Here is a 66,795-nt window from a genome sequence, read left to right as displayed (position 1 = left end):
CCCGCGCCCCCCCCCCCCCCCCCCCCGACTCTATTGAAACTACGGTTTATGTAAACATTTTGTCCTGCAATTTGAATGCTGCATGTTGAGCTCCCTTAAGCATCGTAAACAGAACCAAATCTTCTTGCACGTATCAAACATTTTGGAGACATGGACATGATTCTGATCTCCTATATTACTGAAGTTCAGTGTTAATTCTACTAGTCTTAATTTACTTCTAGATGTGAGAAGCCCAAGTTTGGCATGTAATGTTTTCCTTTGAGCATGCACAATGTTTCTTTTGTTCTCATTTGTTTACTGGAAAGAGGAGTTTGCTTTTGTTGAAAAACACGTTGATTTGGCCAGATGCAATAGTTGAATAATTAAGTTTAATATTCATTGAAGACACATAAGTCATGGTTTAGGGTGCATAATGGCAAACGTTTGGAAATTCATTCCAAAGCTTAAATATTTTCCCTGAAATAGTAACAGATGATTCTGCCATCTAGAAGTCTTACTTGCTCTTAAAAGGTACTTCTAGTAACTGAACCTTGAAGTTTAGGGTTTTTTTTCCCCCTGAACAAGCAGATGGAAGGTCAGGCTGAAGCGAGACACTGTCATCTATTGCAAGATTGGTAAAGCTGTCTGAAAGATAAATTTACATGTAGTCTGTCAATATCTGTCTTTGTCCTTGCTCTGAACTGGTTATGATGCTGAGAAAAACTGGATTATAAACATGCCATTCCCTCAGTAAAACATCACCAGACAGTTTGAAGTCCTACTGGTGAGTTTTGATCACTGTTCCTTCATTGCTCTTTTGTAGGTTTTTTTGACCCTGAAAAAGGGGTTGAATGTAGATAAAAGACAGATATGACTCATCTACAAATGCACACAAGCCAGAAATATTTACTAGGTTAAAACAGCTCTGGGATAAATAGCCTGGCTTTAATTTTTCCATCTCGCTGCAAATATGGATACAGTATTCTAATGAAACCTGTGATAAATGGGACTTGTGAATGATTGCTAACAAAAAAAAAATAATCTGGAAAATAGTGGCTTTTTTCCTCTTTCAGATTTACATATAATTCTCTCCAGCAGCTCCCTTTTCTCTAGTCTTATCCCCTACCCTCCAAAAAACTTTGCATTTTTAGGACCTCTGCTTCAGTTCTCCATTACTTCCTATCTTTTTTCCCCACAGTGAAACAGGGAAAATGGGAAAAGGAACATAAATGTGTATCACCATAAAGATTTGGTGGAAAATCCGCTTAATATGTAAGTTGTCTAAAAGCAAAATTGGGGGTAAAAGGAAGAGGAGCTGCATGAGTTTTTCAGGTTTTTGTATGCTTAAATGCAAAAACGTAAGCAGGGATTAAAACTTAACATCAAAATGGATTGGGGCACCTGCATTTAGGCTTTCTCATGAAAAGATAGATGGCTTTGGTTACTACTTCATAAATCATTTCATGAAATATTTAACTTGATGTGCTGATTCAGTTTGGGGCTAGTTAGGATCCTGCTCTTTCATAAGCAATAGGGATTTGCATATTTATTTTATTGTCCAGTGTGAAGTAGGAAATACGGGCTACGTGGTATGGAGCCTGACCCTCATCAGTCTTTCTGAGGGATGTGGGCAGGAACTAGAACATTATTTACTGTTGGTAGCTTCACCATCCTGTGTAGTCCTTGGATTTTGATGAGGAACTGCAATCAAGTGATACTGTTGCGTAGGGTGAGGCTGCAGAGTAAATAAGCCTCCGTGGTAATTGTAGCCTTCACTAGCATGCTGCCCCTTCGAGGGTAGCGAGAGGAAGTCGGGGTCGTGTTACATTTATTTATTTCATACTGGTAAATCGCTTCTGTGCATGCCTATAAGTAAGCCGTGTTTTTCATCTGTGCCGCAAATCAGGCTAAATCGGTCTGCGTTGAGCTCTGCGCTGCCGCGGCTATTGCGGTGCGAGTGCCTCCGCTAGCTGGTCCGAAGCTGGCCCGGGGATCCGCAGCACCGAGCGATAAAGGTGCCGTCTGCTCGGAGCAGCAGCGGGAACCGCTGGGGTGTTTCTGCCACCGCTGCCGGCCGCCGTGGAAGGAAGGGCTGACCGACCGGCGCTGGGCCTTGCGGCGCCCTGGCTGGGGTCTCGGCGGGGGAAGGGGGGGGCTGCCGCTGCTGCTGCTGCTGCTGCTGCTGCTTCACACCCGTCTCCCTGGGCTGCCTGTGAGGGGCCAGGGCTCCGCCGGTGCCTGTGGGCATCTCCCACCTGAGGCGCAGTGGGCCGGTGCTGGGGGAGGATGAAACAGGCTGACATGGCAGTGGTTCGGGAGGAGGGTGGGGTTTTTCGGAGCAGGGGGCTGGATTTGATAATGAACTCTCACTGATTTAAACGCTGTTCTTTATTGTAATTGAACAAAGTCTCCTTTTAATGCACCAGGAATACGTTAAAAAAGTAAGCTGTATTACAGATGTTTTCAGTCGTAGTTCCTAAGCGACAGCCGTCTCTAGTAAATGCCGTTTGTGTGGGGGTGAAAGGGTAAGCAAAAAAAATGTCGAAAGCCACAAGATGTATTTATTCATTGTTTTTAGGGTGAACAAATGATAGCAGCGCTTACTTCCATCATGAACTGTGACAGCTGACCAGACTCTGCTCAAGCAAACGTTTTTGTCTTCAAGTATTTTACTGGGGGGGAGGGAGACCCCATGACTCTGGGGGGACTTGGAGTGCTTGCAGCGCTGCCATTGTTTTGCTCTCTCGTAGTACCAAAGTCTTTATTGAACCATTCACTTTCAGAGTAGCTCAAGGTTTAACTTTGTAGCTTTCAGTTAAGTCAGTCAGTTGTTTACCATTATGCCCTCCTCACCCACTCTTATTTCTAAACAAACATCTTTTAAAAAATAAAATGGAAGAGTGAAAATTACAGAGTATTAACCTTCTCATCTCAGCTCCCCTGGAAAAGACAGAATAATCAGAGATTTGATAAAGCAAAATATCATAAAATATATCAAACACCCCCCCCCCCCGGGTTGAAAGTGTAAGCCACATACCTTCACAGCAGTGCTTTTCAGGAGAGCGTAGGGCAGATAATTAATTTTGTCCCAGCAGAGTCCACCGGCTGAGATGTCGGTGAATGGTCATAAGGTGCTTACAAGTCAGGCAATGCTATGGGAATGGGCTAGCTGCTTAGTTTCTATTCATCACTGTCTCGGTGACAAGAGTGCCTTGGGAATTGGATGGGTACATACTTATTAGACCTGCAGCTCTTCTCTGTCGGCCTTCTGGAAGAGTTTTCAGCTTTGAATTATAAAGTGAACTGAGAGGGATTTTTTTGACATGTTTATTATGATGCCAAGTCACTACAGCCATAAACTGCAGACTTCCTTTAGTATTACAAAAAAGTGAAGAGAGTCAACGTTCAATTTTATAACACAATTGGGATTTAATTTTAGGTCAGTCTAACTGTGGTCTGTAGCTTTACACATTCATGTTGTGATAACACCATATACCCTTTGTGTTGACTATACAAAGCTACACATGCACAAGTGAGTAAGGATCTATGTGTAATTTTTGCTGGCCAAAAGTATGAAGTTGCTATTGGAAAGAATGCCTGTAATTGAATATGCGCTTTAAAAATCCTACCTCTTTGACGTTGTCAGTTATTGAAATTACTGAGAAGACTACTGGCTTACAGAGAAATGTTTTAGTTTGTTGGTTACGCATGTTTTGTCTCTTCATAAAAATCAACTGTCTCATTCTGTGATGCTGTAGTCACTAAATTGGGGAATTTGAAATCTTAGTGTAGGTGATCTTTTTGACTGATTTCTTAAAGGAAATTAAGCTTATGCAGTTACGCTTTCCCTGTGACCATCATATTGTTCGATATGTCTGTCGTGTTTTCCTTATTAGTTTTTTTCAACCTGTTAACTCATTTCAGCTGAGCTTGAAAGAGAAGTAGTAGATCTTTAAGTATTCTGCAAATGGGTGGTGAGACAGAAAAGAGAGAGACTGTTCACACCAGTGAAAAAACCCTGCACTATGACTAAATCCCTGATTATCAAAGTAACTACATAGGGGAATGCTTAAACACCATGACCCTGGGGAAGAGCGTCAGTGGACAAAACCCCCTACTGTGCCTCAGGTAATCTATACTGAAGAGGCAAATCCATAAAGAATCAAGTTCTCTTGGTTTCTCAGAATTTTTTTTAGGTTTTTTTTTTGTAAACTTGAAACTAAATTCTGCTTGTATTTCCTAGCTGGTAACTAAGTAGCTTATTATTATCTTGTGCTGTTCTTAGAAGGTGAATTGTCAACACTCTACATATGTGTCTGTGGCATCTTATCACTTGTTGTATAAATTCACTATTTCCTGCATTCAGTAATTTGTTGTGCATGTTACGGGGGGGGGGGGGGGACGACGGGACGTTGTGAATTTCCCCCGTCAGTGTTTAGTGTTGAAATAATATTATTGCTAAAAATCTCCAGGGTTTTTTAAATAAACGTACTGGTTTTCCGGTTGAATAAATACACCATGTATGGTGAAAAGTTAAAAAGCAAATAATAGAAACAAATATTAATTTTACATCTTTTGTTTTTAAGTGGCATTTTTTGTTGGCCTGAATGCCTACTTAGGACTGTCTTGGGTGTGCATTAAACCTGCAGATTGTAACATTATATGTTGGTTGTGCATTGTCCTTGATTTAGATAGAAAGCTTGAATTATTACAGCCATAAAGCTATTTTTGAGATAGTAGTTTCAAAACATCACAGCCTTCCAGTAGATATTAATAATTTATATTTTCCAGTACCAGTAGTTTTATTAACTCTATTCTCCAGGGAGAAAGATGCACTTAAACATCTTTTTACTAATTTTGGCTTCACTTGAGGCCAAGCCTTGAATGAAGCCATGATTTTACTCCCATGACATGGAGCTATATTCATTTCGTTGGTGGCAATTGAATCTTAGCTCCTGCTGGCCAAAGTTGTTTATGTTTACAGGGGCCTGTTTCATACACTTTCCCTCAAATATTTCTGCTAAAAAGCTACAGAGTAACCTCTTCAAGACCTATTTAGGGCTACCAGCATGCTAGTCTATCACTAAGTTGCTACTGATAGCTGTGCCAGATATTTTTTTGGTGTCTTAAACATGCATACAGTCCTGTGAGTGTATTAGAGATTTGGGTTAATGATGTTGTTTCTAATTTTAAAACTTATTACAAAGATAAAATCAAGGTGTTATGGGAGATTTTTATGCTTTTGGTGTTTAAAAAAAGAGAAAAGAAAATGGAAAAAATAAAAAGCCCATCAACCCCGAATCTTCTGATTGGTTGCTTGTAAGTTGTCAGATGCAAAGAACCAAGCTCATATCATAAGATTTAAATGACTTGTTACTGAAGTTGGAAGAACACGGTCTGACTACTGTAGTATCAGGGGCTCCACACCAGTTTCCGTGTTCTCCCTCACTGAAAACCTAGAGGCTCCTGGAGCTCCTTAGATCTGTGCCAGCGCTTGCATAGGGATAGGAGAAGGTATTCCTGCAGCTGTGCCTTTTCTTGGGTGGATGTGACAAGACAAAGGCATCGGGCTGGACAAAATCATCTGCCAAGCTGGAATTTGAACGCTGAATTAAGGAGAGGGAAGTTGAAACAGCCTCCATCAGGGAACGTGCTGAGCATGCCTATTGTATAACGCTGCAGCAATACTGAAACGCAAATGGCTGCTGGCTGTGTGCAGGCAGTTCTTTAATATCTCAGGATTTGGTGCGTAATAGGCCAAGACCATTTTTCTTGCTACCTATGCGATGAATTCTTATTAACAATATTTGTTAAGGCATATTAAACATCTACATTAAACGTTTATACATAATTAAATTTTACCAGTGTATGACAGAAGAAGGCCGATGTTAAAGAGCAACAAAATTTGCAGAGCTAAGCAATGGATAATTGGCAAATAGCATAATTTTTGGCATCATATGACCCTTTACTGTGTGTTTATTTTGATAACTAAAGCAATGTATATTTACACTTCAGAGATGCCTGTTGAAGCTAAGAATATATTTCACAAGAGTACTGCAAATGGTCTAACTGTATTAGGGCAGCATTCTGCTTCACAAATTAGTTCTGCTGAGAAGCTGGGTGTATTAGTACAACTGATCTACTTCTGCTTATCGTGCTGGCTTGTTCAAAAGCTGAGCTAATGCAAATCCTTAGCTGTATATTCAGATACATAGCATAGAGGAGTACCTGCTGCATGGTAACACTCAACTTCGAGGACACCCATATTTTTTTGTATCTGTTTTGTTTACCTTCTCCTTTATAGCTGGCCTCCAGTGATCGTGACAGTGCATGGCTTTGCTGTTTCATTTGTATTTCTCTTAAACAGTGAAGGAAACTTGAAACTCGGTATTTTTGGCTCAGAGTCCAACTTCTGTAGGAAATTAATTTTTTTATAACCTTCTACTTCAAACCCTTCTCATCTGTTTTCCTCTTTCCAGTTTTACCTCTTCCATTGTGCTGTTATTCAGTCCATATTGTCATTCTCAAAACCTGACTAATTTAGGCAAATTTTCATGGGTTTAGGCACATCTTTGGCATTTGAGAGATGTCTCCACTAAAAATTTCAAGTCTTTCCCTTGAAATTCTTGGGAGTGAGAGTGCTTTTCAACCACTGTAGTTGCAAGATTTCTTTTAATAATCATTGTTTTTTACCACAGGTAAAACAGTTTATCTCTTTTCACTTTTTAAATATTTTTGCCATGTTTAAACATATATGAAGGTACGTATGAGACTTGCAAAGGAGATGAGAGAAAATGGGCAAAAAGTGGGAAAATAAGAGCAAGCTTTTCATGTTCCTCTTTACAGAAGAACGTATTTAGAGGTCAGAATAGCCAGCATAATTGATTCCTGCCAGAGGCAGTATGAATTTATATCTTTACCCTTGACTTGACTTTTAGCCTATATTTATTTAGCCATTTAAATTGTCGTAGCCATTTCTTTTGGCCATCCCCTTGGCAGTCTCATTGTTGACACTTTCACTTCACTTCCTCCGCATTTGAAGGCATAATGACTGGAAATATTTTTGAAAGAAAGCGTGTAGGCTACAACTAAATACCGTGTCACTCTAATTCCAAGTGTTAATGCTTTCCCAGTTAAAGCAAGTCTTGTGTAGTATAAGGTATATTTTCTCATAGGGCAGTTCTGACTAAGTATTTAAATTGTAATCTTGAGATCACATTAGTTGTGATATGCAAACTTAATGTTTTAAAGATGTAATGAAGGGTGTTAAGAGAGCTGAATTGATTTTAAGGTGGCCAGAAGGTAAATTAAAGGAATCCAATTGCCTTTTATTGAAGGGGAGAGGGCTTAATGTTCAGAAAAAGAATTTTGAAAATGAACAGGCCAATCTATCATTACCCCAGAGATCCTATTATTTAATACATCTGCTTTGTTTTTCAAACATTTCCTTTTCAAGTGTTTTAGAATTGATCGGAATCCCATTGTGTTTGAAGACAAGGCAAAATTACGGTGCCAGCAGAGCTCGTTTACTGGTGCAGAGGTCCAGTAACATACTGTACGGAGGACCGTATGTTTCCTAGCAGTGTCGAGATGACTGTAAAATACCCTGTCCTTCCAATGACTCTCTTTGAGCAGAAATACTTTTTTTTCTTGTGGTAAGGATAGGCTGTGGTCATTGAGGACTGCAGGTCTTTTGCTTCTGAGTAAGGTTTCAGGATTAGTCCCGAAGTGATGTCCCCTTAATGAAATAAGAAGCAAGGCAATTAGAGGTTAGGTGCCTGAGAGTTAAATGTTTTAATCCCCAATGTCTGGGCGGTTACCCTTCAGCATGGACCCACAGCTCAGCTGTTTGCTGTCAAAGCTCCCTATGCTCCACGGTCACAGTCCAGTGCCTGCTCCTGAAAGCAGGTGCGTAAAACCTTCCCTTTCAAGAACAGAGCATAGGTCGCTCTTCCTCTTAAAACATCTTTCTTGTAAAGATCTGCTGCTGAATGGGTGTCCTGTAATTTACACAGTAGTTCAGCAGCTAAGGAACTCACCAGGACGCTGGAGAGCTGAATCTGTTCTTCAGTAATTGCTGCCTCTAAGTTCTAGCTTAGCGGAGAGCACCCTAGTCCTTTGCTTAGGTGGAGACCATTTCACTGTATAGAAAATAATGCCAAGATTCGTAGTCCAAAGGGAGCGTGCACAAGTGGCATGCCAAGTGCTGTACTGTATTTACCGGCCTTTGGGTACATAAACAGTCACTCATGGGTTTGGGCCTGGCCCAACCTTTCCGTCCCTGTTCCTTCTCGACGTGCTCTGCACTCATACTCTGTTTTCCTTTTGTTCCTGGACACCTTGCTTGGAAGAACACCAAGTTTCAGGCTCCCAGGGAGACCTGGACATGAAGTTTTTCAGGCATCTCAAATCTATGTAACTTCTGGGTATGCGCAGAAGCAGCCTTTATGCTAGGGGAGCTTCAAAGTGAGACCCTGAAAAAGCTCACATGCCTTTGAAGAAGACAGTTTGGTGACAGATGGGCAGAGGAAGGGGGTTTTGATCTGAGGACTGGTCAAAGACAAGGGCATTGGAGCCATTTAAAAGTTACTGGTTTCTCAAAGGAAAGGAGCTATTTCTCAGTGGACAGGCAGTAATCAACCATTTGTATGCCCCTGTGCCCTTGCAGGGGGTAGGCTGAGCAGGTGTAATTGGGGGGTGGCAAGGTGTACCTGTCGGGGTTGCGCATCACTCCCGCCGCTTTTGTTTTCTGGCCCTAGGGAATCTGGCAGCAGTTCCCAGAGCAGACTCAAGACTGCTGTGTCAGGGACCAGTGCGCCCTGTATGTTACTCTCAAGAGTTGGATACCTTCTGATGGGAATCCGTGTCCTGTTCGGGGAATCATTAACTCAGAATTGGGAAGAATCTCTTTGAATAGTAACTGAGTGCACAAGTGTTTTCAGACCCGCACAGATTTTTGCTCACTTTCTCTTCCTTGTTCTGGCTGATGAACACTTTAGTTACCACATTAAAACTGGAATAGTGTCAGCAAGAGGCTGTGCTGCCTTGGGGAGTTCCCCAGAGGCAGGCTGTTGAGGGCTGCACAGCTGTGAGATTGAGAGCATAGGCACTAACGCGCCGGGTGCTCTCCAGCAACTGCAGCAGTCGGCCAGACTCCTCAGCTTTGGGATGAGTAACTCCATGCTGCAGTTCCATTTGCCTCTCCACTGCCATTTCCTCCCTTCACACCCCCCCAAGTATAAAGGCGTTTCCTAATTCTGTACAGGATCAGCAGATGCATTGCACCTCCCTTGTAATATCATCGCTATTGGTGACTGAAATGGAAATATCACTATAAAACAGCAAGACGACCTCGGTGACCTCTCTTCAGCCATTTCCACTTTTTGGGGAGTACCTGTATGTGTGGAGTTCTATCTCGTACAGCATGCTGCTAGACACTGGCGTGTTTCTGCTGCTGCTTACTGTCCAAAATACCATAAAGATGGAAACTGCTGTGATTTTGAAGGGTCCGTGGCTACAGTTTCAGGAGATGTGTTTTGTTGTGGGTTTTTCCCCCCAATAAACTAATACGAAACTTCTTGTCTCAGGAGAGCAAGTCGAATTTATAAGAGGCTGTGTATGTTGTATAGCAAGATTTCAGCCTTATGCTTAGGGGAAATTGACTGCAAGGATGAGGAAGCAGAGGCTTGTATCTGCAGTGGTTGTGGCTGGATTTCTCATCCCATTGCTTTCCACTGAAGCGTTAAATACTGACTACTGCTGGAGACAAGATATTAAACTTGGTGCAATCATGTATGTGCTTCTCGGAGCTTTTGCTTCATAATAGGGGAATGAACTCCCTTATTATAAAACTTCTGTTCTAGTCCTTGTAATTAAATAGTATCATGAAAATGTTGTATAATGCCTCCACAGTTTCTAGCTTTGACTTACACAGGCAAGTTTAAACCTGCCCATAACGCCTTCCTGGTGTGCTTAGGAGCTGGCAGACAATGTAAAATGCTTCGTCAGCAAAGCAGAACAAATAATTAGAACTAACTTTCTGTTGCACTGGGATGAAACCATGATATTCTTGCCACCTCAGTCCCTGGATTTCCTATAGACAGACTTCAGTGTTTGCTGAATTATGATTTTGAATTAGTCCTACAGACTCTGTAACCTGGTGAGCCCATCAATTTTAAAAAAAATTTTTTTTTTGTAGCTCTTGGCTTCTTACACCCACCCTTATCCTGCTCTAGCTTCATATCAGGACAAAAGGCGGTTGCAAACCTCTCCATGCTGTCGCTTTGTTTTTTCCAGGAAGAAAACTGGTGTTGGGGCTTGAATGGAGTGATAAGATGCATAGGAGACATTGAAACTACTTGGTATTAGACCAAGTGTGAGCAAAGAACCAGAGGATCTACTGAAGTGCTGTGCTTACAGGGTCAGAACATAACAGCTACATCACTGAGACTATCTCTATATTAATTAAAAAGATAAAAACAGATGCAGGCTAAGGAAGTGTTCTCTGGCTTCTGCTGCCAAGTGGCAGGGTGTGGTTCTTGTCCCCAGTGGGTAAGCTGTCAGCCCTCTGCCAAAACCCGGGTGCCCTCATCCAGCCTGCCTGCTGGGAATGGTTCTGGCACCTGCTTCATCCTGCGATATGCAGGAGAGCACAAGATGGCCTGGGCCAAAACTCTGAAATGTGCTAATTGTTAAACAGTATGGCCAGTACTGGAGTCTCTGCCTTAACCTTGTCTTCTTTACTCGTAGTCATTTAGCCCAGCATATGCTAGCTTCCTGACAGATTTATTGTTTTTTTTAAACATATAACTGTAGAAATCTTGGTTGGAAGTGGGCTCTGGAGGTTATCTAGTCCAATTTCCTGGATGGAGCAGAGTGCAGCTGGCTCGGAATTAATGAGTCCTAAAGGTAGCTGTGGGGATTTAAGAAGTTCTGTTTCAGTGAGGAATGTAAATTTCTTTTTTTTTTTTCTTGCTTTCAGTGGGATTTGGCAGAACCCTGTAGTAAGCCCGTCGTGCTAGGTTGTGTGTCCTCCTCAGCAAGTCTAGCATGTCATCAGTCCTAGGCAAACTTTTTGCCTGGATAAGTATCAGCAGGGCTTGCCTCTGCAGTGCTGTGGGTGGCGTGGTGGCAGCTGCGTGTCCTCTCAGCAGGCTCCAGCTGTTCTTGATCTTGCCTCAGTTAGTTAAGGGTACACTTTCTCCTTAATTATGTCCAATTTGCTTTATAAACTTCTACTCAACCTCAGGAATGTATTAGGCATCTCATTTCTTAATGTGGACTTTGGGAGGCAATTGGTGTCTCTGACTGGAGTGGGGAATTTCTGAATTCCAGGCATTTATTGAGCACTAAATTGGTATATGGTCTTTGTGACTTCATTGTCTTTTATCTGTCCATAATGTTGGAATTTCTCAGATGGATTTCTTACAGGGGTGATGTGAACACTGATTAGGTCACATATATTTGGCAATGGGAACTGTAGTGTTCCAGACGATTTCTTCTTGGTTAATTTCATCCCTGACTGTGAATATTCCTTCCACCTGTGGCAGCCAAGGGGGAGACCAGGTGAGGGTGTTTGAAGAGAAACTCCCATTTTTCCCTTGTTTGAAATTTCACAATATAACCTAGAAATCAGGGATGCTCTTGACATCAAAATGGGGAAAATACTCCGTAAAAGCAATCTGTTACACATTGTTCTAGCAAAATAACCATCTCCTTACATGTCGAGTATGACTTGTGATGGTTTTTTTTCTTTCCTATGGTTTCACTGTCTTCTAATTAACTGTATCTAATTTCATACGAAATGGTTATTCAAGACTCGAAGTGACAACTTAGTGGTACGTCTAAGTAAAAATTACTTTGGAGGTTATGACTGCATACTCTGCAGTTGGATGTTTCAGTGCCTCATTGCTTCTGTTCCTGTTACAGGTGCATGTGACAGCATTGCAGCGATGAGTGGAATTTTAAAGAGGAAGTTTGAAGAAGTTGATGGCTCCTCACCTTGTTCCTCTGTGCGGGAATCAGATGATGACATTTCTAGCAGTGAAAGTGCTGACAGTGGTGATAGTGTCAATCCATCAACTTCGAATCATTTTACCCGTAAGTACTAAAGTTGTGTATCTAAAGAATTCTTCCTGTTCCTCAAAATAAAATAAATTTTATGGTTAGATAAACATGATGATTTTAAATGGAACACATGAGAAAATGGACTCTCTGTGGTGTTCAGTTTGTGACTTGGTCAAAACGACTTAGCAAGCTTGCATCCTTTAGCCTTCTTGTTAACAATATAAAACTATTTGTCACTGTAAAAATTTGAAGTCACTTTGAAGCCCCTACCTATTTACTATTTGAATTATGTGGCTGTTCGTAGTTAACCGTGGGAGCTCTGATTAAGGTATTTCCAACAGGTATTGTAGGGAAGGTGCTTTAGGTAAGTTTGTTTTCTTTAGTTAAGTGTAGTGCAGCTGTCAGCTGTATGCGGTATTGTATTGGTGAGAGTTCTCCTCCAAAGGAAATAATAAGCTTTCTTTTATTTGGAGTTGAGCAACATTTTGTATGGGACACATTATTGCAGTAGTTTCTGTTCTTCATGTAGGGGAGGGTGTCTCTGTACTAGGCAATGGTTTTGTGTACAGGTAAGAATTTGGTTTTAAGTTAGCAAAGCTACATGTGCAGCATATATATCTAGGAAGAATAAATTTACAGCTTATATTTGTAGTTATGATATTTGCTTTAGGTGGTTATACTGTTTTAACAGTGAACTGCATGTTTTAAAAAGCAGGGGTTTGCCTCCTTCAACTCTGTTGCATACAGATCTTCCCGCTGGAGTTAGTGCCTGTAAAGCTGTTTTCTTAAGACTGTGGGCCAAGGAGTAGGTGAGGCTGCTCATCACTGCCTGTACAAAATGTGATCCTTCCAACTATGTGGTTTAGATTGTGGCTAGAAATCATGTTGGTGCCATGTGATATGAATGTTCTTATAACCGATTCATCTACCAAATGCTGCTGTGCAGCTTGAGCTAGGGTTTGGATGTGAGGGTCCGAATCTTCGTTGCTCTAGTATGGAACACTCCTGTGCGAAGGGTTACACAGGCACAACTTTTCAAATGTGTTTACGTGTGTAACTATCTTGTTGGTATTTTATGTTTAAGATGCAGTACTAGTAGAGGACCTATTTTATTGAAATGCCACAAAGGAGTAAGTGACCCAGTAAATCTCTTTGGTAGTATTAAGAAATAGCTTGGTGACAATATTATCTGCATGCTGATCTTTTAACTTTCGCATCTGTTTAAGGACTTGGATGATTATTCATCATAGACTGAAAGCAGTCCTTTTACATCAGTCATTGCCACCCACATAGAAGACAGCAATTTTATTGTGAATACACAGATAATACAAAGAAGGCTCGTAATTCAGGGGAGAAACTTGGAAGCTGTAATACATGCATGTAACAATAAGTTTTGGTTGTAGATGACACAATAAATAATTTAGTTTTGAATAAAATCTGTAAGGGAAACTACAGCATTTCAGTGTTATGATTAATGATCCATATAACTGAGATGTTTGTGGCCAGAGTAATAAATGTTTATCTGTGCACATACTCGCACGCACACACATACATAGAAATTGTACATACTACATTTTTTTTAAAAATACATCTATATATCAGTTGGCGATCTGGAAATAGAGTAAATTGTTTGTATGTGAATTGATACTACTGTTTAATAAGTATTGTCTTTAATATAAATGCAGCGACCTAAATTCCAAGAAATCAATTCAGAATAATCCCAGTATTATATAGGGCTGGTTTGGGAAGAAAAGAATTGAACAGGTGGCCTTGGTGCAACAGCTGAATAGGCAGATCTCAAGGTCCTCAAGGAAAAGACTCTTGGTGACTAGTTTCTGTGCCACTGGAACATGGCATCTTTCAGTGTCTCACATTCTGCTTTGCTCTTACTGTAATGCAGCGTACTTTCAGGAGCTTGATAAAGGTGATAATTTTTTATTGGTAAGAAAACAGAGGATGTTGATGCTCAGACGAAGCATAGAATGGAAAGGTGGGTTTATCCCTACCTAATTACTTGCATCTTGCATCCAGACCCTCTTCCAGTGTGCATCATTATTTTGTAACTTTACCAAGAATGCTCCATCTTACACCTGATGGGGAAGTCAGATTTTGTTAATTTACTGTTAAAATGCTGCAAGTGAGATTTTGCACCTTCTTCTTCTTTCTTAATATTAAAGCATATCAGTTATATGTTTACACAATCAACATCTACCAATTGAGCAGTGTTAGAAAAATCACTTAGCTAGCCTTAGGCATATCTGCTATATATAAGAGTAACTCTGCACTAAAAAGCTGAGTCTTAGTGATGATGTATGATAGTAAAAGTTAATATGTGTTTGCAATAAAAATTAATCATGTTTATATTTAAAATAAAAGGAGTAAAGATAGTTGACAAATGCTGAAAGATGTTTTTAACTTGATAAATGACTACCTCTAGAAAAAAGTTTTTTTGTTGAGATTGGATTTTTATTTTGTTCTATTCTTCTCACATTTTCTTGAGTCTTCATGTGCTTTGATTCTGGAAAGAATGTTTTAATTGGACAATTGGTCAAATTCTTATATGCACAGGATTTGTTTTCCTTTTGGTGTGTATTGGTTGACATCAGTTGTGTGTGTGATGCTGGATGCTCTTCAGGGCAGGAGCACTTTTCTTTGCATGTACTTACTTTTTTTTTTTTTTTAAACATCTAGATTTTTTTTAAACAGTATTATTTGAAAAAGCATATTCTGAGTTCTAGGAAGTGACAAAAAATGAACTGATCCTACTGAAGTACTTGGCCCTGTCTTGTCAAAGCAGAATATGTGGAAATTGCCCATGTTCCTATGTCATGAGTACAGGTGTCTTACACAGCTAAGTGATGCTCACTTGAAAACTATGTGCAGATGTGTTGTACAATAGTGAAACTGTTAACAGTGTACGTTGAAATGTGTTTTGTTCACTTTTTAAACACATTCATCTCACAGAATAAAAGATAAGAGCTTTCCTATGTTGAATATTTGAATCCATACTTTTAAGGACATGTGGAAAGGAAGAGTTCTGTGGGACTTTTTCAGTAAACAGACTGAAAAGAGCCTGTGCAGAAGAAAGGCTGGCCAGATTCTTTGCCTCTGTTACGTGCCTGAGTACCTCCTTGGTGGAGGTTATCTTTCTAAGCCATTTCGTGACACTTTGTGCCATTTTCTTTTCTCTTTTGTGAGACACTTTCAGATCCAGTGTACGGTCTTCCTTCCAGTCTGTGTTCATGTAAGTAAATCTGAAGTTCAGTATAAACTCTCTTTTACTGACTGGAAATATGGGGGTTGTGGGTGACCTGTAGTCAACACCAAGATCTGTATGTTAGTTCTTTAACTGAGCTTTTAAAAAAAGCCTCATGTGGCCCTCTAAGTCTTATTTTTTCTATCTAATTGACCTGACAGAGATTATTTTTTAATCTCTTGTAGCTACAACTCTTTCAGTGCTTCAGCAAGCAGGCAGTTTGCATATAAATCTATCTGGAATAGCTGATGCATCTCAGTATTTACACAACCCTTGAAACAACATGTATTGGGTCAGATAAACAAGAACCTTTCAGCTATCTTGCTCCATTACCCTTAAAGGTCAGTTTAACCTGCCAGCTAAATGAGGCACACAGCTGCTGTGGATCATTCAGGTGGGGCAAAACCACGAGAAGATAGCTTTGATCTCAACAATTAACCCTGTAGTGTGATGGCAGAAAATACATGACTGAGACGTCGTCCCTAAGTGCTATCCATTGTGACTACTACACAGGGAGAGGTACAGAGTTTCTTTAACAATATAGCCATTTAAACAAATCAAGACAGCAACAACAACAAAACCAACAAAACCCCTAGCCTAAGTTACAGACATCTTTTCCTGAGTCAGGAAATGAAATTACAGTCCATAAAGCATAGACAACTGTTACCAGGTTCATAACCAAAAAATAAATAAATGTAGTATTTTCTTGGTCGGGTATATGTGTATATATCTGCACATTTTTAAATCTCTTATCAAATGGTCCACTGGCAGATAGAATCCCTACCGTCTTTTTTACTTTCTTTTTTCAGTCTATTGAGGTCATTCCAGTTTGATTCAGCAGGCCATTAGTCACACCACAGATTTACCTTAATGGATGCCAAAGCATATTACTAACCAGTCCACGTACCTGTCCCATTTCATGGCCCTTCCTCCATATCAGAAAGAGGGATGTTCATCTTCAAGTAGCAGTCCAAGCATGCATTGACATTATTAGTCAGGACTAAGAGCATTTGTTCCCCTATTTCCTTAGAGGCACATGGAATACAGGGCAGGAGCACACCCAGTGCCATTTCAGCTCCTTTAAATTGCCCTGTTGAGCTAGGGCACCGCGCTGCTGTGTTTCATCAGCTCCACAGCAAACTGTCTTTGGAATTGCCATTCAGGATGTCAGTAAAATGCCCTGACAGTTCCTGTGATTGTGGGTGCTGAGGGATGCTGGGTTCCACGCTCCAGCTCAGGTGTGGGGGATTCTTCCTGCCGTGTGGAGGTACCTGCCCCTAAATGCTTGATCTATTTTTCTGATGAAGAAAAATATCTCAATTTAAGTTGCAGAATTGCATGCAATTGAAAGACCTGGGAAGACCTCATCAAGTCCTGTCTTTTGCAGATTGGTGCTGATAAAAAAATCCCCATACCACATTAATCACAGATGCATCTCTTAAGAAACACACTTAGAGGAGCTGCTGCTTTCCTCTGCCATTTCAGCTTCAGTGTAGTGTAGCTGGAGCTTTCAGAGTAATGCCTTTATTGCAGAGGCTCCTCTTCTTCACTTGCAGAGGCAGGTGAAATATCCAGCACCAGCTCATCTGATAAGGTGATCTTCACCAAAAGGAGGTAGAACCATCGCAGAGTCTAGCTGATAGCTTCCATCAGTTATCTGTATCTTGCCATTAACATTATCACTGTCATTAGCAAGGTTATCCTGCAGCCAGCCATAATCATAGGTCCTGTCATTCTACTAATTAGGGTACTATCTTTAAGAGTATTGGATGCCTTAGGTTCATTACAAATGTGGCTGGTCAGTAAGGGTTCTGAGAAAACCCTTTGGTCTCTAAATGCTCTTGCCGTCTTTTCATTTTACTGTTAAAGATAATGACAAATTTGAAAATAAAAATACATTGCCATTGCACTTCTTTCAGTATACCCTTAAAGTACTTTTTGAGTATTCTAGAGGTGCTAACATATTGAGATTGCCTCATCTATGTGGCCATGCAGGACTTGGAAGAAGGTATCAAATCTTTAGGAAGGTCTGGCTTCTCTTAAATTACCTTTATGTGAAGGATAAAGTTTTATTTGGTGTAAGGTCAATAGCACAAGGCATTACCTGAGCTTTGAGCTTAAGCTGCATTTTTAATTGCTGGTTAATGATAAAATCTAAATGAGTTAGAAGTGGTGATGCTGGCTTATTATGGGAAAATACTTAGAAGGTGTAGATAAATGAAGGCACTCTTTTTTCGGGGTATCTTGCAATTATTTATATTGCCTGCAACCAGGCTTGCTTGGAATTTCCTTGTTAATGAGGAATATGTTCTTACCCTTATTTGTTGACTTACATTATGAAATGCAAACAGAGTGAGAGATTCTTGGTTTTGATTTTAAAGTAAGTCGGCTCACCTGGGCAGTAAAAACCAAGAAATGCAAAGAAATTCAGTGAAATGTAGTGCAATGTCTTTGCTCAAATACTCATACAGAATGACAGAGCAGGGTTTGCCATGACAGGATCTTGCTTGCTGTCTTTCATCTGGAATAGCAACTGTTGTAGAGGGAGTTTTTAAAAAAAATGTAAAGAAGGCTCCCTCTGGTTTTTAGAAGGATTTGTGCAACTAATTCTATATTTTTGAGAAGTTCTCTCCTATAAATTAATGCATTTCATATACTATACAGAGGCACAGGTTTTTCCTTACATGATGGTTTTGTTGGCTTAGATAACATGTAAACAAATTTTTTTTTGTTGAAGATGTTTATGACACATACACAGAATATTTTTGCAAATGCAAAGTCACAGACAGCTGAATGAGTAGTTGTATTTGTATCAAATGGCTGTTCGCAGAAGTCACCCATAAGATGGGACAAAGGATTGCCTGTAGTGTCTTAGGAGAGTTCAGCAAATACAATTGTTATGCATGGGTGTTCCTGCAAGGATCCGTGGTTGCGTCTTTCCTCATCACACTGGTCAAAGGTGGGGCCAAGGTCAGAAATAATCATCTACAAAACAGCAGCTGGCATTTAGAGTAAATGGTGAGGCAGAGAGCAGTTAGCTGTCTCCACTTCTTCCCGCAGGCTGATGATATTTGCAGAATGGAGAAACTGGACTAGTATGATGAATGTCACAGAAAAGCGTTCTGGAGATAGAGGGTGCTGAGGAAGTAAACTTAAAGCTTTCACTGAAATTTTAGCAGTAAAAATCCAGCTTTTAGCATGCATCCCAAGAATTTAACATTTCTGTGAGATTTCAGACAAAACTCTGACAGTGAGGTAAAATGCTTAGCTAAAGTACAAATGAAAAACTTCTCCTATTCATGTCAAATTTGTCTGTGAGCTAGTATTTTTCAAAAACCTTTTCATGTGACATAAATAAATCTAGCATTAGGCAAGCATTCCCATCGAGCCCTTCCTGTGAGGTGAATTTAGCTTTGGCTTTACCCAAGAGGAAGGTACCAGAAGGATGAAGCAGTGAAATGCTACCAAGGTAGGTGTTGCTGTTCCACAGCTTTGTCCCTGTCCTGTCCAATTTGCACTACTCAATTTACGCCTTTCTGAGTATGCAGTTCCCTTCAAGACTTGCAGGTTCAAATTAATTTTAGAAAATACCCCCCTGCCCTGAAGCTCACGTTTCTTTGGGAGGGTATATTTTATGTCACAGCATTTCCTCTTGGTGTGGATTTCCAGCATGTAGGAAAAATGTTTCATCATTAAGTGTTTAAAGTTTGTAAATTTAGTGTATGGAGACTCCTAGAAAAATATCTTTTGGGAGGCAGTGGGGTAGAAAGTGAGGTAGGAGGCAGAGGTAGAAGCAGTTTCTGGAATATAATCTTTTCCCAAGTTCCTGTTTTCTATGAAGACTGCAAAGCGAGCAGGCTTTTATAAGGGGTGTTCTGACCTGGATTACCGTGATGGATTAGGCTTTGCTGTTCTGTAGTTTTAGACTTGATGAAACACTGCGTGGGAAAGTCACGGAGCAGGTGGAGAATGGTGTTAATCCTTCCTGCCATAGTGGTTTATATGACACTAAGAGTATGTAAAAAGCAGACAAATGGGTAGTAGAGTATAAGAAAAGCAGCATTTCCTCTGGTCTAAGAGAGCTTTAATCCAAAAGGCTGCTTCATACACGTTTTTTCCAGCCTTTTGAAATTTTCATGTGCCTAGGATATTTCTGCGCTGGTGACAATGAATTGCTTTTTCCTCATTGATGCAAGAGTGCTAGTAATCTGCTGGGTAGCCATATGGTTCACATTTATTTTAATGTGTCTTTGACATCAGGAGAATAGCTGAGACAGCAGAAGAAAGTGCTTATGTCTTGGAGTTCAGCCAGAACTGAGATCATTTATGTTTCGTAATCAAAGAACTACCACTTTTCTCAGTAAAAAATGTTTGAAAAACATGATGGGCTTAAAATGTCATTCCTATCAGGATTTTGTAAAATTAGGAAGCAGGCTCTGTATTTCATAGACGAATATAGCAGCAGCAGGATCTCTTTCCAGGTGGGGGGGTTGGATTCTGATTTGGCTGCTAAATGCGCAGAAGGAAATGCTCTGTCGTTCACAGGTTTCACATGCTGTAGCTCCACTGCCCAGAGAGGAGAATGAGGATGTTCAAAGGTGATCAAAAAGTGCAGCTGTATAGTCCATTATATGTATGTGAGAGTAATTCAGGAAAACTTTGTTTCAGTCTGCCAGCACATCATTGCTGTTGCTTACCTATTTCATCAGTTATAATTTATTCATATACAAATGAGACTTGGATGATTCTCATAAGGGGACACTGAACTTCTACTGTAAACGTTTATTTTTCCCCTTTGGAAAATTACTTTTCTTGGGATTTGGGAGTTGGACGGGCCTATGATGACATCTGTTACCAAGACATAAGAAATATGTTATGAATAACTACTATAAAACCTGAATTTTTCAAATGCGGAAAGAGTTGCAGGGTTTGTATCTTTCATTTTTCACAAATTCACAAATAGATAAATACGGTTATTCTCAGGAGAGAGAGCAGAAAACACAGCTTGAGGTGGAGAAGTAAGGGGCACCAGAAGTAGCTTCTGAACTTTATACCAGTTGTGGGAGGAGGCAGTGGCTGGGGATGGTGGGTGCAGGTGGCACCGGCCACTGTCTTCCCCCGACGCGCCTCTGGGCTGGGGTCTTCCTAGCTTGGTTGGTTCCCGTGGGCGGGAAGGGCTGGCGGATAAACAGCTCACCCCCGCGTGCAGAGCTCAGTGGGAATCTCCTCTGCTTCTAGCTTTCCACTCCCGTGCTTTGAAAATACCCTGGTGTGGGGTAGGGAGAGGAAAGAAGGGCGCACAAATTCAGAAGTTAGAGAGCTGCCAATACATAGCTTTGAATAAGCTGTGGAAAATGAGCTAGTAATAAAATTTAGTCTCCCAATAATACATAAAATGAAGAAGAAACTTTATTTGCAATACAGAAGGTAAGTGCAAAAAAATTCTTATAATTATGATCCTGTTGGTAGGAATAAGGTGATGGCAACCGTTATTTGAAACTAATTTAGCAGCAGGACTTGGTGCTTTTCTTCCATATAACTACAACACTAAGGAGACAGGCTCTAACCATAGTGTTCTAGTTACATTAAAATATTTTACAAAAATATTGGCCCTGTTTTGTTACAAATCTGTATTGCTACATCTTTCTTCACCCTTGTCTAGTTGCACATTCCTGTAGACATATGTTTAACCTTTTCTGCCGTAGAAAATGCTTTATTCCCTTTTATTAACTGTTGATGAACAAAGGCCTTTCTTTGTTTTCCAACCTCACGTGACTTGAATGGCTCTCATTTTTCTTACCTTCTTCATTGAGGAGTCTTTCTCCAGACCCAGAAAGTATTTCCTCACTTGCTATGTTTGTTTGGTGACAGAATTCCAGCACAGATCAATGCTTTGTACAACATAATTTAGCCAGGATAAATCTGATAGGGAGGTTTTATTGTCAAGCCACTATTTGTAATATTTGCCCTTCGCCCATTAATTGTCATTGTGACAGAGATCTGTGTGATGCAGCAGCCTACGCAAGAAAGAACAGCAGCCATGGGAGCTATTTTACAGAACAGTTTTATTTTTTAAGGCTACTGTTATTTCCATGATAGCTGGTTTGTTTTTTTTTTTTTTACGTTGATACTTTCTTCAGTTCTGACTTTAAAGTTTTATTTTTAGAGTATCTTTGAAAAATGAATTAGTGGGGCCTCCTGTTTCATGCAGACATACAGGACACACCGTGTCCGGAAAAATCATTTAATGCACTTGATCAAGTACCTATAAGCTTTAGAAAGAAATCTGAGGAACACTTGTCTTTCTTGTAAACATCTTGTATGCCATTACTGTTAGCCACTGGGCGATAAAAATTGTACTTTTTGTTTTGATAGGTAAAATGTTACCAATTTAAATTGCAACCATTTTAATAAAAACGATGGTAATAAAAGTTATGACTTAGTGTCCCAGTGTAGGAGATGGTCCTCAACTATGTGTATAATTTACTACCTATGGGAACACCCAGAATGATGTTCGTGTGTTTATTCTATTTTTAATCTTACGACAGTTGATCTTCCCATGTCTTGTAAACCACAGGCTGGGTAACACAGCCTTAGAGTCAAACCTTAATCTGTGTAATTTGGAGGGGTCCGGGGCGGGGGGTGGTGGTGGTCGTGTAGAAAAAGGTTGTCTTGAATTAGACAAAGTTTGTTTCATCTCAGTGTGCAGCCTTATGAATAAATTGCTGAAATCTTAAATTTCTTGAATGACTGCCAAACAATCATCTCTATTCTGTACTAGTCAATGACTGAAAAGGGACCTTACTGAAATATTGAAAACTGAAGGGCTATAATAAAAAAAACTTGATACATAGCATTTAGGCATTGCACTATTCTGCAGGTCTCTGGCTTGCCATGCGGACGTTGTTAAATTTTGGAAACCGTAGAGATTCCTTGTGTGTTCAATAGCCAGAGAAGTGCATAAGCCAGGAATTGTGTGTAAAGAAAAATGGCAGAAATATCATATGTGGTCATGAAATAAATTATAACTGCTGTGGATAAACAGAATTTGCTGTGAGGGAGAGAAGTTAATAACTGAGGAAAAGATGAATAAATGCATCCTACTGTGCATGTGTGTGGGCACATCATGAACAAAAAATAGCAAAAGGGTAAACACAAAGAGCAGGTTGTGTTTCCAGGATGGGTTAACCATGCTTGGGTTAAACAATTTTTTGCTGTTCAAAGTTTTCCTTTAATTCTTTTGGCCTCAACTTTAGGAATTTTGTTTACAGACAATTGCTGGTTTTGCCATAAACGGTCTGGCACAGATGACCTGTGCTGTGGATGTTAGCTCGGGTTGAGAGCTGCACGGGTGGGGCTGTGCTGCGTCCAGATACAGCCCTGAATCTGCAGCAGCTGCTTTTGCATGGCAAGGAGCTGCTAAGGCTACAGGACCTGACTTGAGTCCCTGAGGAGGCAGGCCAGTTGCCAGCACATTATTAATTTGGGCTCTGTTCTGCTAAACCCAGAAACTGAGCCACTCAAACGTCAAATGCCAAAACCCCAAATTTTGGCAGTTGATGTTATTTCAGAGGAGGAATTCTAACAGTCCTGTTTGAAGACATCTATGTCTGAAGACCTTCTTCAGATATAGTGACCTTTTCTGAGAGATAGTTCTGTCGTGATAATTATGTGCTTAACAGTATCATCCTTCCCTCCTGATAATTGATACATTTTATGCATTACAGTACTTATGCATCTGTCAAAAATACTTAATTCCATATAGTCTTGAAACATGGAACTAAATATTATATTAATTTTTTAAATACATGAGAATGGAGTATTTTTTGCCTTCGATGGAATATATCAGACTTGTAGTATATAAATGTGTTAAAGATCATGTGTGATCCACAGGGCAGTTTTAGGTGATGATGACTATTCCTATTCCCTCTGGCATCCTCGCTCGCCATGAACTGCTAGACCCAAGATGGTGGTGTTCATTTTCAAAAACCACCTTCTAGCTCCTGTTGACAGCGTGTGTCCAGCAGCTGGTAAAAAACCACATCTCTGCCTAGCAGACTGCCTGGAGTCAGTATCACCCTTTTTGCGCAGAACAGATGATAGTGGCATCCACTGATATCACTTGTTACACGGGCAGATGGCATGTAAATACTTTTTTGAGACTGGGCAAGCAAGGAAGCCGTTACTAGATCTCTTCTGGAAAAGTGTGGTATTTACACTCTCTGTGGATAAATTTTTAGGTTATGAGCTTTTGCTTCCCTGCAAAACCTTTGAAACTGACTCCAGAGAGGCATGCAAGCCTTGCACAATCTGTGTTCCTCACTCTGAAAGGAGCTTACTAATTGATTAATGTCAGTAAATTTTGTCTGGGCATACGTTCATACTTTGTGATATATCAATAAATTTGTATGTTGTATGTTCTTCTGCTCTGTCTTGAGTTAAGCAGTGTCCTTAGCAGTAATTACAACTGATTTGAACGTACTATTTAAGGCACAGTGCATGCAAAATAACATATGCCTCTGACTCTTGATAAGATGATCTGAGAATCTGAGTTCTGCTTGGCTTGAAGCAAAAGGACTGAATGAGTTGTAGAGCACTTTGTCCCTGATGTTGGAAAATGTTCAACATTTCCATTCAATATCTAATAATAATTTTTTCTGAGGTCACATTAAGGCAGGCCTGTGCTCAGAGATTTTAGAAAGTATAGTAGAGCAAGAACATAGTGCCTTTGCGGTGCTGACTGTGCTTCCTTTCGTGTCCTTGGTTGCAATTCTCCAGTCCCCTCACTGACATTTCTCATCTATGCTTTTGGGTAATCAAATAAAATCCTGTAATCTTTTGCAGTTCCTGCCTGATCTGTTCTTGTAAGCAACGTTCTCATAAATATGAATATATTCTGGCTACTTCCTAGCAGTAACATAGAAGAGATGACTATAGAGTTATTCACGGAGCCTTAGCTCTTCCCGTTAATGAGCTCTTGGGTGAGACAGAAGCAAACCCAAAAGGCAGGATGTGTTTCAGAAAAAAGTAATCCGGTGTCATCTGAGGGCTCTGAATGTTTACATGCTTGTTTACTTACATAGATTATCATATAATTTGTCTGACTCAGAACTATAATGTTAATAAATAAAACCATGAACTTTAATGACATTTAGAACAAATGCATGTCAGCTCTCACGCTGTCTTCAGTACAGTTGTGTAGTGCTGGGTTTATAGTGCTGGTGGTGGTGCAGTTACAGTATGCCAGCATTTTCTTGAAGTTCAGCTTAATTCTATTTTAATACAGTTTTTGTCAGTGATATATTAAAAAACCCAAACAAACAACTTTGATGGTGTGGCATTGACAATTTAATTACTAAAAGTGTTAAGAACTATAAAAAAGTTCTTATGCAGAAGAAGAAATGCATTAATGGGTTCTTTAAGACAGCTCATGATAACTACAATCTTACATTATTAATGTTAGTGGGTAGTGTGTGAATAAAGCTTAAGGTTGATTATGTATAGAAAGTAGTATGAAAGTAGTATGTCTTCTGTGAAGAGACTGACAGTCTTAAAAAAAATGGAAGCACTTTTATTGCAGCATTTGGTATTCCTGCCAGTAAGCAGCCATGTCAGGAGTTCCATGGCTAAGGTCTGTACCAAATTACTATCAATGTAGACCTTATGTGGTAGATACAGAAGTTTACAGGTAAGGATTCAGAGGCATTTGCTAGCTTGTGTGATTTACAGGCACAATTATCGTCTATTTCCTCATGAAGCTTTTTTTTTTTTTTTAATAAGATTAACCTTCTATTTTTCCTTTCCTTTAATATTTTACTGTAGCTTTATCTCTCATTCCATTTGTGGCTGGTTCTTTTACTTGGTAAAAAAGCTGCTTGCCCTTCAGTAGCTGTCAATATTTCTTCCGAAATAGAGCCAAGATCCAGCTGAGATCCAAATAACATCAATACTGTTATATCAGAAATTGGATACATCCGAGAATGCTTTAGATACCTCCTTCAACAGAAGCGGGATTGTTTTAATATGAACTTTCCTGTGTGTAAGAGCGTATAGGCAGTGAAGGTTCTGACTGAGTATTTGCTTTCATGCTAAATTGAATGAGAATATCACAATATCAAAATTAGCCTGTCTTCCAAACTCTAAAAATTTGCTTTTATTATAGTTTTGTTTTGAAACTGTGGCATATATGAAAAAGAATAGTACATTAAACCAATATTCAATTAATCATGCAAAATTGACACACCCCTATCAACTAGTCTCTTCTAACAAAATAACCATCTTCCCCCACTAAAAGCTTGCTATAAATATTTTTGACAGGCTTTGTTGATAGGAGATTTGCTTAAACTTGGTTGTAAGTTTAAACATGCCTAATGTAACAGAATTTGTCTTTTGATTCCTCTGTGTTACATCGTATACCTTTTTTGGAACACCTTTCACTGAGAGCATGTAAGTGAATATAGGGCCTGAGTTTATTTACCTATTTTGTATTTATAATCTAACATACCTGCAGCATATCTGTAGAAGTGCATGTTACTTGTATAATAAGCCATGCTTTTAGCTGCTTATCCGTATTTAGGAAAAATAATAATATTTCAATGTTTTACTGAGTCCCAAATAGTTTTATGATTATGTCAGTAGGGCATACTGTCTGTGATTTGGTTACAGGACTATATTTTCTAATATACTTGGTTTCCATATAGTTAGGTAGAATATGCTATTTTTTGGACTGAATCACTTCATGTAAAAGTTTGGGGTTTTTACATTTGTGGTGATTAACATTTCACTACATAATAGTATTAGAGAATGAACTATGTTTTAACTGTGACAATAAACCGGACCTGTTACGAAACCAAGGCTGAAGGCCAAGTGCTTCCAACCTCTAGAGGTGGTGCAATTTTAGATTAGCAGTGAACATCATGTTGCTGTTATTGCTTTTATAGAATGGTTCCAAGTCTTTCAAGGGTGGTCAGGCACCTTTTAAATCATTTTACTGCCTGAATTCTGGCAGTTAGGTCTCTCATTCACACCTGCCCAATTGTTGCCTGTAAACTGCAAAGCAGTGACTTACTATCTACCTTCTCAACATCCTTTTGCCATTTTGCAATAAATCAAATAAATCAGGCTGCTCATCGTAAAACCTAAGGAGTGTCTCTTATCTTTCTCTAACGTTTGTGTCTCTTTCATTTTTTCTGTAAAGGCTCACCACTGTTACCGGTGAGAAACAATAGATCAGTATCTTTGGAAGGCGTTACTAAATGTCTGTAGAAAAAAGAACCATATTTAACAGTTAAAATTTGGCATTTGTTTTTAAACAAATCCATTTCATATGATACTGCGTATGTTTATAAGAAAAACTGAGCATGAGATCAGAAAAGAATTAGAAAAACTAGATTTAATTTTTTGTCAAAATTTGACACATTAAGACTATATACACACACGTGTATTCAGTGGAAGGCAGCAGAAAGAAGGATGAAGGTAAACAAAAAGGAAGTGGATCTGATTGTTAATCAGCATTATTCCTATATTATTCTGTGGTGATGATGATGGTATGCATTTCTGAGACAGGCTGAAACACTAAAAACATTGCCTTTATAGTTTTTCTAACACTAATTTCTCACATTTTAGATTATAAGAGATAGGAATCTCTTCTGCCAATGTGATCCAGTGTTTTAAATATGTAGTTACAGATCTCTACAGCTAAGCCTTGCTGACAGAATAGTAACAGTTTGTATAGACCTGTGAGGGACTGGGTCCACTGTTCTCCTCACTGCTGTCACATGCAACGTTGTTTTGTTTGCAGGGGTTTGAAGAGGAGCAAGTCGCTGTCTTTGAGGTGACACTGTGAAAGAAGTTCCTTTTGCTGGAATTTCTTGGCTTCCTTGGTAAAAGGACAAAACGTTTTTATACCGCTATGGGAAAACACAACTGTCCTGGCCAAGAATTTCTGTTCCAAAGCAGACAATAGTGCTCATGATTATAGCAGTTTGTAATGGCTTCTAAGTTTGCATATATGGTAAATATTTCTAAGGTTATCTCCTCATTTAGACTACACACCTTGGAACTTCAGTGTGTACATCGTCAGGTATTGTTAAGGTAAATGGAACTACACAAGTGATGGATTTGCTGTATGACTCCAAGTTATCATTCATACTGTAATCTGCATCTGTTCTAGCTTCTTCAATCCTGAAGAGGGAGAAGCGGAAGAGAACAAAAAATGTGCATTTTAACTGTGTTACTGTGTATTACTTCACAAGAAGGCAAGGCTTCACCAGTGTTCCCAGCCAAGGGGGAAGCACACTGGGAATGTCTACTCGCCACAACAGTGTACGCCAATACACGCTTGGAGAGTTTGCAATGGAGCAGGAGAGGCTTCACCGAGAGATGTTAAGAGAACATCTAAGGGAGGAAAAACTCAATTCTCTAAAATTAAAGGTAAAAATTATTCAAGTCTTTGATCCCTGCCTTATTTAAGTAAATGACCAGTGTCAGGGCTATATGGGCCCAATGTGTTTCTTAAAACAAAACCATTTCCTTTCCATCAACTCCATTTCAATCAAAACAATGGCACTTGTCTTTTTTTTTTGTTTTACTGAAGACATACTGATATTACCAAGTGCTGTTGTAGCTCTTATTGATGCTTTACAGGGAGACTGTTGTTTACTCCCTGTTTTCTACAGAGAGGAAAACAAAGGCAGAGAGTGGTGGAAGTTAGAACAGGGTGTCCAGCAGAAGTCTGGAAGTGCCAGGAAGAGAACAAGTCTTCTGAGCCCTTGCACAGTGCCCTGTTAGACAAGGGAAGGATAACATCCTAAGTACAGCAAGTGAAACAGCTTATCTGCTTGGCCAACTTGAGCAAATTTGGTGAAAAGTAAGAAACAGTAATACTAAAAATGTTTTCTTTTTTCAGTGTACCAATTTGTATGTTTGTGCGTCTTTAATATTTCACCAAAGGATGTCTGTGTTAGAAGAAACGTGTCAGACAATTTAACTGGCTATATCAGTTTAGCTAGTCAGAACAAATCTTGGCTAGAGTTTTGAAGCTGTCGGTTTAAATACAGCACAGGAGAGGAGAGAAACTGTGTATTTGAGTAAAAGAGAACAGAGAAGAGGATTGTGCTCTTGGAAGTGTCCCTTCTGCCCCTTTAAAACTGATGGCAAAACTTCTGATTTTGTTATGTTTTTGTACTGGATGAAACACTTCCTGTGTAATGGCTTGTGTTATATGTATATCCAGGGCTCTTTTTCAGATTAATCCTGTAATTAAAAGTGAATAGTATTTAGAATTGTAACTGAACTGCTGTGGTCCATAGCCCCTTCTTTTGTGAGATTATATCTGTTTCAGATACTACTACAGTTGTCCAGAGCAAACTGGCACCCTCTAAGTTTAAGAAATGCCTTTCAGCACTTTTCCCATATAGTGAACTATGTTCATGAGTTCTATGTCTGAACTCCTGAAGGAGTAAGACCCTTACTATTACTTTTCTCAGTCTCCTAGTTGCTTTTTATTTGAATAGCTAAATAGATTCTTAAATAGTTCATAAAACTTGAACTGTCATAATGAAAACAAACAAACATAAAACCACTCAGGACAGAGGCAAATTAAAGACAGATATTTGGACAGGTTGGAAACCAAAGGCTAGAGTGTTAGTGACTTATCACTAGATAGAGATTATACCTCTAAACATCTCGCATCACAGGATCTTCAGAGCATCAAGTGTGAATTGAGCTGTGTCATTGTAACCGATGACTCTGTGTAGATCCCTTGGCTGACTTCCAGGAATCAGCTCAGAGAGTGGAATCCCCAGTGGAGTAAAGAATAGTAAGGCATGCAAATATTTCACTTTTCCTTTTCTTTTTAGAGCTAGAAAGTAACTCAAGAAAAATCACAGATCCTATTTACCTGTAAAGATTGGACGAGGCTTTTTAGCTTTCATCTGTATGGAGTAGCGCGTGGCTCTTTGTGCTTTCATAATTCTCCTCTTGGCTGGGATGGATCTCCTTTCTTCATTAGCTTACTTCAGCCCACTCTTTTTTTGGGACATAGACGCTACTTTCTGCTCTTCTTCCAAATACAACACGTTCTTCCATCTCCCCAGTCACTTGTTTGAGTGGATGATAATCTTTACTGTGACTGTTAAGTTCCTCTTCGTAAGTACTCAGTGAATAAGGAGAGCCTGATTTGGATTCCTCCCTGTGTCCTAATCTTAATTGTTTCCTTTCACCAAATAGAAAAGTCCTTTCCCCTACACCTAATTCAGCAGTGGTGGGATTCTTTCCTCACTGAATCCTGAGAGTGGCTTAAAAATGGTAACATCTTACTAGTGTAAATCTTTTCCTAGAGTAAAATATTTCTCTTCACTCTAGAGCATGTATAAAAACATAGGGAACAGAAAACTTCCTTCTTGAACTAGTCTATTAAACTCAGCTTTGTTGCATCCCTGATTATACACTTGCGGTAAAAAAATAAAATAAAAACCGTTTTCCCTCCCAAAAGCAAACCCAGGAATCACTGAATTAGTGAGGAGTCACTGTAAAGCACTGGGCATGTTTTATTTGCTGAAGTCAGCTGGACCGTTCCCATTATAGAGATGGAAGAGCTGCTTGGTCATTCACATGGTTTCTAAATGAACACAGAAAGAGAGTGCTGCAGCGTTTCAAGGTGATGATGTCAGTAATTGTGATCTTTAATGAAAATGTACTAATCAGGATTTACATCAAAATTACTGTACATGTGCACAGAAAAATGAAGGAAATGAGAAAATGAAGTAGGGCAAAGTTTGCTCAAAAAGGGTTTTCTGTTTGAAAACCATTATGCAAACAGAAAGTAACATTTTCAATGTGGTTTTCAATTTGTTTCCCTGGGTTTTTAAAATTTTTTGCATTGGATTAAAATATGCAAGTCTGTAGATAGAAAGCATTCTCTCTTGTAGAATTTGTTAAAAAAATAGAAATGCAGGAATATATTAAAATTTAGTCTCCATAATTTTAGGTACTGTTTGTTATTTTCTTGCTAAAAGTGAAGAGGCAAATAAGAAACTTCTCTTAATTAAAAGCAGATAAAGACTTTAAAATCATCTTCAAGTCACTTCAGCCATTTAGCACCAGCACTTTGGTGTAAACACTGCTGACAGTGGCATAAACACTTGTTAGCAGCAGAGTGTGAAAATTCTAATGGCAATCTGGACATGAAAGCCATCTTGTCAAGATGAAAGGTACAAGGTAGGCTTTACTTTAGTACATTGTCATTTAAGAAAACATTATGAGTAAGCACAGTAAATTAGCTGGAATAGCCCTTGTTGCTTACTCATAATGTCTGCTCAAATTAAGATCTATGAAAATGATTAGCATGACCCTAGTGATGTTAAGGCTCCCGGGTCTGTGGACACAATTGGTTTCTTTTGTGGGAAACTGTAAGGAATAATTTCCAGCTAGGGCAGGCAAAGGTGTCTAACCTAAATTTTTCACGTTTTACAGAGGTTCAAGTGAATTTCACCCAAAGGCTGCACATATTCACTGGCCCTTGCCTTGTTCTGTTGTTCTGACATTAACCTTTAGCTTTATGCGAGAAATTCTTCCCACCTACATATCAAGTTTAATTCACATGAGCAATATTATGACAATCAAGAGAACTTAATGTTCCCCTGAAGTTCTGTACTGGAAAATGTATTCAATGGTTCTTGATAATCTTCTTCCTCTTGTAGTTACCCAATTACTTGCTTGAGAAATGTTCGAGTCTTTCATTTCATTAATTCATTCGTTCTTTGTGTGACAAAATTGAGAAAAAAAGTCAGAGGAGACAACAAGGAAGTCATCCAGCAAAGGAGTCAGGAGCTAAGGCGCTCTGAAGTGGCAAACTGCTTTCTAACCCCGCTTGATGCCCAGGTGCTTCACTTTACAGCCTGCTGGATGCATACAGTATTCAGCACGTGACTGGTGTCCGTTCCTTAGTGCTCTACTGCTGTGTAGCAAAGCAGTTCAGATTTGCAGGAGGGGGAGGAGAAGAAATACATGACGGGTTTGGTATGGTTCTATAGGTGCCTTTGTAAGCTGAGCAGTTACAGCATTCACCTCATGGGTAAGTGCCTGAAACTTAATTTTTATTAAATAGTAATTGAATAAAATACTGAAATAATTAGAGAAGCAGGAGTTAGAATTCTTCCCCTTCCCCGGTTTCAAACTGAAATTCTGGTAGGCAGTTAAATAACAGTGATCCGCTTAAGGGGTGATTTGAGCCTTGTGTCTTTAAAATGAGAGGAATCAGAATTCTTAGGTAGGTCATTCTCCAATTATATTCAAAAAAAAGAAAACAAAGAAACATAAATACACTGTACTTAGTTGTACCTAGCTAACAAAAATTGAAAAATATAAAAAAAAATCAGGGGTGCCATTCTGGATTTGAACATTCAGGCTGAGTTGCATGTACAGTGGACTGTTCCCTCCCGCTAGCTTCAGGCAGCTAATTCAAGATACATTTAATAACTCTGTGGATTTACCTGTCTCTCACTGTAGATTATACAGAAAGGATGACTGCTAATGTTGTCTTTCCTACCTTACTAAACGAATATGTTGAAATACCTGGTGTAAATAATCTCTCCATTGTCCCAAGGCCAGGCAGAACTGATTAGGGAGCTATTGCCCTCCCTTTTCCTAGCCACTGTAAAGTGAAATGAATAATACAAAATAGAGTAAGAAGACAATCTGAAGGAAGTTTGAGAGGACATTTAGAAAATGCCTGCATTTAAGATGAAGAAAGAGCTAGGAGTATATGCACATAAAGGGATTTGAATGTTATAGGGATAACAGACATGGTAAATAAACTGAAACATGAAATAAAATGAAGGCACTAGACTCTGAAGGCTGCAGTTATGGAGAGCGATTGAGAACACATTGAAAAGAGAAGGAAACAATAATGCCTATAAAGTGGAGTTGTGGAAGTGGCAGAACACCTCTGCATGAACTAAATACAGTGCTGAATTGCTAAGAAGGGATGATTACTGATCTCAGGAGAATTTTTCTTCGTGCAGCGTAACGTGCACACGTACACTGTATGTAAGGACTACCAGTCATGACAATAAGACTCTTCTTCAGATGGGAGAGTATTGCTTTTAACCTGACTTTACAAGTCAGGAATAATGAGGGTTTTTTTCTATGATTGTCCTACACAGTTGTTATAAACACAAAACTGCAATTGCAAAAAAGAGTAAGCAGTCAGTAGGAGTTCACCATCGAGTAATTCAGTAATGCCGTAAATGACAGTTACAATCCAAAAGAATGTGGAAAGGACAAACTGTTAATATAAATGGGAAAACGAAACAGTTGGGAATATAATAAGAGCAGAAATAGTGGAACGTGTAAGATTCGGGACTGCTTTCTTACATGTAAGATGCATACCTAGATGGAGGTGACAGGATTTAGTAGCAGAAAAACGGGGAGTTACCTTTACAGTGGTAATTGTTAAATGTCTAAAAATTGAAATGCACAAGAAACAGTCAGTGGTGGTTATGACTTTAGTATTTTATCTGTATTTAAAACTGGTGTCTAAAAATTTATTGGGGGATACTAGGCCAAGCTGAAATTTTCTGCAAGTAGATAAGGCAAAACAGAGAAAGTACGTGAATGGCTGTTTTTCTGTAGATAAGAAACATCAAAACTACATTCACTGAGGCCCATTTTCTGCGGTCATGGTGATGCCCATGATGAAATCTCAACAGTGTGTAATTATCACATAGTTGCACCATGTTTTTTTCTCAAAAGTATAAGACCAGGTGCTTAGCTAGTGTAAATCAGCAAACTCATCAATTGACAGCATCACCTAGAGCAGGGTGAACACTGGGAATCTGTTTTGTTTGTGTGTTTGTTTTTCCATTTTAAGCAAAATTATTTCATAGAACAATAATAAAAGAAAAAGGATTTATTATATGACAAAATATATCCCATAACTGCACTTGCTTCATGTTTGCTATGTAGTACAATGCTCAATCTGAGTAATTTGAGATTGAGAAAATACATTTTTTGTAGTGAACGTCATCATCCCTCTGAACTTTGTTTTAACATTTGATACTCTTTTGGGTCTCAAGCAGTTTTCTCTGTAGAACTTTTATAAACCCTGTAGTTGTGTTATCTGGCAGATATAACCAGTGAGCTCTACCATGGATGGGAAAATTAACCTTCCTTCAGTGCAGTAAATGTTTTTTTCTTTTCTCCTTGAATATATACACTCCTTTCTGTATGAGATGAGTTACAGGAGCATGGTACAGAAGTGTGCTATCTTATGAAGGTGGCACTGGATGTTTGTGCCTGATGCTTGTGGCCATTTAATTTTGAAACAGTTTTTGAAAGGTTTGGGAGCTAGACTATACATAGGTAATAATATAGTGCCAGGATACTTGTATCTACAGAGGCTCAAAAACTCATATCCCTAGGAAAGGAACATGAATCCTCTGATAAACTTTTCTCAAGATTCTCCGCAAGAGGTTAGTAGCTTAATTCCTTTTTTCTAAGTTTATTCATTGATTAACTACCTAAGAATAATTTGGACTCGTTAGTGAGGTACTAGAATCCACAACACCACAATCCTAAATGAGTTATTTTCAGGACCAAAGAGGACTAGAAAGAACTTCGGAAGAACTATATGCATCAGCTCTATGAAATACATTGTAAATAAACATGAAGTAATGTAGGTGGAAAGGGGCAAAATTAAATGACTTCCAGGCTTAAAATTGTGAACTCAAGAAGCAAATATAGACATCTGCCCAAACGATTAAGTGGAATCGCTGCTTTGTGACCTCAGCTGTACAAACATCAAACAACTTGTCAAGCTGAAGAGGAACATGATAGTGAATAGTATATAAAATACACAGGTTTACAAATCTGTGACGCACCGTAATCTGAAACAGTGTTGGTAGTATAATTACTATCTCAAAAGGGATATTGAAGAATTTCAAAGAGCCCAGAGACAGGAACTAGAACCAATTAAGGGCTCAAAAATTATCTTATGAAACAATATAGAAAAGACTAGAATTTTAGAAAGGCATGACATCTGGCAAACAGTGACAAATGATAAGGGACTTACTTAAAGAACAGATAAGAGATTAGAAACTTACTTAGAAAAAATATTAGCTTCATGACAAACATGAAACTAAAAATGTGTATTTAATTCACATGTTAAATGGGAAGGAACTGCCTTTTCACCCCATCTGTAATATTCTGGTACTTACTGGCAGTCATGCAGCATTTTTACATTCGGCTTTCCACATTCATAATGCATTACACATACTTACATCTATGACACATGTAGTTTAAGGACTTTGTTAATTGTTCTATCCAACAGATGACAAAGAATGGTACAGTGGAATCTGAAGAAGCTAATACGCTGACACTGGATGACATTTCTGATGACGACATTGATCTAGACAACACCGAAGTAGATGAGTACTTCTTTCTACAACCCCTGCCGACAAAAAAGCGAAGGGCGTTGCTGCGAGCTTCTGGAGTGAAGAAGATCGATGTGGAAGAAAAACATGAGCTGCGGGCCATCCGCCTGTCCAGAGAGGATTGTGGCTGTGACTGCCGTGTGTTCTGCGATCCAGAAACTTGCACTTGCAGTCTTGCAGGCATAAAATGTCAGGTAAATGTCTATATGATTGTCATTATTTAACCATCAAGGGGAGGGGGAGGGGTGTGTGTGCATGCACACACATGTACTTTTCGTTGTTAAAGTTATAACTACTGGAAATTAAGTCAGTTAATTATTAGACAATAGCACTTGTGGATCTCAAGCCAGTTTTTTAAGGCCCAGATTTAAGGGTATACAGTGTGCAATACAAACAATCTCCTTAAACATCTTTATTTTATGATTGGTGTAGGCACATACATTGTTTAGCGGGTTTTTTTTGTTCTTATACAAATATTCTGCTCCTCATATTCCTCTTTGGCCTTTATCTAAATATGCAGATGCAGACAACAGAAGAATAGGTAGCCTGCAGATTTCAGAAGGGATATTACATGTTATTTTAGAGACAATTCACATACTGTCTGAATGTGAATTATAGTCCAAACTCAATGAGAAACAATAAATGACACACTGTGGTATTGTCCTTTATTTAACGTGCATGATACTTAAAATGCATGCCTGATAACTTTGCATGTAGGCAATAAAAATACATCTGCTAATATAGCAGGTAGTTCTTCCTCGGCAGGCTGAAAGGGTATTTTGTATTGTACATTTACATAGTGTCCTATGTACAGCTGTAAATGTCCTAAAATGTTCCCTAAAAGATGTTTCCACTAATTCTCCTGAGTTGTTGTTATGCAGCTGAGTTGATTTCTTCCTGAATGCTTTTTTCATCATCTCTTATATCCAAGCTACACTTTCTCTATTTTAAATAATATATTCTCTTTGCTGTTCCTGTTTTCATTTTCACATGTGGCGAAGATGTACTAGGTTGTGTTATATGGTTCTCCTCCGCATCATATTTGATGTTTAGGTATTATAGCGTAGATGAAAATCACAGACCTTAAGCTACCTAATCAAACTATCCGACATGGGGATTCAGTCATGTTTTTAAAAATTTAAGCTGGCTATTATTAGATATATAAGTTCTGCCCACAGTCTGTTGAGCCTTCAATATTGCATCTATAATTGACTGGATTATCTTTTAAAATGTAAATGAGTTTTTATTCCTACTTCTGTGGTCAGGTGTCCCCATTGGCAGCTTTATAAAGGGGTTTATATGTAATTCATTTTGTTTCAATAGGTTTCTAGTTCCCATGATTTTTACAAAATTTTAAGACTCTTTCTGGTAATGCTTTTGCCTGGATTTGAGCACAACGTGAAGTAAAGCTGTAGCAGATCCATAAATAGAAAGATTACCCATTTTTTGTTCCACTGTGTAATGCTTTCACCTATGGAAGAGAAACATATTTTTCCTACTCTGCAACATTGTTGCATGTATGGGTCCCTTACTGTTCCTATCAGTAGTGCTAAATTCCAGGGCTAACTCTCTGAATTATTGTTAGGTTTGGCTGTTCTTACAAGTACTTCTCAGGGTGAATCCCACTTCACTATTGTATTTCTCTAGGCTGCTAGGTTCTGTCGTATCGCCAGGCTTATGCTACGTATTGTTAATCTGTATTCTTTTTTTTAAAAGGTGGATCGTATGTCTTTTCCATGCGGTTGCACTAAAGAAGGGTGTAGCAATACAGCAGGTAGAATTGAATTTAACCCTATCCGTGTACGGACTCACTTTTTGCACACAATAATGAAACTTGAATTGGAGAAAAATAGAGAGCAGCAAGTTCCGGCACTAAATGGCTGCCACAGTGAGATAAGTGCACACACTAGTTCTATGAGTCCAGGACCCCATCCAGTTGAATATTCAATTGCAGAAAATTTTGAGATTGAAACCGAACCTCCGGCTGCGGTTATGCATTCTCAGTCAGCCGAGGACTTGGACTGCCCAGGGGAAGAGGAGGAAGAGGAAGATGGGAGTAGCTTTTGTAGTGGAGTTACAGATTCTAGCACACAGAGTTTAGCCCCTAGTGAATCAGATGATGATGAAGAGGAAGAGGAAGATGAGGAGGAAGATGATGAGGAAGAAAAAGCAGATGATTTTGTAGAAAGCATGGGCTCCCATGCTGATATGGTGCCTCTTCCTTCTGTCCTTTGCTACTCTGATGGAACTGCTGTGCATGAAAACCACTCTAAAAATGCCTCATACTATACTAACTCTTCAAATCTGTATTACCAAATAGAGAACCACGTTGCTGGCACTGCTAACCAGATCGGTGAGACTTACTCAGAAAGGGATGCTGTCAAGAACGGTAGTCTTTCTCTGGTGCCTTACAACATGACTTCAGAACAGTTTGTTGACTACACACGGCAATCAGAGGAAACTTTTAGCAGCTCTCATTACCCTTCTGCAAACCCCTCAGTGATTGTTTGCTGCTCATCTTCTGAAGGTGACAGCAGTGCTCCATGTAACAGTTTATATGCTGAGCATAGGCCAACTCACCCTCAAGTGGAATTTCACTCATTCTTGAAAGGTCCTTCTCAAGATGGCTTTGTTTCAGCTTTGAATGGCGACAGTCATGTACAAGAGCACCCTGCTGAGAATTCACTAAACCTCCCAGAAAAGAGCAGACTGCATGAAGAGTGCATCAAATCACCAGTGGTAGAAACGGTACCTGTTTAATATTAAAATTATTCTAGGACTGACTTCCTGTATTAAAATGCACTCGCATTGGATTTCCTAGAATCTTACTTTTTTAAGAGGTAGACAACACTTGGACTATAGTCAATGTTCCAGACACATTTTGTTTTCGTATGCTACACTGGCAGTGGTATTGCACAAAACTAGTTCATGTAAAGATTTAAATAAAAATAATCAAACTGTCTTTTGATAAAAAATAAAACGCGTAAGTAAAAAACACACCCAACATATTTCAAAGTAGCCTACCTATCAAAGTATGTGAGACCTGCCAAGCTATCTGAATCAAAGCTTCGTGTTTTTGATTGTCGGGCCTGTGCAAGATTGTTAAAAATGATACTTTGAAATAATCATGTTTAGAGTCCTAATTTTCAACATATCTGAAAAGATGGTAAGTTTAATGTAAAAGTAACTACTGTACAAAAAAAAGTTTTAATTGTTCTGTACTGTATGTATTTTATTTATGGTAGTTTAGTACTCATGTTTTGATAAAAATGAACAGCATGTTCATTTGAGCAGAAGATCCATAGCTAGTTACAAAGAGCATGTCCACTTTTCATCTGGAGTACCTTGTATTCTTCCTTTTGTTTTTTCAATACCATTTCTGGTAAATTATCTTGAAACGCATTTTTAGAGTGTACTATTTTCTCTTTTACTGTTCTTGACAAACAGAAGAGTCAGAAAGGGGGCATTTACATCTTCTAGAAAGGTGAAAGGTAGACAATCCTCCATTAAAATTAAAATCAGTGGCATTCCAGAGCTAGTACCCCCTCCCCAAAGAAAAATGATCTTGTATATAATGGCAAAGCAGTAGCTTAAGCTTGCACAGCACCTTTTAGCCCAACAAACGTTCAGATACTTATGCACTTTAGTGCCATTTTGCAGTACTGTATTAACTGCGGGAACTGTGAACTATTTTGGAGAAATGCCATAGCTCCAGACTCTGAGGTGTATGTAAGATCTTAAAATTCATTGTAACAAAACCTGTATGTTTTTCCCAAGCCAGTTTATGAATATGTCAGTAGGTCATTTATAAAAGCAGAGTCCTGCTGATCTAAGTTTAAATGAAGCATGAAAAAAAATGTGGAAGGGTCTAGATTTCCTAAATATTTAGCAGTTTTTATGAAATATGAGCCTGGCTTTTATGGACTTCTGATGGTATCTATCTCAAATTTACAAAGTATTTGGTCTAATTAGGAACCAGTAGATTCAGTGAGGAAACACAGCTTCAGAAATTTTATATCTGCTAAAGTTTGCAAGCAAAATAGCACATGCATCATATGGATATCTGTTACCTTGCACTGCATTTGTTTTTAAATGAAATGGGAATTAAAATACCTGCTGTATCTCAACCTTTAGTTTATTAACCAACCTTCCTTCCTTCTAGAAAAGGAGGTGTAGGAACTTGCTTTTCTCTACACTGATAATTCTGCACTGCCTTATTTTGATTTCAGAATCTATTTTAACATTTTTGTTATTCTAATACTGAAATTTTATTTATTATACATCAAGTGGGTTGAAATGTAGACCAGTCTTGTTTGTCAAAATAAGGATCGCATCTTAGTTTTTATCTGTCAAATCTAGATGGTTAACAGTATGCATGTAAACACAGTGTAAATTTTAGCTCTGTAACAGTGACTCTTCTGGTTAGAAGCTCTTTAAAACATCATGTACAGTACTCCAGTAGGAAAACTGCCAGATTTAAAATATGCTTTTTTAAAAAAAATAAGCTGGCTTAATTGTTTTTATACGAAATCTGGGCAAAGTGATTTCTCATTTTTATGCTAAATTAGCAAAATACTTTTACTCCATGTAGTAGCTGGAAAGGTTTTTTATTTACTTGTTTCCACAAGAAGTCCTACATGTTTTATATGAACTGCATTGAAAAGCCCTAGTTCTCTAGGGACCAGATTCCATACTTGCAACATATTCCATCTCCTGGGAAAATGCAGTCGTGTTGGTTATCTGGCTCAGCAGTTCCTTAGCCTCTGTTCCTCCTAGCCACAGAACACTCTAGTCTCTTTCTCTAAAGGCTGAGTGGCCAGGTAAGTGCGTGTATTCTCTCCAATTCATACAGCAAATACCAGTCTTTAGTTTTAAAGAGAAACATGTTAGTTCATGGAGTTCTGCATCTAAGAATAATATTATTCTGTTCAAGATATTCTATGGGCAAATGTAACAAGTCTCTGTGTATATAGGCATCTTGCATTAACAGCAGGCTTAAATCTGGCACTCTCACTCAACACCAGCACCAAAAGCACAAATCCCTTCTACTTGAGCTGGGACAGCAGCTGTGAATCAGTAGCAGCTTTTTAACCTCAGAGTGTGTTGGAGGATCATGCACACTTTACCAGGGTGTTTCTCTCAGGGGAAAGTTAAATGAAATATTTTGTTTCATTATTCACCCCTTACTGAGCAATAAGAAATTATTTTCTTGGCTCCTGTGCTTTCACATGAAAAATATCTTTAATAATATTAGCAAGCACAGTAAGTGATTAACTTTATAAAATACATTTCAGCTAGCTTTAAAATACTGAGATGATGGTTATTTAATATTTTCATTGGCACAGGCTTCAGACCCCAGGCCTCCTTAATACTAGCATCTGTATAAACTTCTGAGTACTTAGATGTATATGTTATGTTCCATGCTGTTGGGGCATCGGGGTGAATACAGCTAAATTCTCTAAAGCTTGCAGCATAGTGTAACAAGCAGTAGCTTGTAATAGGTAGGGTAGAGAAGGCAGTGACTAAAGAACTTGAGCTACACTATTTTCCCTTGTTTAAAGTAGCTAATTCCTGGGAGTCACAAAGTAGAACATGCAGAAGAAAGATTTAAGTTGAAAAAATATTCTTAACTACCTGGTGATAATTTAGATAGTAATAACCTTTCTTTTGATCTGATCTGATGTTTTGTGATCAAGATTTGATCTTGGAATACAAAGTAAACAAATCTTCTTTAGTTCTTGCAACAAGTTACAAAGTTAAGTCTGTTTATAATTAATGGAGATTTATTTCCTGGTAGCTATACTAGTAGTATCAACAAGCCTTCTAACAGAGATAAACTCATACTGAGGGAACAAAAAACCAGAAACCTCTTTTTTTGACATAGGCTAAACCTGTTCCCAAACAATTCCATACAGCAAATAACAAAGCTAAGGCCTTTTCTAGTATGTAGAAGTAAGTTGACTAGAGTGGGAAGAAAAAAAAAAAAAGTCACAGCCCTGACCCAAACAGATAGGGTAATTTAACTATGAAATCTAGAGTAGGCTGTAGAAATCAGGTAAGTGTCAAGATTCCCACCCCTTGATTAGACTTTCATGTTTTGTTTAGAAGAAAAAAGTACTCTTCATATAAGGAAAAACAAATCATGGGCTGGAAAATGTTTTAATGTTATTTTCTGGGCTAGTTTATAATAATATATGATATGTCCCATTTTCCAGTTGGTTAGTATTCAAGTTGATAACCAGTCCTTTCATTTTGGGTAAGCTTACTTCTGCGTGATAAAAAGTGTTATGTTACTAAATGATAAACAGCAGTTATTTGCTTCTGTATATATCATTTGTGGAAATGTTTACTTTACTGATAGTTGTATCAGCTTTATTTCCCAAGTTACCTGGCTACTGATAATCACTCCTAAGAAGCCACGTAATAAATTGGTAGATAGTTTATGATTACATCACGTAGTTCAGAAAAATGAGCCATAATGAAAGCATTTCCCTCTGTTAAAATAAAACAGAATGTTCACACAGATCATCACTGGAACAGCACCTAAAACTGGATGCCTTTTTGCCTATAATGTGAACTTTGCCTCTCTTGGAAAAAATGCATTGTTAAAGTTTATATATAAAGCTTTGACATTAGATATAAAATTAGAACTTTTCTGGCAAAGTTGCAGCAATTGCAGTTGTCTCCTAAGAGCTATAGCTCATGTCCACTGGAACGTCCTTTAAAAAATTAAAAACTTGTCAGTAGAAGTTTCTAATATTTCTTTCCTTTTTTTTTTTAAAAAAAAATCTTTTATGAGCTGTATGCCATTTAGATCAGAAGGTTCTAGATTTGTAAAAGTTCTATTGTTTTTCATTTACATAAGTTCCTGCTAGTGAATCATAATTTGAGTTGACATTTATTTATTTTAAGGCCATTGATTACACTATCATAGTAACCATCACTTGCTATAAATATGGTTCAGCCTGCTCACTGATCTGTTAACTGAGTCAGGTAATAATGGGATCCTGCCTTTTGTCCAAGTTCTGCAGAAATTGCCTGTAGTATTCTTGGTGTTACTCACTGGATTGCTAACTGATCCAGATCCAGTTTCTAATCTTACCTGGGTGTTGTATTTCAGTAAACGTGCTAACAAACTGATGATGTAGCATTCTGTGCCTCACAATCAGGCAGATATCTTCATGAAACACAGCTAGTTTGTTAAAGATCATATACATACATTTGTATGCAAAACAGAACATGTATTATGTTTTTTTAATATTTCAGATGTTCCGGACTCTTTGATATAAGTGTGATATACTGGATAGAGAGTATTGGGCTCAGACAGAGGAGACCTGGGTTCTGTTGGCTTTGCCTTTGTCCTGCTGTGTCACTTCCATTCTCTATGCTCTGGTTTGTAAGGTACTTGGAGATGTTGTGATTAAAAAAAAATAATTCTATAGAACAGGCAAAAATACCCTTTTTTGGCATCATAACTAAATTTTTGTACAGCAAACTAAGTCACTTTCCCAATAAAGCCCAATCCAGCTCAGAAGTGAATAGAAATTTTATCACTAACGCGAAACGCAGCAAAAGCAAGCTCTCCTTTCCATGGACCAGATTAATGAGCAAAAAGTTTAACAATAAATTTCATAGTGAAAATTAGAATAAAAGCTGTGTTGAACATACAACATTTACCTTTTGAGTGCTTAACATTTGAGCAGCAAGGTTGTAGTTTGCCTGCAACACCATACTTGGCAGCAACAGGCAGTCTTATTCCCCTGCATGTTGTCGTCTTCTGCCAGCTGAATTCCCTCAGTTGAAACTCCTTGTCTAGGCTGCTCCTGTAGTGAAGCAGGTGCCCTTACTCAGAGCTAAAGCAAGAGAGACCCATGATATTGTTTTAAAAGGCATTTGCTAAATAAACTCCTGTGTTACAGCTCATGAGTTGTATAAACTCATGTTCATTGTGCCAGTTTAATTTCCTGAAGCTGTCAGGAACAGGGACAGAAGAGGATGATACGGGAAATCCTTAAGATGCTTTCCCACTGGGGCTAAAGAGTAATTCTGTCATCTACTTTGTTATGGTTGCAGAACATTTGTTGTAAAATACTTAGAAAAACTAGAATTAACTCAGAGAATATATTCTATAGAATTTATTTCTAAAATATTAAATCCAATTACTATTTTTTTAAAATGGTAGAAAGCTACTGTTATTTTCAAAACAGAGTCTAGTTCATTAACATGTTCCTTGGTATGAGAAATCTCAACATTTGCCTTTTCAATGTTTCCAGATTTTTTTTAAATATTCCTTAATTTTGCTGTTCTCTGTAATCACTGTCCATGTGCAAATTATTAATTGTCCATTTTCTCCAAGAAGTGTGAAATCCAAAGCATGAACATTGTGAAGTGATGGGCAAGTACCATTTAGTTGTAAAGATGTCTGAGTGAACACAGGCTTGAGTTCTTCGTAAGTGCTTCCTGTTCACTGTCTCTTCCCACTCCTAAATCAGGGGCAGCTTTTAATTTTGTTGCTAATAAATGTGCCAGAGTATTGTTTTCACTTAAGGAGGAGAGTTACAACAGCCTTGAGAACTTTCTGCTACCCTAATGGCTGATACCAAGAATTTTACTTCTTATAAGAACATCCAATTCATGAAACATCTGTTTTGCAGCCTTAGTCTTTTCTTTTTAATTCCTTCCTCCCTTCGTCTTAGGGTCTGGGAAAGGTCTGTTGTACAGTAAGGCTTTTCATTAAAATTGAGCACAAGGGCAACTCTAGTGTCCTCTGTGCTAGCTATCCTTTATTTTGCCAAGAGTTCATTTCATTTTTCACTTAGCATGTAGATAGATCAGAACTGTGGTGAAAAATAGTCCCCCATTGGCTCTGAATATGAGTCATGAGGGAGTAATCCCAGTGGGGGTCTGTAGACACTCCCTTTCCGTACGCACAAATGAACAGGAAGGAAACCTACCCCACAGGCTGCAGAGAACTGCAGAGGTGTGGTAGGGGATCCTCGTTGTCTCCTGAGGCATGTAGATCCAGGGGAAGAGTGTCATTCTTGATACAGCACAGCCCAGTACAGGATGAAAATCCAAGATTAGGGAAAGCAGAAAACCATCACTTAGGGGAGGAAAAAGTTTCCTTCAAACTACTGTTATGATTTTTTTCTTTTTTCTAATATAAGTAATGAATAATAAATCAAAACCAACCTTTTATAAAATAGAAGTGAATTAGATCTTAAAAAGGAAAAAGTTAAAATTTGTATTGCTTTTCTGCTGTATAGTCTTTATGGTTAGGAGGATACCTGGTACACAGAAGGTCCCACTGACTGGAGAATAGTATTCATGATGCTCTGTGTTGCCGCGTCTCAATTGAGAAGATGCTAGTCCTTCGTCTAAGGCAGGGTGGGGGTGTGGGGGAGATGGGACAAAGAAAAAAAAAAGTCAGAAGGCAAACTTCATTTATTTACTCAGTTACCTTAATTTGGATCTTAGCAATGACACGTTTGTTTTACTTAGGTATTTTATGAATTAATGTCAAATAGAACTAAGTCAAAAGAAGTTTGCGTCACATGTATGTTCTTCTCTAATTGTGCACTTTTCCAACAAGCCATGAAGACCGGATTAGCTTTTCTTGAGGGACAGGAAAACTGGTGGAAGATACAAATGAACACCACTGTCCTAACAGAAGGATCAAGATAATCCTTTGTCTTGAACCACGGGTGGATACACCCTGGAGTGAGTGAGGATGGAAAGGGCAATTTAGAGGAAAAGGATGAAGGCAAGAGATAGATTGATGAGGACATTCTAAAGGGCAAAAGAAAACATTATATATGAAAAAAAAAAAAAGGAAGGAAAAAAGGAAATTAAGATATCCCCAGAGCAAGGATGGAAAAGCATGTGCATGTTCACTACAAGCTTGGCCATGTTAGATCATTATATTAACTCTGTTGTTTAATATATTTTAAAACTAACATGAACTCAGTACAAACAGGAAATGTCATTTTTCCATACCAGTTGTATACAGGCAGACATTAAATAAAAGACTTATCCAAAAGCATGGGGTAAAAACTTCAAAGTAAAGCAACACCCTAGAAGCATTGCTACCATGTCTTTTCTTTGCCTATGTCAACTGCAAAGTCATGTTCAGTATCATTTTAGTTAACTCTGCTCCCAGGCACTTGTTCTAATATAACCTGTTTCTCAGATAACAAGAGACACTAAAAGCAGATAAGAATAGGTGTCCTTTTTATTAGTGTTTTAGCTTGGGATTTTCAAATGAGACTTAGTACATTATGTCAGCTAATTCTTATAGGTTTCTCCATCTTTTTAAAGATGTTCTTAATGAAATTTTGGGTTGGATTATGGGTGAAGCTCAACCTTGCTGGGGTACTGGAGGATCACTGTAAAGAACCAGCCATCCATTTGTAAGCCTCTGATACACAGAGTTTTCAGCTTCTTGAAAAGATTGCATCATTGTGTGCACTGGTACATTGTGTGCAGCTGGTTCTCTTAAAAACAGAAGCAAGCATACTGTTTTTTCAGACCATTTCAAACAAATCCCACCACTTCAGTTCTCACATAACAATGCCCATGTAAACAATGCTTAACAACTGGGCCCTTCTTTTAATTGACTGATTGTAGGCACTTCTATGGAAATACGTCTGAAGTGTAGTTTGTGAAACATGTTAAAAAAGTGTTTGATGTAAAATAAGCGCTAGACATTTAACAGTGCAAAAATAGTCAAAATCTGTAGATGAAAAATCCATTCCTAAGAGCCTCAGCCTGTAATATTGTCTTAGTAAAGTCAATCTTTTAAGTTAAATTGCATTCTGGTGTAATAACCTTTTACAAATAAAGTTACTAATACAAATGTACTGGTTAATACCTGTTAACATAAAACATGGCAATCGGTTATTTTGATTTGTCTCCATCTACAGCTAATAGATGGCAATTTTGTAAAAAACACAAAGCCAACACTACATTTTTTATGTTTAATGTGTTTTCATTGTTTTAACAAATACGAACTACGTAACATTTACCCTGTCTAATCCAGCCCTGTCTTTTAGGAGGTTCATCTCTCTCTGTATATATATATATTTCCCCATAAGAATATACAATTGCTTTTGAAATTTTTGTTGGCAAGTGGTAAATAATACACCACGGCATGGATTCAAAAGCACTTAAGTTGATGGTCTTTCAGATGTGTAATCAATTCAAATGGGACTAGTAAAATTGTGGTGTAATTGCAGCCATTTGTTTAAAACTTGTACATTAATTATTTTTCTCAAAAATTAGTATGTGAAGTACTTACTTAACATTTTCCATTACAGATGATCTTGCATACTAAAGTTATGGAGATCTCAACAGTAAAGCAACATATTTAATTGGACTGCTGCTTTTAAACTGTTTGAAGAAGTGAGGGGAAATAAAGTTCATCTTAAAATCTGTACATGGAAATAATTTTAAGCTTCATGAACTACACATTTATTTAATTTCCTTTCTTTTTTTTAAACAAGTTGTAACATCAAAGATGCCAAAGGGTAATATAAGCTACAGTAATATTCAACAGAACTTAACCTAGACCTTATGTTGTAATAATTTATTCAAATTAACTGTATTCTTCTGTATTTATATTTTCGGTATTTATTATGAATGATATGGAATTTGATGTATTTATTGTGGCTTATTACTGCAGTGTATATATTACAAAGATGAGCATTTTTAAGTCTTAACATTAGGTTTTTTGTTAATTAGTGGCACTTGTATCGGCTGTATTTTTATTATATATTGTACAATATATATTGTCCATTTGTTTGCAATGAAGTAAAACAGGTTTCTACGTTACGTCATGGCTGCCAGTGCATTGTGCATCTTATTTCTACTATGCATTCACTAGACACTCCTCTCTCATCTAACAGAGCCAGAATTAATAGTGCACCTCCTCCTGCAGAGCCTCTAAAGATGCTCTGGGAAATTTCAAGCGTTTCTCCCATTCCTCATAGTCTGATAGCTTGAGGAGAAACAGGTTTGGTTTGCTTTTTGCTGTTGGTGTTGTTTTTCTAATTTAATCAGCATATACATATTTAAGAAGTGAACAGAAATGTCTTGTTAGGTATATCCATTTGCCCTTTAACGATACTACTACTGCCTACACTTTTCTTTGGCCAATGTAATAAACTACATTGATTCATATGTACCTATCATGGTGAATTTTATAATTTTGGTTGTAAGTTAATGAAATAATCGTTTTCAACAGCTGTTGGAAAAAAAAATTGGCAACAGCTCTCTCTGGTGGACAATTTGCAGCAATTTTATACAACAAATAATTTCAATGGCTACAATGGCACATAAAGCATACTGTTAAATTTCAGAATAACTGCTTAATTATTTTGAAAACTGATCACCATTGCTTCGTTATGAAAACAGTCAACAATCACAGGTCTCTACCATCTTTTTATGCTGATATTTCTTAAAATTGAGCCATACATTTGTAAAAGGTAAGTAAGTTATCCTTAAGTGTGCATTAATGACAAATTGCATATGGCTAAATTATTTGTATTTACAAAAACTTATAAAGGTCAGATGTTCTCTAGACTATGAAAAAAAGTTCTCATAGGATTTATGGTAGCATTTGTTTTTAATTTGTTAGGAGTTACACAGAATGGAATAGGTTAACATCCACTATCAGACAGCTTTTTGAATTGCCATGAACTATAGTCAACACTGCTGCTTCAGGGCTTGCGAAGCCATACTATTACAAAAAATTTTGTAAAACAACTCCTAGCACTAGTGTTCTAATTCAAGACATCAGGATCCCAATTCAGAAGTAAGACTGAAAAATAAGGTTCAGTTGTAAGTTGATCTATTAATAGTACTTACATAACTCTATACTCACGCTAGTATAAAGCGGCAATTACTCCTGAGGGTGATGAAACAAAATCCTCAGGTATGGTGAGCTGGCGAAGTCCCACTGCAGTTAATGGTGTCAAACCAGGTAGAGCCACGAGCAACCAGTGGGGCCTCTTGTTCGTGGGCAGGAGCTGCCCAGAGCCACAGGCCCTGAAGTCCCAGAACATTTAGGACCTGCTTTGTCCTGCTGGGAGTAAGACTGAGCTGTCCTTGCCTGAAATCAAGCCTTCTTCAGCACTTGTGATTACTTTCCTGGATGTATAAGAGAACATGGTGGAGTGGAGGTTAACACTGATGCTAGCTTTTCTGGTAATCTTTAGTTTACATAGCCATCTGATTGATGTATAGATTTTTACATGCTGTATATGTAACATTTCTTTTTTTCCCTTCCATGGGGGAAGAGCATAATACTATTGCTGAAAGTGCTTCAAATTAAAAAAAAAAAAGGCAGTAAAAGAGCCAGAGAACCCCCTGCAACAAACTCTTGATTTTCAGCATGCCACTTATGTGAACATGAACAACATCCAGAAGAGCTGTAGACAATATGAGGCAGTTGAAGATGTTTTAGTTGGTTTTTAGACATGCCATCCAGAATTTAAAAAAAAAAAAAAAAGTCTTCAATTCGATTAGCTTGGAGGAGAGTAAAGGCTTATGATTTACATGTCTGAGTTTATACTATGACCACAACGTGTGCTGGACAAATGAAGATATTTGCTAAATATTTTGAATAGACATTTCAGCAGAAATTTCCTGCTAACAAGAGAGAAGTTCTGGAAGGAGGGTGACATGGTACAAAGTGGAGTGTAGCCCAAGGGAAAATTCAACTGATTTTTAAGCTCGCTCAGGTACAGCGATATAGCACCCTAGAGTATTTGTCTAGGGTGTTTTGGATTATGTAACAAACATCTCTTGGTTTCTGATGCTAAAATGGGATTTAGTTTGCACAAGCTTTTGTTTGTATGGCTTAGTTTATATGCACACAACGAAATGCACTATGTGGGCAGACTGCAGAAACCATTTTTATTTCCACATTAACTGGTTTGAGTGCTAGAAGCTGTGGATAATGGGAAACCAGCCTTTGCAGGAGACACCTTCCAGTTATTACCATGCAAAAAGCATTTTTAGTTCTGTTTCTTCTAGCATTTCCCTTGGGCTTTTGGCTCCAGTCCCAAGCAAGTATTGGAAATGCACACTGGGGCCGCACATTACCTTTTTGGCCATACCTCCGCCTCTTCCTTCCCTTTCACATCAAAGGCACAGGCTGCCCCTCATCTCACTTGGCCTTTGCATGTCTCCATTTTTCCCCAAACTCCATCTTTCTTGCTCAAAGTTGCCACCAAAAATTAGGCTTAGGCTCTGCTCGTGGCAGAGCTAAAGCAGAAGCCCAGCTTTTAGGCAGGCCCAGCCAACCCACAGAAACCAATTTTTGTTCCACAGCCAGCAAAAACATTGCAAGTCTACATTTCAACCACAGGTCTTGAATGAGTCAATAGGTGGCCTTCAGCTTTTAATTTCCAGTTAACTAGACAGGGAGGTAGTAGCCATGATTTGCCCTGAGCTCACTAGCTTTATTTCCCTTATTCCTTTTTCCTCTCTTGTTACACATTCCAGTCCCTTTTGAAAATACACATGGGAGCTCTTGGATTAACAGTCAGGCAAGTATATTCAGTGAATATTTCCTGGTCCGATGTCGGATTCAGTTATAGGGAATTTAGTTATTGGGCCTAAAAGTAGCTCATGGTCACAGGAGCGTTCCAGACGCTTTTAGAAGGCCTTGAACAGAATAAACAAGAAGATAGAAAAAGAAAGATCCCAATTAGAAAAACACAGGTGCACATTCCACAATAAAGGGAACTTGGCACAAACAACCTCAATTCAGGGGCTTATCTCGACCAATTGGACTAAGACTAGTCCTGCATGCTCTAATTAATACGGCCAATTATGTCCTATGTTTATGCGCGTGTACAGAGCGGGTATAACTAACTTTATCTTACGTTTGTGCGCGTGGACAGTACCGATGTAACCAATCACCGTTTATGCTTGTGTGCGTGGACACCAAATGCTTGCATGCAGCAACCAATCAGAGTTTCTAAACAACTTAGAGAATTGTATAAAAATGATCAGCTAAGCTCAATAAAGTGACGACTTTAATCATCATAATGGTGTTCTATCGTCTGGGCCCCGCACGGAATAATCCCTAAACCCTACATTTGGCGACCTCCGACGTGATCCGAAGAGGAACAAGAGGCAACGCTACTGAAAAGGCGGGGAATTGCCGTGGACCACGGTGGCTTGAAAGACAGCGCCGGACACTGCTCGAGAGAGGCAGGACACTGCTCGGGAGAAGCAGGTAAAATCGTAAGCTTACATTGATAAAAAGGGTGGCAAGGGTTTCGCAGCATCTGCGAGGGAAAAGACAGCCATAAAGACACTTATGAGGCTGGTTGAAAAAACAGAGACAGATATTAAAAAGGACTCACTCGTAAAGGAGGTGAGCGGTCGGGGGAGGAGATGAGGTCTACGCTTTCCAAAGAAGAAGAAGTGGTAGTTAAGCTCCCCCAACATATACTGAGAGAGAGGCAAAAAATATGATAAAGCTTGTTTAAAGCAGCTTCTACAATGGAGCAAGGACAGAAACCTTTTAATTAGTGTGGGTACAGCTTTTGAACTTAGTACCTGGAAAGCTATCGGAACCTCCCTATGGGATGAGATTAGTAACGGGTTTAAAGAAGTTAAAGGTCTTGCAACTTTATGGAAATTGATTAAGACAACTCTGCAAGAAATGAAAGCAGATCATAAAGCGTCTGCGTCTGCTTTTGCTGCTCTCTCTCCAACCGCAAGCGAAAGGGAAAAGCGGGGAGAAAAACATAATGCAGCGAGAGAGACTTTTTGGAGCTTGTCCACCTGCTGCTGTGCCCTTGACTTCTGCTCCACCCCCTGCGACTGCCGATACTAATTAGCCATCTGACAGTTCCCAAGCCTCCCTAACCGTACGATTAAAGGAAACCCTACAGTCCTATAGTAGCAGAGGTAAGTGTGCTGTGTCATTGTGAACTGGTGTCCCCTGTTAAATTACAGATCTTATTATCTCATAGAAATCATTTAATATCAAAGCAAGGGTTAATAATAAAGCAAAGATTTTTAATTAGATGCAAGGTAATCTATGTAGACCAATGTTATTTTACTGAGCGGCCTTTAGAAGTACAATTAACCAATAGGAAGTGATAAAAACATACATAATGATCTTCCTTGGCAACAGACCCAGTAGCTAGCAGCCTGTCAGCTGACCAGTTATCAGTCACAAGGCATGTGATGATTTCTCCGATAGCATACACATTGTCAACCACTTACCTTTTCCTGACAGCACGGCATGTCTGAAGTACAGAAGGTTTAGCCAAGTGGAGAAGAAAGCATCTAGACTTCTCAGGCCTATATAATCTAGGAGGCACTGAGGCACTCCAAAAGAATCACTAATTCAGTAAACTTTGGTGCAAGTCATCATTAAGAAACCTCAGCAGCACTTTGTGATTCTAACCTTGGAGCTCTTCCTTAAAGTGCCTACATATTTTTCCTGTGTGAATGCAATTTCTGACAATATTCTTCCCACCACAGATTCCAGATTCCTTGCTACTTCACTTTTCCAGCTTCTCCTCAAACTCTTACTGCCCTTCACTTGCACTGCTGTCCCACACTCACTCCTAGAGGAACCTGTTCCCTACTTTTCTTGCTTTTCCTCCCACATCTCTGCTTTCCCCTAGCATTTCTCAGAGTCACTTTTCCAAGTCCACTCTGTCCTTGACTTAGCCACCCAGCTTTCTGCCTTTGTCACTGCTTTTCAATGTTATGCTTCTGTCCTTCAGGCTCCGTCAGTTTTTCCTTCCATCAGATGGGCAGGAGGTTCCTTTTTCTCTTCCTTATGTATAAGTTAACATCTGCTAGGTGTAACCTACATTTCTTCTGCAGCTGTCCTCACCAGCCATTTGCACACAGCATAGACTGTTTATATTCCATGATGAAAGACTATATTATTTTCACTTCGGTCATTTACTAGTTTGAAAAGTTTCTCCATCTCCTACACATTCTCCAGGACTTGCTGCTAGTTGCAGTGGTTTCAGGCCTCAGTCATACTGACTGAACCTGTATGGAAATTTGACTACATACAGCTGTAGCACTACTAAGTTTCACAAACCACATATTCACCTAAGTAGATCATCGTTTTTGCAACTGCATTGCCAAGACATTGCCAACCATACTATTGGTTGATACTGGTCTATTGCACATTGGGCTGTCTCATACTCCATTTCAGACTGCTAGAGACTTCCACCTTTCTGCTTCTTTTGAGGCAAAAAAGAGCTAAGAAGGGAAACAAAATTAGTGATAACAGAAGACTGGGGAGGACAGCCCCCCAAGCTCCCACTTTAGAGCCTTAGTTTTCTTCCACTTAACTTCTGCCCTTCCCCTAAGCCTCTTTCCTGGACAAATTCTGTTCTCTTTGCTGTTAACCTTTCAGTCATCCAATCCTTCGTACTACTGCAGGCATTCCCTTCTTATACCAGACACTACCGTATGTATTTCTCCTTCATGAACCCAAGCATCAAATATTTCATCCTGGAAGTTGAACACCTTCTAACTTTATCCACAATATTTAAGACATTACTGGCAAGACAGGATTTACTTTCAGCTGTCTTTAGACTCTAGAAATACTAGGTACAAAATTATAACTTAGTACATAGAGTATTCTATTCTGTAGGCTTGAAAAAAAAATACAAGCACCATGATTGATTAAGAAGCTGTGAAAATATTTAGCCTTATCTCGACACGATAGCTACAGCTGGTCAAGAACAATGAGAGAGGAAGTATAATGATTTGTTAAAACCAAAGCATTTTTACAGAAATTGTACTGGCTTCGGAGAACATTCAGTGAAACACCAGTAGAAAGAAACAGTGTTTCTTGCTAATTTACCATATATGTTTATTAGACAGCCAAGATTTTTAAGGTCTGCAGAGCAATCCCATTAACTACGCTAACTAGGGATACAGGCCTTGGTACCCGTCACTACTTCAGTGGGTGGTCTTGAAGGATCCAGACACCCTAGAAATGCAAAAATCAGGTCAAGGAATCCTGGTGAACCAGAAACAGAGCATATACCTGATTGACTCCAGTTAAGCAAAAAAATTGTTTCAAAAATAAAAATGGGCATTTCCAGCAGAAATTTTATGAAAGACATTCAGAAAAGCAATGTCATGAGAAAGTAAATTCTAACAAGCCAAAAAACCCTCAGTATGTATTAACCTATGGCTGTTGAGTCCCCCAAACCCTGTCTGGCTGTCTTACCTTCCAGAGGCTCCTATTTTTGCCAAAAAAAATGCACTTAAGCCTTTGAAATTATGCTACTGCATATGTCCAGTGGCACCAACATTCTGGCTGACTTCCTAAACAGAGTTAAGGAGAAAACAGATACTGAGAATCTAGAAATCAGGTTATCTTTGCATTTAAACTGACATAGGCAAGCATGAAAACCATCCTGGTTATAGCAGTGGCTTCCTTTTGCCCTGGCATAGGTGGATGATTGAGATTGCTCATGGTAAAGAGAAGGCAGACACAGTGATGTCCACTTAAAAGTTGGGAGGTTAAAGGGACTGTCAGGAGGAAGGAAGAAAAAGCTAGTGGGATAGTCACATTCAAAAGAAGAACTACTTGATTCTCATCCCTCTCTATGTACTTTGGAGCAGTCTAACAGTAAACATACTACTAGCAGCAGTTTCTATTGCTGCTTTTGAGTTATGCTGAGTCAACTTATTACAGTCCAAAATTCAGCTGTTTAATGAAGGGAGACAGCTCTCCAGTCACCCTCTTACTTTGGTCTGGTAACTAGCTCTACCTGAAACACTGAAAGGATCTTTTTAAAACCCACCAAATCACAATGGATTTCATATTCCCAAGATGATGCCTAACCTGCCTCAATCAGGTAGGCCATAACATAGTGCCTCAGCCATCAGTTGATACCTTCCACAATTAGTCAGTCTTATCTTAGGACAAGCCAGTCCAATTCAACTTAGAATAAAATTTCACATACAGTACCTGGGAACATAATATTTTAGGGTAGCATATTTGTTTTGAGGTCATTATCCCTAGGAAATTCTCCACTCTTAACAAAAAGCTTTCCTTGTGCTTTGTGCACTCTAACACAATGCAGCATGAGAAATACACCAGGGATAAAGCACAGGAATTTTAAAAAAATAAACCATAACAACTAGCCATTTTAATGTGCATTGTTCAAGTATAATATAATAAAGTATTGTTAGTGGTAGTAAATAAAGTGTGTGAAAAGTTGATCAAATATGAATCTAAAAAGCGAAGCCAGGATTTATAGTTTTAGTAAGAAAGTAACAAAAGTTGATGTAATACATTAGCCGTCTTCTAGTTCAGTTGCAGACAGAAACAAAACGAAATGAGAATAAAGGTATTTCATATAATAATAATAATAAAAAAATCAATTTGAAGTTTTAATTCCAGTTGATACCCCTTCAAAATTCGAAGCTGTACAGCACTGAGCTGTAACCCAGAGAGAAGAAAAATAATGATTTGACATGCAAGCCATAGATTAAAATGAGAAAATAAGAAATTAAATTAGGAACAGGAAAAAAAAAAAACCTACAAAAATTAAAATATTAAGTGAACAAGAGTACTATTTGAAACATCTATGTTTGAGATTAATTTTTGTAGGGTTGCTGGTTGTAGTAGTAAATGCCACTTTAGCAACATAAACATTATTCATTAAACAATTCTTATTCCTTACCGGCAAGCTTTTTTATTCCTGAAACTCCTCTATCCGATATAAACAGATACAGTACCTATCAGAAAATACAGCATTTCTGGTTTTTATTTTGCACAAGGAGCTGAATTGTCATTTCCTAGCTTTTCAGTGTGTGAATATAATGTTGATCTGATTCTAAACAAAATTTAAATGCAATTTCCCATCATAAAACCAATCAACCAGAACCTCCATCATGTAAAACTATTTCATGAGGAAGAGGGTTGGGCAGAAATATGACATTCACTTTGGGAGGGATTTTACTTTTGTTTGCTGAGCCTGGGAACATCAGTGTGTAATTGTAGTCTCTGTATGGAATGCTGTACAGTTTTAAATCATTGTATCCATTCCCCCCAAAAAACAAAGGGCACCCAGTCTAGACAGATATTTCCAATACAGCTCTTTCCCCATCCATCTAGCTCCTTCCTAGTCTGATTTTCTTTTCCTTTTCTGGTTTCCAACCCTTTGATAGTGCTTTACTTTTGAAAGGTTTTTTTCTTCCTTTAAAAATGGTACTCTTGTATGAATTTGTCCCTCAGACAGCATAGAAACTGAACAAGACATGCTAAAGTTATTATTGCTACCCCTTATAAAATATAAAGTCAAACTAACATTTACATTATAAAGGACAGAATCAGATATTGTAGATTTAACTTTAAAAATATACTTTTCAAAAACTTTTGAAGAGGGCAACATAAAGTGAAGGGTTAATGCAGCAAAACTTTTTAATAAAAATCCATGGGTTTTGTTTGTTTGTTTGTTTGTTTTAATATCATAATATTAAACTACTACTTGAAATATTATTGTGCTATTGACACAAGCGCAGTTTTGGACAGCATGTTTTAGCGATTAAGTCCCTACTTGAAGAATTCAGGAGATACATTAAAATACAGAAAAGATTACATGTCCCTTCCTTGGAACATTTGATAGAAAGTACAACCTTAAAGGCGATCTGTGCACAAGAAGTTCAAAGGACTGGCTATAGTTCTGACAGCCACTGAAATCAAGACCCCAACATCTCAATCTAATATTATAATCTTGATCAGATGCATAAGATTATATCAGGCTAATTCAAAAAATGTGGGAGATTATTCTTTAAGAGGAAAGTAGTTTCCACAAGTTCTTTCAGTTTCATGTACTTCTCAGTTACAGTAATTCAACATATTTAAAGAAATAGATACAGCAAAACAAAGTACAGAAAAGTTAGTACTGCACTGTAGAACATACTATAATTACTCAAGAGAATCATGTTGGAGGAATAAGTTATGCCAAGGAGAACATCTGCTTCTGCCCTCTAAAAAACCCTGTAAAATAGTTTAGTTTTCAGAAATATTGAAGGCTGATGGTAGAAAAGCACAGAGAAGATGCACAATAACTAATACTTGAACTGCTTGCAATTCTTCTTACTGCTGCTTTGTTATTACTTTTGAAAAATGTAATTAACTTTTAAAAAAAAACTTTTCTAAACCTCCAATCATATTTACAGATCTCCTATTGATCTTCTGAAATTGTATGATATCTATATGTATACACACATATATATGCATATTAGAAAGTGCAATACTCAATGTAGACAAAGAAGTTAATTTCAGATGTTCAAACAGAATAGAACAAAAAAAGTCACTTAATGTCTTCCTCTGTTTATAGATCTGCTTCCCTCTTTTCTGGTAGGTAGTAGGGAGTCCAAGTAAACTCAATTGCTGTTGTAATAAGTACTGCAAAAATACAGACTAAAATGTCACTCATAGTTTAAAGAACAGATAGTAAGCATTAAAAAAAAAAAAAAAAAAAAATTAGAGTGTTTCAATAGTAGCAATGGTTAAAAAACCTGCATTAAAGTGTATTATGAATTTTTGACTATTGACCTATGCTAGGCCAGAGAAGAAGTCTTGAAAAATGAAAGGAAAATCTTAAAGAGGATTTTAAATCACAGAATAAGTTTTCCCCTTCCACAGCTAGAACTGAACACAAAATATAATAATCAGGTAACCTACTATACCTAATCTTTGTAGAAAACAGAGTGACAAGTACATATACTGCTATATTTACTATAATATGGTCTTAGATTACCAACTAGAAAAACAAAAAAGACAAAGTGGAGCTCCTCTAGCACTGCTCATGAAAAGATTCCTAACTCCAAGTTCAACAGAACACTTGTTTCCTTGCAATTTAAATTCTATCCAGGTTTGGAATTTTACCTCTAAAAAGAAAAGTGGGTAATGAGTAGATAAATGATGTTTCATATATGCAAATTCCAATCTAACAAGTTTGTAAGAGAAACAGGTTGCATGAAGAAATTACTCTTTAGTGGTATTAAAAATAATATAATACATTTGCTGTATAACACGAACTAGGAACTTCAATAACTCAGGTCCTTTTAAACAGTTATGCTAAATACCTTGTCTTCTAGAACAGGTTCCTTGAACACTCAGTTTCCATTTCATACCTGGGGATCAATACAGCACAGCTGCTGTCTTACGTAATGTCCCATCCTCTATTCATATTTGTTGAACAATTTTCTCATTGACCTGCATCCTATTTTTCCTCAACTCCTTCTCCAGTTTGTCAAGAACATTTGTTGCCCTTCCAATATTGGTTTGATCTGTGAAAGTAATAAGAATACTTTGTATTCCATTACTGAATTATGAAAATATTTATCAGAGGGCACAGGCAGATCTTGCTGCAATGCCATTCGACACAGCCTTCCAGTTTCATGTGGCGTTAATAACCCTTCCCAGTACAGTCTTTTTAACAGTTTATGTCCACACTATAGCAAGTTATTTTAATTCATACAGCTTTAACTTCACAGGATATTCTCACAGGTATCAACAAAAGCCTTACAGAAGCCAAGACATGACTCAAAGGCATGATTATCAAGCCAGAAAAAGAAATTAGCTTAAATTAATGCTCTGACAAATTCTTGCTGGTCCTTGCTTATTCACTTGTCTTTTAGATGACTTAGAACTACTGAAAGGATTTCTTCTTGCTTTTCTTCAGAAGCTGAATTCATTAGTCAGATACTGTTAAATTAACCAGATATATGTTCCCTCCCCTGTTAGAAATAAAAAAACCCTACATCATCATCCATCCATCCACCAGACTCTACAGATAAATTAGTATTTATATGTAATGATATTGTTTATTTACCAGGACAAAAGGACAAATTTAATATTAGTGTATTTTGTCCTATTCAATCTTTAATACCCACCCCTTCAAATCTATTCTCAGCTTTATATTTGATCATGCAGCCAAATATTTTTCTTTGTCTTCACTTTAAAAATTTGAATTTTATTTTCTTTTGGCAGCCATGAAATTTTCCGTAATCACCCTCCTCTTATGAGTACAGTACTTAAAGGAAATACTAAGCATTTCCTAAAATACAGTTACTAGCTGCATCTAACTACACCTGATCTTATTGCTCAACTTTCCACTGTTACGTGCACCTTTCTTGAGATTCTGATGATTAAAGAGTTTATTACTAAGCTGGTTGCTATTATATCTCCTATTTTCTTCCATTTGAATAGATACCATAGATGTTCAACACAATTCTTTCAACAAGATGCAAAGTCTAAGTACCTTTCTACCTTTGATGTTTCCCATCCTTACTTAATAACACTGGCACTTCTAGACAACAGTAAGTCTTTTCCTTGTCTTTATTCTGCTGCTTCCTTCCCTTCCTAGAAGTTTATTGTTTTAATTTCATAGCCATTTTCCTCCCATATCATAACACATGCAAATTTAAGGTTATTTTTAAACCTCCATAATTTGCATAAACCAATTAACTCTTCTCCAGATCAGAATATAAAATTTTATTATGAAATAGAGTTTGCCTTATTAAAGTGCAATTTTATGTGATCTTAGATGCTTTAAGGGTTGGATGGTCATTAATCTCACATTCATACCCTGAAGCAGACGTTTTCAAGTAAGCATATACCTCTGTTTCTAAAGAGCACATTTCTGTGTGAAGGCCTAAGATAATCACAGTCAGAAAATGGGCATGATTGGTGTTTGCAAGGGAAGACCAACTGGAGGGTGTTTAACAACTATGCATCCAGTAAAATAACCAAAGAAATATATATGTATGTTTTTAAATACTTAATCAAAGGAAGACTATTTATGAAGTCATAGCTCTACATGACCTATTGAAGTATACTTGCGGATGCTTACAAGAATACAATATTTCATGAAAAGGGCTAGCAGAATAGTTAGGAAGGCCAAGGTCTCACTTGGACTGATAAAACTGAGGTCAGTCCTTTGTAAAAAAAGGGGGAAACAGCAAGAACAAGAAAAAAAAAAAAGAACATGCAAATGTTTGCACAAGAAATTACGTACAGATAACATTAGGAACCTGTTAGCTAACCATTACATAAATCACTAAAAGCTACCAAAAAAAGTGGGTTTAGTAGATAACATGTAATTTAAAAGTAATAATGAACAAAATGCTGAAAAAATGTGTTAATGTTAAGCAGCTCAGAAATCTATTCCTATATAACTTCATAATAAATTTTAAATTTTATGAAATATGAAAAACCTATACAAAAAGTTTTGGCTAAACAAAAAGATATTAATGTCAGAATAAGCAGATTTTCCATTGAAATAATCATACATACAAATTTCAGTAAGAATGATTTTTTTCTTCTACAAAAGAAGAATTGACTTGCAAGAAGCTGAGCACAGTGTGGTAGCCTATTCGGCTTTAACCTGAAAGTAAAATATTTAATTTTTCAAGTGAATGAACTTAAAAAATACTGAGAAAGGTGCAGTGAGTAAATGATTAAAAAAAAATAAAAATTAGTCAACCAATTGAGCATAAAAATATATGTATAAAGTGTCTTGGTTTTTAGACAGTATACAATAATTTCTCGTAATTCTACAGAGAAAACTAGTCTTCAGAAGTACTTACAGTATGTGGAAAAACAATATACATATGGTCCCCAAGGTGAAAGAGGACTATAGGATCCATGAATCAGTGGTCAATATATAAAGTCTTATCATAGAAATATTGTAAACATTTTTCTTAATTTGGATCTCAATCATCTTTGGTATAACAGACTCCTAGGGAATCTTGGATGACACATTTTACATCCAACTTAAGAGGGAAAAGAAACTTTAAACATTTTGCATTTGAAGGATGCATCACTTAAAAATGCAGTGTACATATATGATCACAGTTTAGAATGGATCTTTTCTTTTAATAAAAATGCTTCTGGCCTATAAATATCAAATCTTAATTGTTCTGGCCAAAGATCCACTTCTGGAAGGGGTCTGAAGGATTACAGGATGCCAAACTCGGATGCTCTCCGTTTCCTGTAAGGCACATATGTAGTGCTGCATTGTACAGAGTTTGATCCTAAAGTGAGTAAAAAAGGAGGGAAAAAAAAGAAAGTGAACAAACAATGAGCATGCTATTTCCCCCCACTCTTTTTTTCCCAAGTTCATTGTTGTTAAAGAATAAGGCCATACAGAGAGTGCAGACAGGGGCCAGCAAACAAACATTAGTAGTATGCAAGTGCCAACTTATTTTTTTAGGAATTTTTTTAAAAATATTTAAAAAAAACCCACAAAACATTTGGATTGACTTCCAGATGGATGCTCAGACACACACTAAAGGACCAACTGTTTTTGTAAGTGACATTTCTACTTTATATTTAAACTAGTGAAATCATCAAGTTTTGAGCTGGTAACTGAAAAGCTGAAGTTATCTACATTTTCCTACCAGAAATAAACTTACTCCTTTTTGGCTTTTGAGTTTTGTTTCATTGGGGTTTTCTGTTTTGTTGGAAATCAAAAATTAACTCATATAAAAAATCACTGATAAAAATGCTGATTCACTGCACAGTCCAAATACCTTCTGATGCAGCCATTGCTCTTCTCCAACAGTGAAGGTTTTCTGGCCTTTGTAGTTACATTCGCGAAGATGCACAGGTCCTTTAGAAGCATGCAGACAAAGTTCCTTCTGAATGTTATGTCGAATTTCATGGTGTGCAGAATATTCAAAGTACTATTTAAATAAGTGTTAAAAGGTTCAGTAAATAAACACAAACAAGAGTATTAAACTAAATTTACCCTTTGAAATTCCAAAACACAAATAGATTTGTTATTCAACAATTTGAGACTACAGAATAATTTCTCTGATCTTTAGCATGTATGCTTTAAAAGTGGTTACAAAACTGAAGACATTTTTTAATACTAATGCAATGGAATATATTTAGAAGTCCTTAGATGTATAAATTGCAAATGACACCTTGTGTACTGTGATGCAAGATCTCATTGCTTGCTCCCCCAGGAATCATATATAATTCAAGGAGACAAACTGAAGAGTGGAGATAGTTGCATGGATAACTTAAAATTTGGCATTTCTTAACTTTAAAAATCTTTATTCAATTTTTGTTGCTGGATTTTGTTTTTCCTTAGAGCAACAACAAAAAAATCATTTGTCACATCAAACAATACTGATTGCTGTACGTCAACTTTTGCTGCTTGATCTAAACCATAATGCTAACAATAGGATGCTGTTATGTTCTCTTATGAGCTAGCCATTCAAAAAGTAATGGAAGCATGTATTTTGTGAGTGAATTTCACCATTTTTTCCTGACAGCAGAGTACTCTTAAGGCTCAGGAATTCTAGGCTATAATTCCAATCTTAAAAGGGATTTAATTCTAACAGTTTCAGACACAGCTGTCCTTTTATACCTCTAGTCCTACCCTACCATCCTGGTATCTTCCTTTTCTCCGTCATTAAATAGCAGAGTTCCTATCATTACATCCCACTACCACTGTTTCTTGTCTCCATGTGTCAGCCTTCTTCACCACATCTTTCCTTTGACTATTAAGACCAGGCTCAGTTAGCTCCCTGTTGCTTTCAACTGTCTGTCCAATTGGTCAGCTTCCGCCTCCTCACTGCCTTGGCATCAATGGGAATAGCACTGAGGAACAAACACGCATCTCGCTCTTAAGTCTCTGCGCCCAACTCCCTGAGACAGGTACTGATAGGAGTGACCTACTTAGTTACTTAGCTCTCAGACATAGTAATTTACTCTAAATCTGTTACTCTGACTTAATCCGTTCTGATTTATCTTTTGCACTCCAACATCTCTGCAAGCCCTGAACATATGACTTGAAAGCTAAGTTTAATATTGGATATTGAGATGCTATTGAGATGGACATGTTCCCAGCCCCAGAATATTCTAAAAAGGAAAAATGATAAACAGTTGATGTACAACTCCGAAAACTAGGTTCTCTCTTCCACTCCATTCTCCTACCTCAAATATATGGATGAAGACAACAGGTAGCACAGAAAATGTCAGCCTACACTGGTAAAGTCTGGTAAAGAACATAAAACTGAAAATAGGGTATTGTAATGGGAAGGGTTAAGTAAGCAAATATGCACACCTCTTGCGCTTTGCCAACAAAACCTATATTAAAATTCTCTGAAGGCTGGCATTTAAAGGGATTCAGACTGTTATTTTATGGCAGGAGGAAAAACAAAAAACACAACACTTGAAAGCACAGAGTTTTAGTACAGTCCAAGATAACTTAGAGAGAGATGACAATAGAAGCATACAGCAGATCTCTTAATACAATGTCTTGGTACAGTGTTCCTGCGTTAATGACTCTGACAATGTGAAAAGGCTAATATAGTATTAATCCACAGCAGAATAAAAAAAAAGTTCAGTACGGTAAGAAGCTAACATAACAGCGTAGTTTTTAATCTAGACAGTTTTGCATCTCCCACAAAAATTGATTAGGAAAGCATTAACTAACTAGGATCATGTGTCTGAGTTTTCACAGTGCCATCAATGGATGGCTTTTAAGATTGAAGATTTTATTTAAAAAATGAAAAATTACAACTATATTCTAAAAAAACTTTTAAACCTTTGTTGACCTTTAGTTTACAGTTGATAAATTTTATTCACCAAATAACTCTTTAAGGCAACAGAGAAGTGTTCATTTCTGGGCAGGGAAGGAGACGTTACTTTTATTAGTATTACAGCAGTGCCTGAAGGATTCAGTATCTGACATCTATTGCAAATCATACTGTAGAAGAAACAGAGCACCGTTGCAGCCTCCAAGAGCTATGCATCAAAGAGAACTCCTCTTGGACAAATTCAATCATATTATTCACTTGCATTAGCCAGTACAGGATAGACCACTTTGACCTCACATTATGAGGCTGCAAGCATGATAGGGAAGGTGGCTCAGTGCTGACCACTTGGTCTCTCATTGGCCGGATTCCCACCATCTTCCTTGACAGTGCAAGTCCTGGTGGCAGAGAAAGAAGCAATAGGAGGAAGCATAAGGAAAGGAAGAATTAAGAAGACAACACTTACAAGAAAGTAGTAAGGGTAGGATGAAAAGATTTTGCACAGAAAGGAGAGATCAAGTGAAGCAGTGCAATTGCGTTAAAAATCTGAATCTGTATGCTGAACATAAAATGTTAGAATTGGGACACAACATGAAGAGCAGTATGAAATTTTCCTTGAACAATATATATAGGAATTAACACTTAAAAAAATTGAGAGAGAGATTGCATATTAAAAATTAGTCCATTTCTCTAAAGTAAATTAAAAGCTTTAATATGATAAGGTTACAGTTGAATAGATCATAAAAATCAGGTATCAAATATCTTACCTGATTTCCTCCAAGTCCATGACAAGAATACATAATCAATGGTTTGCCACCATGGTTATTTTCACCAACATCCAGACACATGCGGTTACCTGTATTTTTTAACTAAAGAAAGGATGTTACCAGAAAAAAAAAGAAAGAAGCTCAGTGGGGACGACAAAAAATTAAACTGCCTCATTTGTATACAAAACTAACCTTTGGCTTAACAACAATTACAGCTGTTAGTTCATTTTTACTTTCTGCTATGCTCAAATCTAAAAATCCTTGTCTCACTTAATCTTGTCTAACCCAAAGCCTAGTAACTATGTTATGGCTGTCTACAGCCACACCCTGTGAATTATTAGGCTACTGGTATACAAGGTTACTCTTCTTAAATTACGATTTGAACAGATACACATAAAATATTCAAAATTGGAGGAAGGGAAAGTTTTATTTGTAAATACATGCTAAACCTTCACATTCACCTCAAACTAAGAATTATTAGTTGTTTAATATTTTTTTGGTTTTAGCAATGCAATGGTCTTTAAAAAAAACCCATACATATAACTATAAACACACATTTTCTTCATCATAAACCTAATTCTGAGAAGCAAACAGCTGTCCAGTTTTCCTTATTAACACAAACTAAAAATTTTCTCAGACTTCTTACTATATAAAGCTAAATTTACCTTGATAATTCAGGAAATCTCCCACCACCGGCTTAGTACTTTTGTGTTGTTTTAACTGTTAGTGATAGGCAGAATGTTGCTTACCTTAGCAGGTTGTAAGATCACGTTAGGCAAGGCTACTGTTAGTTATTAAGAAGCTTTGCTTAAATTTCATATCGTCATTGACAAAGCTATAAAATACTCAAATAGCAAGGTATGCAGAAGAGATTCTTTGTCCAGAGTAGTGACAGAAAACCCTAGGGCAGTTAATGATAGCCAAAATGTAAATACTATGGCTAAGGTAGCACAAAAGATTAGTAAACTTCTTGGATTATGGAAGACTGTAGAGAATAATTAAAATTAAACTTACATATCCAGAAAACAAAGGATTCAGGTCTGGCACATATGCTTCTGGATAAACATTACTGAGATACCAGGTAAAATTTTTACACTGCAGACGGTGCCTTAAATCAAGTCTTTTTGAAATGTCTCCAAATGTTTTCTGTTAGAGGAAGGGAAGTAAGGATGGAAGAGAAATATACTAATGTTACTAGTATCAATTTTGTACATATAAATCTATGATATTCTGTACTGTAGTATTAAACAAGTTTTAAGCTTCATTTTTTGATTATTTTTTTTTTTAAATACTGTACTACTACTGTTACTGCTGTTTGTTTTTCAGTGTCATAACACCACTGACATCCTGCCTGCAGCATTTCAAAGCACGGGCAAGAAAAATACAATACAACATGGAAACAAGAGAAGTATCCTTAGTCCCAAGAGTTAACACAGTGCCATGAACTGGGAAAGTACAAAAAAGACCATTTGGATGGGAGCTATAAAGCTAACTGATCTCATGAAAAGGAGTGAGCCAAAATAATGAATTGGATTAATTAAATAATTAGCATAGTAGTGAGTACAATGCAGAATGTTCCAGAGAAAATTCAGTTGTCTAGCTGCTAAACATGCTTAGGAAATCTAATGCTATTAGTGATACAATAGTCACAAAGATTTATCATACGAAGGGAGAAAAAATAGCTTCTTGAAGAAAACTCTAGATTCTAGATGGTGAAAGACCAAAGCTCAGAAAACTCACAAAAATAAATAAACCAACAGCCAACCCCCCTGAATTTAACTTAAGTTTTTAAGCAGATAGACAGGATGGATATCTATCATTGAATAAGCTTTATTCTGCAGCTAAAGAACAACAAAACCTGCTTTTTAAGTAAAATTGCTAAGCAACTTGAGAGTAATGAGAAATTATGTTTCTCACTCCAAAAAATAAGTTAGTTTGCATTTTATATGCTCAGTAGCTTTTCTCATGCTCTTTTGGTAGTTCCAGTAGCTTCTTGATGCAAACAACTCAGGATTTTAGAGAATATATGAAAAAACCCCTACCAATCAAAAAACCCACCACACAAAATGACACTATCACCACCCAAACACTTAAGTTTTTTCATGTTTGTTGGGCCTATACCATTAAGCAAACTGAACTCTGTCTTTTCATTAAAATATCTAGAATCCTTACGTACTTTGTCAATAAATAACTTTTGCTCACCAAAACTTTCAACGCAGCAAGTGTGATTTCTAATACCACCACCACCACCACCTACTTGTTTCACAATTTTTGCTGCCTCTGTGTTTCTTCGGTAAAATATTTCTTTATATTCATCCATCCACACTTCTGCAAGGCGGACTTGATTACGTGTGATCACTTGAGTACCTTTTGGGAAAGTATGGGGACTCTTGCTGCGAAAGACATGGCCAACAACAGAGCAAGGCATGATCTCCAACTGTCCACCACATTGCCATACCTAATAATAACATTTTTTGTGTAAGTGCACTGCAATTAAAATTAAGGGGGTGGAAAAAAAAATTCAGCAATGTTATTGTTTACCAGAAAAAAAACCAAACCACTAACAATAGTGCATATATCAGGCATACCAGAAGTGAATTTCCTAATCAGGTAAACCCTGGAAATGTACATTTCAGCTATCAACCCTAAACACATATTAAAAAAAAAAAAAAAATTCCGTTCAGTTTGTATTTTCTTTCATAGGTCATTAGTAATTCATTTTCCATGTCCTAGTTGGCTGAGTCAGCAGAGAAGTCAAGACCTAATACTAATTTGTCCTAAAAAATCCTGTACACTGTCAATATAGAGACCCCTGTTAATTAAGTAGCTAAACTTACTCTGAAAGACATTTCTATATTTTCACCTCCCCATATTTCCATTTCTTCATCATAGCTTCCAATGTGTTCAAAGTAGTCTTTTGATATTGAAAAGAGACCTCCAGCAAAAGTAGGTGTTCTGCAAAAAGAGAAATTTACTGAGGAAGACAGGATTCAAATAGGTAGGTTTTTTTGAATATAGATGTAAAAGCATGGTATAACTGTTCTAGGAAGTTCCCATGCATTTGTCAGTGTTTCACTACATTGATATATTTTCCTGGCATAGATAATACTTCAGGCAATTAAATCTGCCCACATCGAGTCTCATTTGACAGTTTAATTGTCATTTATTAACAACCAGTTTAGACTAATGACTGCTGGTATAGAAGACAGCATCAGGAAAAATAATACATTTTTTCTGTGTAGAGGATATCAAGTGGTTATTACTCCTCCAAACCAGTAACCTGTCTGTGGCCAAAGCACATAAAATTATCATCAAATGCACCACTGTAACAGTCTAGTATTTTGGTGCTCTGAATGTTTGTTATTATATCCCTTCGAGGTTGATGAATGAGGAGCCAGAATCTGTGGTACTGTCTCTGAAAAGAACTCTTTTTAATCCTCCTCTTCCCTCTCCCTGCTGATGAAAAAAATATATAGAAATTGCTTACTATGTTCCTACTGTATGTAGAAAAAAGGTAAAGCAGAGCAATTACTGTCTTAAGGAAGCTATATTTTCACGAAAGCTTTAAAATTTACAATGTGGTTCTTAAAGAAAGTATTACAAAAACCATCTAAGATGCTAAGACTTCTGACCATAATCATCTGAAGAACCTGTTCATTTACAAACTGGTGTTCATAACAAAAAACCATGAAAACTAAAGGATTTAAAATATAATTCAAAT

The 66,795-nt window shown here is 37.7% G+C and overlaps 2 protein-coding genes across 2 annotated transcripts in view; one reads left to right on the top strand and one right to left on the bottom strand.

Annotated features, from left to right (window-relative positions):
• Positions 1-11,930: 11,930 nt before the first annotated feature.
• Positions 11,931-38,136, top strand: CSRNP3 (cysteine-serine-rich nuclear protein 3). The gene is made up of 4 exons (XM_010567426.1): positions 11,931-12,078; positions 27,474-27,733; positions 34,632-34,928; positions 36,451-38,136. Exons 1-4 carry the CDS (start codon positions 11,931-11,933, stop codon positions 37,492-37,494), a joined length of 1,749 nt encoding a protein of 582 aa, XP_010565728.1. The 3' UTR covers positions 37,495-38,136.
• Positions 38,137-59,360: 21,224 nt separating this feature from the next.
• GALNT3 (polypeptide N-acetylgalactosaminyltransferase 3) overlaps positions 59,361-66,795 on the bottom strand; it is an 11,448-nt gene continuing 4,013 nt past the window's right edge. Inside the window, exons 5-10 of the mRNA XM_010567414.1 lie at positions 65,912-66,029; positions 65,332-65,532; positions 64,089-64,220; positions 63,075-63,176; positions 60,292-60,444; positions 59,361-59,793 (exon numbers count right to left, since the gene is read on the bottom strand). Of these exons, the coding sequence (XP_010565716.1) occupies positions 59,671-59,793; positions 60,292-60,444; positions 63,075-63,176; positions 64,089-64,220; positions 65,332-65,532; positions 65,912-66,029 (829 nt within the window). The 3' untranslated portion in view covers positions 59,361-59,670. The remainder of the gene's footprint in view (positions 59,794-60,291; positions 60,445-63,074; positions 63,177-64,088; positions 64,221-65,331; positions 65,533-65,911; positions 66,030-66,795) is intronic.

The sequence above is a fragment of the Haliaeetus leucocephalus genome, unplaced genomic scaffold (genome assembly GCF_000737465.1).
Source record: "Haliaeetus leucocephalus isolate CR32 unplaced genomic scaffold, Haliaeetus_leucocephalus-4.0 Scaffold1, whole genome shotgun sequence".
Classification (NCBI taxonomy): domain Eukaryota; kingdom Metazoa; phylum Chordata; class Aves; order Accipitriformes; family Accipitridae; genus Haliaeetus; species Haliaeetus leucocephalus.
Note: the sequence above shows the minus strand (reverse complement) of the source record. Positions and strands in the feature narration are given on the sequence as shown.

Coding starts and splice junctions, on each gene's coding strand:
- CSRNP3 (XM_010567426.1), top strand. CDS start 11,931: ATGAGTGGAATTTTAAAGAGGAAGTTTGAAGAAGTTGATGGCTCCTCA. Junction 12,079..27,473: donor AACTTCGAATCATTTTACCC/GTAAGTACTAAA, acceptor CATCTGTTCTAG/CTTCTTCAATCCTGAAGAGG. Junction 27,734..34,631: donor TCAATTCTCTAAAATTAAAG/GTAAAAATTATT, acceptor TCTATCCAACAG/ATGACAAAGAATGGTACAGT.